This window comes from Hevea brasiliensis, chromosome 14 (assembly GCF_030052815.1).
Source record: "Hevea brasiliensis isolate MT/VB/25A 57/8 chromosome 14, ASM3005281v1, whole genome shotgun sequence".
Classification (NCBI taxonomy): Eukaryota; Viridiplantae; Streptophyta; class Magnoliopsida; order Malpighiales; family Euphorbiaceae; genus Hevea; species Hevea brasiliensis.
The window spans coordinates 25,405,769-25,477,857 of record NC_079506.1 but is presented as its reverse complement, the minus strand read 5'-3'; positions in this window follow the sequence as shown (position 1 = coordinate 25,477,857).

The window sequence follows — 72,089 nt, the reverse complement described above, 5'->3', positions numbered from 1 at the left end:
GAAGGTACATGCCTTGATGGTGCTGCTTGCCCCCAAGCTGGAACAGAGACCCTAGGAGGTTCAGGTCGCACGCTTGGTCCAACTACCTCCACTTCATCAGATGACTACGAGATTTGAACGGAAGGGGGGCTTGCCGCTCTCTGACCCTCGGCACCACTCATTTTCAAAGGAAATAGAGAATTTAAACTAAAAGAAAGATCAAAACCCTTACCGGAGTCTGATCGGTGTCGGAAGAACTTGAGAAAACGAGAGAATTTTGAAGTTGTTCGCGAGAGGTTGAAAATGACATAAGGGAGCAACTGGCTAACCCTTCCCCTATTTATACCCGTCCGAGCATTTAATGCTCACGATGTCCCAAGTAGCGCATCGGTTAACGAGATCCGCCAGTCTTTTCTGACACGTCTCACGAATATTTCGGAGATTCCATAAGGAGATCGGTTAACTATAGAGCGGCAGATTAAGGTGTTTTGAATTATGAATAGGATAAGGTCATTCAAATTAAGAGTCGGATCGGGTAAATACTTCAAAGATCGGAAAATAACCAATGAAATAATAATAAAAATGATAATTGACAGAATAAAATTTTATTCCCAGAAGGTCGGATTACATCATTTGGGCGATCTCTAGAGATCGGATTACATTAAAGGTCTGATTGCATCATTTGGGCGATCTCTAGAGATCGGATTACATTAAAGGTCTGATTACATCATAAGGGCGATCTTAGAGATCGGTGGAACATCCTATCTAAAAGGCCTATGTTAAAGCCTAGTCTTGTGGCTAAGTCAAAAGATGTATTTGACCAGGAGACCGGCTGTCGACATCGGATAGATGTACAGCTTAGATGGGGGGACTATGACTCTCATGAAAATGAGAGAGGTCGTCATCAAAGTTACCGCTCGAAATCGAGTCGCTGTCGGAACACCTAGTGTGGTGAAGAGCCAGATGAACTCCAAGGAGCAGTCACCGGTGTTAAGAGGAATATTAGCAGTCTTCTCGCCCGAAACCAGTTCGCCATTTGTATCAGTCAAACGATTCGAGACCAATGAGATCGAGATCCTCGATCCAGGTCGGTAAATTAGTTCGGTTCTCTCACGGTCATCAAATGAAGTTATCATAATTTCCCGTTCACCAGGATCGTAAATTTTCAGGCAAGGAACAAAGAGGGAAACCGAAAAAAAAATCAAAAGCGGTCATCATGTCCGGAATTGTCACCGAAGCAACTAAAATAGGAAAATGAGGAGAAAAGGGGAGAAAATCAAATGCAGAAGGTTCCCCTGTTGAAGGTATATATATATAAGGGATGGTCCGAGCATTTATTACTAAGCAGAAAACGAAGCGGATGCCTCGGGAATTGAGGGAATAAATGCTTTGACTGGACCGGACCTGATAAAGGAAAAGACTGGAGTAGGAGAGGTCAGAAGAGGGGAGTCTGGCATGAGGGATCGGAAAAGAATCATGTCGGAAAGATCGGGAGATCGGAAAATAAAGAGAATAAGATGCCTGCCGCTGTCGTCATAATCAGAGCTGAGGTAGTTAAAGCGTTGCAGATGAAATCTCATCGCACGCCCAGACCGCTCGTGACATCGACATGTGCCAGAAATATGTCATGACAGTACTGTACATCCTAATCTCCACTGTTGATCCGACTTGTAAGGACGAGCCAGGAGCCCTTGGATTAAAGAAGAAGACGATAAGACCAGCGCCTTTCACTCCTAGCCATCGGATCGCCCTTGACAAGAAATTTTGGGCCGTCAGATTAGAAGAGAGAAAGGACAAATATTTCGGAAGAGATCTCAGCCGTCCGTTCTGATTCTCTTTAATTCCCGAGCCTCAGATCATGTCCTTTAAAATCCTGACCCTCCATCTCCCTCAAAACAAATCCTGACCCTTCATGGGGAGCATCCGGTTCCTATAAATACCTGCATGAAAACTGTTCAAGGGGTGGACAGAAAAAAAGGGTTGGGATTATAGCGAAAGAACTCTGAAACTCAATTCAGTTTGTTACTCTGCTATCTTTTTTTTTTTAAGTTTAGAAAGATAGAAAAACTTCAGAAACCAGTTTTCTAAAGTATTTTCTTGAACGAGGTCTTGAATACTGAAACTCTTTATTTTCAGTTTGTTCATTGCTCCGTGACATTCTCACCATCAGGTCAGTCTTTGTCACCTTCATTTCCGTCCCCATTTCCCAAGTTTTACCTCGACAGACCAGGTTACGGCTTCGGCTTGACTGCATCTTAACAAGATATTCATCATCTCAAGGCAAATCTTAGTCCTTAGGATATCAGTCCGTAATTTTACCACGCTTTTGTGACTCCATAGTTAATCCCATAGTTCCGATTCCCTACAGGTGAGTGTGCTTTACCGCTGCTTTATTTAGTGCTCGTTTTTATTTTACGTATTTCTTTTGCTTCATGCTAGCAATGTTCGTTAGTTTCATATTGTGTTAAAAAGGCCCCAAAGAAGGCTTTTATCAAATTTTCTTTTTGTTTATCAGTTCATTCTTTTTGACTCCCAAATGTGAATGTTCTAGTCTCGAGTAGCGTATAAGTAGTTGGACAAAATGTAGGTAATCGTATCTTAAGAGTTTCTTTAAAATATTGAAAGGTCTGAATAATAAATCATAAAATAGTAAAGTCGAATCACTAGAACAACACAGAAAACGATAAAAAACGTCACAAGGCAGAATAAAACCAAACCTTAGATAAGCAAATAGGGTAGATCGAACGTCGTTTGCCAAAAGGTGCTGGTAAGGTGACTACATAGGAGGTCGGTAAAATTCAGCCTAGTATCCCTTGTCAAGTCGCGAGGTACCAATGAGCCAAAAGAAGCTTTATTCAGGTCCCCGGCATCTTTGAATACCAGAATCTTTAGTCTTAGGCTCTTACGATACGTAAAATTTCAAGAGATCGAAAAAGTCCTTATCCGGCTCCCATTCAAGTAAAAGAGATAGGAGGAGAGTTCTTATCCGGTTCTCACCCAAATTTTAATAAAAATATTTAAAAAGAGATCGGAGGAGAGTTCTTATCCGATTCTCAATCTAAATTTTAATAAATATTTAAAAGAGATCGGAGGAGAGTTCTTATCCGATTCTCAATCCAAAATAAAAAAATATTTAAAAGAGATCGGAGGAGAGTTCTTATCCGATTCTTAATCCAAAATAAAAAAAAAAAATGTATATATATATATATATATATATATATATATATATATATATATTTAAAAGAGATCGGAGGAGAGTTCTTATCCGATCTCCAATCTAAATTTTCACCTAAAAGGAGATTCTTATCCGATTCTCAAATCAAATTTTAACAAATATGTAAAATGATCTCCCCTAAAGTAAAACTAATACGCAACAGCAAATCACTAAGGTTATCTCATTTACTTATGTACCTGGGTAATCCGAATTAGTGGAAAATCAAATATTCCTTTTCGTCAAAAGGATTAACATTTCCATTCAAACCCTTTTAACTATCAATTCTGATTTATAAAGAACGTGAAGTTAAATCTGCTTACCCTCATTGAGGGACGAGGTGGGGTGCCTAACACCTTTCCCACCCGTTTACGGACCCCGAACCTAGAATCTCTATTTTTGAAGTGGTTTCATTTTAATTTGTTTTCGCAAATGGTTTTCTTTAATTTCCCTCAAAATTAAAGTGGCGACTCCTCATTCTTTCCCACTTCGGTGAGGGTTCATTCAGGCGACCGCAAAAACCCTTGCGACAGCTTGGCGACTCCACTGGGGACGCTGACTTAACCCCGGTCCAGAGGTCCAAAAGTAGATTTAATTTTGCGATCAAATCACAGTTAGGTAGGCCCACTCCGTAAAATTTTATACATTAATTATTATTATTCCTGCTAACTGTTTTGCTTGTTCTGCTTGTTTTACTTCCTACAGCGCTCTTCGTTTAAAAAGGGAAAGAAAATTCCCCCATACTGGGAAGAGGTAAAGGTGTCCCTTCACACACTGAACACTCACACGAAGTCCTCACACACTCCAGCCCTATACCCGGGCTTTCTTACCCTTTTAAGAAGTAGGAGGGAGTCATGTAGCGGTACCCATGGGTTTTAGCCCGTTAGTATCCGTGAAGGCTTCTGCTCAAATTGAAACTCGTTCTATTTACTGTGATACCCACAGAATTTTCCCGACAGTATCATGGGGGATAGAATGGGGCTCTACTGTTTACACTAGGGGCAATTTGGGAACCTGTGGCTTTAGAAAATTAGACCTTAAGCTAAACTATCACGATAGCTGGAAGCCGTAGCAAGCTACCCTATAAGATAGAACTATCCGATTAGGTAGCACCCAGCCGGTACTAGGACTCTCCTTATTTTAGGACAAAAGGGGCATACTTACTCTTACCCTATTCTATTTATTTTATTTTGTTCTTATTTTTAAGGGTAATCTTGAATCATACTGTCAGAAAAACCTACACATTTTCCTACTTCGATAAATGTGTAGGTATTGCTCTGCCAACAGTATAATTCAAAATTACCTAAATTTACCCTGCTAATAAGTTTTTCCTGCAGGCATCACCAAATTAAGGTCTGTAAAAGGATAAGCATCATTTTTAACATGGCATCCTCGAGTCAGTCGGCAGAAGAAGTTCTTAAGTCAGAACAAAATGCTAAACCATGGCCCAAAAATAGTTCAGTGCCTCCACACAGTGATACTAGCTCATTACCTCCATTGGACCTGAGCAAGATTGAAGTCAGAATGAACAGTCTCGAGGGTTTGGCTAATGGTTGGAAGTCATTTCCTGATCAGGTCAAAGCACATTTTGAAAAGAGATATGGGAAGATTGCAACCCTGATGCAAGTTAAAGTTCAAGTCCCGGCAGTAAAGGCCATGTTGCCAGTATGGAATCCTAGGTATGGGGTGTTCTCATTCAACGACATCGATACTGCTCCCACTATGGAAGAATATCAAGCATTGCTAGAAATTCCCTATGTGGTGCAAAATCGGATTTACCTACACCTCGAGCATAGGCAGACCTAGAAACGGTTCGCACATATGCTGGGGATTCCACCAGAAGAAGCAAAGGCGAGGGAAACTGTCAAAGGGAACACGCATGGATGGTATTAGACTTATCTCAAGAAAGGGTTAGATCAATGCATCCCAGATGAACAGTGGGATCGAGCTTCATTGATGCTCACTTTAGCAATCTACGGCCTGATTTTGTTTCCTGGACCTTCCGGAATCATAACCTGCGGCGTTGTGGAAATGTTCTGGGCAGTAGAGAAATAGAAGGTTAATCCAGTCTAGCAATTCTTGCCGAAATTTTCTTAACCCTTACTTACTGTAGACAACAAGGCAAGGGGTCAATTAAGTGTTGTTCTCAATTGTTGCATCTCTAGATTATCAGTCATATGTGTTCTGTGGAGACGAAGGGATTAACTTGGTACCTTGACCAGCCTCTCATCGAGAAAATGACCCGATTAGTAATCAGCCCGAAGGATGAGCCGCATTGGCAAAAGCAGATTTTGAGCTTCAATAGCCATGACTACTGTTGGAGGAAATTGTGGACGTCAAGTCAATCCATTTTGATCGGCACGGGGGGTAATCAATCGGTATCCCTAATCGGAGTGACTGGATACACAAGCTACACTCCGGCATTAGTAATGAGACAGTTTGGCTCAACACAGTTCAGAATCAACATTGAAGAATATCACCAAGGTCATTTCTACCATGAGCTCAAGGAAGAGGAAGGGTTGAAAATAGCTCGCAAATCTTGGGAAAACATCACTCTAACGGAGAGGTCGCCTAAAGGCCCGAGTGCCACGGGCGATTATCTTAAATGGAGGGCTGACAGGGATCAAGAACACTTGATTGCAGATTCAACAAAATTCGAAGACAGCAACCCTCGCCGAAACGTCCTATCAGAAGAAGCTAATGATCATCTGACCGGTTCCCTACAAAAGGCAAACACAGAGAACTCGCAACTGCAAGAACAAATAAAGCAGTTGAAAGACCAACAGCAGAACCTTAAAAGAAAAGTGATAAGGTTCAGGGAAGAGGCAAGGGCCAAAAAGATGGGCTTCGAAGAGCAAGAGGCACAGTGGGAAAAGGAAAAAAGCTCTCTCCAAGCTGTAATAAAAGAAGTAGAAGTACAGAATGGTAAGCTTCAGAAAAAAATGAAATACCAAGAGATACTCGTAGAAGAGTATAAACAAGAAAACAAAAAGAAGAAGCTCGAATTGAAGGAATAGGCACTACTTATCAATGATATTCTGAAAGAATGTGCTAAGGAAAGGAAGGAAAAAGAAAGACAAGCTGCTCTCTATCAGGGGCTGAAAGAGAATGTTGACCAGCTGGAGAGAATGATAGCACAGGGAAAACAAGAACTCCTACCCGAATCCGAGTATGCTCTGAAAGCGTTTAACCCTGTCAGATAAGAAGAAAGGTTATATGAGTACCTCAGAAAATGTCATCTCATTATAAAGAACCTCCCTAAGCCTAGGCCAATGTAAAGAATGCTGTGTACAAATTATTCAGTTAATAGAATGATTTTTGGGCCATTGTTTAGTAAAGTTGTGAATGAATAGTATAACTCCCGTAGGAACCCCCTCGCTAGGGTTATGCGAAAAATTGGATGTGTCATATGGACAGGTATCATAAATGCGCATTCAATCCAGTCATTCACAGTTAGACTATCGAATGATGCCATGACAAAATTGATGCGATTATCCTTCTGCAGATTTCATTTTGGCACCCCAAATGCCACCGTATCCTTCGTCCGAACCAAGATCTTTAGTTTTTTTTTACAAAATTCAAAATTCATTAAAAGCTTTTTTATTTATTTCCCTACAGAAAATCAATATTGCTTCAAACAAAGCAAATCTGACCAGGCACACGGTTCAACCCAAATGAGTGTACTTAACGAGATCCCGAACAAAAAAGATAATGGAAGACCAGGAACAAGTACAGAACCTACAAGGGCAAGTGTCCGAGCTGAAAGACCAGGTCTCAGAACTCATGAGACTAATGAGGGAGATGTCCCAAAATAAGCCTGCTTCAGAACCTAACTTACCACTACCTCCCCCACCAGCCACAACAATGGATCCTTATCAGGCTTCAACCTCCTTCACCTTTCAGTCACCTATCTCGGATCCGAAAATCACTGTCAATCCGGCTACCATAAATAATGACCTACCTTTCTCCCATTACCCAGTCGTCTCAAATGCCGACCCATACCCTTCAATACTGATTCCTCCAGTTCACTCTGCCCCTCATCTCCCAACTAGGGAAGCATTTCATGCAGTAGGTGGAGAAAACAGGACTAGGGAAAATGAGAAGCTGTCTGCTCTAGAGGAGGGATTGAGAGCAATAGAAGGGCTGAACATGTATGGTTCAGTCGATGTGGCGTCACTTAGATTGGTGCCGGATGTGGTGGTGCCACCCAAATTCAAAGTCCCGGATTTTGACAAGTATACTGGGAACTCAGATCCCCGCATTCACCTGGCAACCTACATTGCCAAAATGTCTGCCTTGACAGAAGATGATAGACTTCTCGTCCACTTCTTTCACGAAAGCCTCTACGAAGCAGCCCTGAGATGGTGCATACAGTTGGACAGAAGCAAACTGCGCTCCTGGAAAGATTTAGCTAATGCCTTCTTGAAGCAATATAAATTTAACTGTGATGTGGCCCCCACAAGGAGGGACCTCCAAAACCTGGTGCAGAGGGACAGGGACAGCTTCAAGGAATATGCCCAAAGATGGAGGGAGAAGGCTGCAAAAGTATATCCTCCAGTGACCGACAATGAACTATGCTCCCTGTTCATCGAGACATTGAAGGCTCCTTACTTCAATTTGATGATTGGAAACACTTCCAACAGCTTCTCTGATATTATCCAAGCTGGCGAGAGGATAGAAGCTAATCTAAGGATGGGACGATTGCAGGAGTTGACTGAGAATCCTGCAAAGAAAGCTGCCAATTTTGGTAAAAAGAAGGAGGGTGATGTGCATTCCATCACCCGGCAGAACAATTATTCCCCACTGCCCCAAAATAACTACCGGCCATATCCTCCCTCTCATGGCCAAACCATTGCAAACGTTCCACCTCCTTTCCCAAATTATCCACACCCACGCCCACAGTATCCTCCACCTACAAATTACCAACCCAGACCGCCTCCTCCGCCTACCCAACCCAGGCCACCTCAAAATAACCCGAGACCACCAAGAAATCCTGATCCACCCCTTCCCCTCCCACTCAGCGAAATATACCAATACCTCGTCGGTATAAACCAAATAGTACCAGTTCCCCTAGACCCAATTTAGCCACCATACCCTAGGTGGTATGATGCCACTGCCCGTTGTGAATATCATGGAGGGGCACAAGGGCATTCAACTGACAACTGCGGGGCACTCAGAGGGAGAGTGCACGCTTTAATCAGGAACGGGTGGTTGAAGATTGAGGGAAACGGTTCCGTCCCCAATGTTACCTCAAACCCGTTGCCCAATCATAATGCGGGCAATGGTATAAATATGATAGAGTCGGATGGGGAGAGGTCGGCACCAGAGGTAGACAAGCTGATTCCTCACTTTGAGGAAATTTTTAGAATGGCAGTAAGGGAAGGCTACCTCCACCCTCAAGCACCAGAACCTGAAGATAAGGCAGGTTGCTCCTATCATGGAGAGGCAGCTAACCATCAGCTGCAAAATTGTGAAGAGTTTAAGCAAAAGGTTCAGAACTTACTGTCCTTCAAAGTTCTGAGATGCCAGACAAGGTCAAAGATGGAAGGGGGAGTGAATACAGCTAGATTCAGCCAAAATGCTTCCACCTCTAAACCCAGAATCACCTTCTCACCTCCAGTAGCCTCACCACCAGTGACGATTATCCGAACCCCGCCTCAGCTCCCTGTCACCAATACCCATGCCATACCTTGGAATTATAACTTCCAAGTTTTCACCCAAGGAGCGTCAAGCAGTACGTCGGCTCCTAATCTTGCTTCACCTCCGGCACCTCCAAGACCGTGCTTCACTCCCCATGAGCATTTCAGAATGACTTACGCTGGACCAACCAGCAGTATTACTCCCCAAGCAAATCCTCAGCTCGTCACTGCCACAAAATCTTCCCCGCTTGAATCAGAGGTGGAGTTTATAACCAGAAGTGGGAGATGTTACGGGTCTGATGAAAAAGAAAAGAAGAGAGGGAAAGTAAAAATGGGAGAGTTACAGAAGAGTGCAGAAGAGGAGGTTGAGAAAACGGAGGAAGTAGAACCCGCCGGGCTTAAAGAAGAAGAGGAGCTGCTGCTTCAAATAATGAAGCAGAGTGAATATGACATGGTTGAGCAGTTAAGGAAGACACCCGCTAGAATTTCACTATTGTCACTGATTTTGAGCTCTGAGGTGCACCGTCAAGCGTTGCAAAAAATCCTGGATTAGGCCTTTGTAAACCCCGACATCACACTGGGGCAGTTCGAGAAGATAGTGGGACAAATCCAGGCATCCAGTTTTGTCACCTTTTCTGAAGAAGAGATTGACCCTGCAGGCTTAACGCACACTAAAGCTCTGCATGTGACAGTAAAATGTAAAGGTTGTATAGTGGCCAAGGTCCTTATTGATAATGGGTCAGCCCTCAATGTACTACCTAGTGCCACCTTGGCTAGGCTGCCAATTGACCAATTGAACGTCAGAGTGCTATGGTGGTAAGGGCCTTTGACGGTACACGAAGAGAAGTGCTGGGAGACATTGACTTGCCGCTCCAGATTGGCGCATGCACCTTCAACGTCACATTTCAAGTGATGAACATTGAACCGCCCTACACTATGTTGCTGGGGAGGCCGTGGATCCATTCAGCGAATGCCGTTCCTTCAACTTTGCATCAGAAGATAAAGTACATCATGGACGGCAAAATCATCACGGTGAGAGGGGAAGAAGCCATATTGGTCACCAAGCCACAATCACTCCCTTATGTGGAAGAGGCAGAAGAGTCATTGGAAAGCTCCTTCCAAGCCCTCGAATTACAAGAAACTATCTCAAAAAATGAAGGGGCTATGGCTATGGTAGCCAAAGTGATGTCAAGGAGTGGGTATGAAGAGGGCAAAGGCCTAGGTGCCACATTGGAAGGGATTGTCGAACCTAGACCATCTATCCAGAAGGTAGGCCGTAGTGGTTTGGGTTATGAGGAAGATGCCCTCATGGATGGGCGATTTTGGATGAGAAACAGACTTCGAGATCAGAGATTTGATCAGAAAATCGAGAGAATAAAGGTAGTCCCGAGAATCACGGAAGTCTTCACTAAACCGGTCATTGAAAATCCGGCAGAGGTGGAAGAATCACCCGAAGAACCATCCATCGATGTCATCCACTTGGATTCCTTGTATGAGGCTCTGGTCTCCCCAATGGCTGAAGGGCAAGAACTGGACAACTGGATAGCAGAGGACATCCCTGTACTTAATTTCGAGTAAAGTACCTTTGGTTATCTACACTTGATCATTTTGTCCATGGTGGCAAGTGTAACATTGTAAATGGACCCTTTTCTTATGTCATAAATCTTAATGAATTAATAGCGCATTTTATATCCAATCCTCTTTGAATTCCATCCTTATAATATATTCTATTTTCGTTCATTCAGGACCATTCATCAATTAACACCTAATAATTCAATAGACTCAGAAATTCCTCTGGTTAATTTTGAAATCCCCATAACTGCCATTACTTCAAGTGATTCTAAGGTGGAGTTCACAGAAGAAAGGGATGAAAGGGATGAACCTTCCCTAGTGCCTTGTAGAGACGAAACGCGCACCATAAACTTAGGCACGGAAAAAGTGAAAAGGGAACTTAAGATTGTGGAGAGTGAAGAATTGGGAGATATGATCAGTTTGCTCAAAGAATTCCCGGATATATTTTCATGAAGCTATGACGATATGATTGGTTTGGATCCCCAGATAGTGATGCACAAAATTCCTCTAATTTTGGGGACAATCCCGGTAAAGCAGAAACTAAGAAGAACGAATCCTGACACACTGCTCAAAGTTAGGGATGAGGTCAAGAAATAGTATGATGCTGGGTTCCTGAAAGTAGTCAAATATCCCCAATGGATAGCTAACTTTGTCCCGGTAATGAAAAAGGATGGGAGAGTCAGGGTGTGCGTCGATTATAGGGATCTTAATAAAGCAAGCTTAAAAGATGATTTCCCTCTCCCTCACATTGATGTGTTAGTAGACAATGCAGCGGGATTGGGTAGGTGTTCGTGTATCGATGGGGCATCAGGGTACAATAAAATCCCAATGGATGAGAGAGACAAGGAGAAAACTACTTTTATCACTCAATGGGGGGTATTTTGCTATCGGGTCATGCCTTTCGGGTTAAAGAATGCTGGAGCCACCTACCAACGCGCCATGGTCACATTATTCCATGATATGATGCATAAAGAAGTGGAGGTGTACGTGGATGATATGATCATCAAATCCCGGGGAGAGCAGAGCCATGTGCAGGTGATGAGGAAAGTATTCGAGAGACTCAGGAAATATCAACTGAAACTAAACCCTGCCAAATGCATATTCGGAGCTAGATCTGGGAAATTGTTGGGATTCATAGTGAGCGAGAAAGGAATAGAAGTTGATCCAGACAAAGTCCGAGCCATTCAAGAGATGTCATCCCCAAAAACAAAAAGGGAGGTGCGCAGTTTCTTGGGGAAGTTGAACTACATATCAAGGTTTATTTCCAATCTCACTGCTAAAGCTGAGCCTATTTTTAGACTACTCCGAAAGAACAACACCACTCAATGGGATTCAGTTTGTCAAGAGGCTTTTGAGAAAATCAAGCAGTATCTGTCCAACCCACCAGTATTGGTTCCGTCGGTGGCAGGAAGGCCTCTGATCCTGTATATGGCAGTTCAACAAAGCTCAATGGGATGTGTTTTGGGGCAACATGATGATACCGGCCGGAAAGAAAGGGCTATTTATTACCTGAGCAAGAAGTTCAATGATTGTGAGTCAAGGTACTCTTTCCTAGAAAAAACTTGTTACGCATTAGCCTGGACAGCAAATCGTCTCAAGCACTACATGTTGAATCACAAGACATGGCTCATCTCCAGGATGGATCCTATTAAGTATGTATTTGAAAGCCCATTCGTGCCAGGAAGGATAGCCAAATGGCAAGTCATTCTCTCCCAATATGACATTGTCTATATGACCCGGAAAGCGGTGAAAGGTAGCGTGATCGCCGATCTCCTAGCAGAAAATCCTATTCAGGATTATGAAGCTCTGGATTTTGAGTTCCCTGATGAGCATATTAACAAAGTAGACTGCAGAGAAGAAGAGCCAGCTGATGTATGGGAAATGTATTTCGACGGAGCTGTCAATTTGTCTGGTAATGGAATCGGAGCTGTATTGGTATCCCCGGATGGGAAACACTTTCCGATAGCTATCAAATTGAGATTTGACTGCACCAGCAACGTCGCAGAATATGAAGCTTGTGTAATGGGTCTACAAGCTGCTATCGAAATAAAGGTCAGGAAGTTGGAGGTATATGGAGACTCAGCCCTGATCATTTATCAAGTCAAAGGAGAATGGCAAACCAAGGATCCTAAGCTAATCCCATATTAGAAGTACTTTGATTAAAAGTTCAAGAAATCTCTTTCACCTTAGTCGAGACCTTAGTCGAGATAAGAATCAATTTGCAGACACCTTGCCCACCTTGGCGATTATGGCTCAAATGAAGAAAAGCGACGACTCGTATATTAAAGATAAAAAAAAGAGTGAGCTGGCCATCGCTTCATGATCGAAGAAGAACCTGATGGTAAACCTTGGTACCATGACATCTTGCTTTACAGCAGAACTAGAGAATTCCCTTCAGGGGCAAGCAAAAATGAAAAGAGGATGATTCGGAGATTAGCATTGGGATACTTCCCCAGTGGAGAAACCCTATATAAAAGGAGCTCCAACGGTGAATTGTTGATATGTGTGGATGCAAAAGAGGCGAAGAGAATCCTTTTCGAAACTCATCAGGGAAACTGTGCAACTCACGCCAATGGGCACATGATGGCTAAACAAATAATGAGACGGGGATATTTTTGGACCACCATGGAAAAGGACTGCGTCGATTATTTCTGAAAGTGCCATAAGTGTCAAATCTACGCGGATCCGATAAATGTTCCGCCTCACCAATTGTTCAACCTCGTCTCACCATGGCCTTTCACAATGTGGGGCATCGATGTGATTGGTCCCATCAACCCTAAGGCATCCAATGGGCATAGATTTATCCTGGTGGCTATCGATTACTTTTCTAAATGGGTCGAAGCAACATCATATGCTCACATTACACAGAACACATTTCTCAAATTCCTCAGAAATAATATCATTTGCCGGCACGGCCTCCCCAATGAAATCGTCACTGACAACCCCAAGAATCTGAATGGTCTGAAGATTCAGAAATTATGTGATCAATACAAGATCCAACATCTCAATTCCTCCCCATACCGTCCCCAAATGAATGGAGCGGTGGAAGATGCAAACAAAAATCTCAAAAGAATAATCCGAAAAATGATGATCACTTATAGGGATTGGCATGATATGCTCCCCTACGCCCTTCACGCATACCGGACTTCTGTAAGGACCTCAACTGGTGCAACTCCTTACTCGCTGGTTTATGGGATGGAGGCTGTATTACCTATTGAAGTTGAAATTCCTTCCCTAAGGATTCTGAAGGAATCGGGGATTGGTGAGTCAGAATGGATCCAGTCAAGGTTGGACCAATTAAACCTGCTAGATGAGAAGAGGCTAGCAGCAGCATGTCATGGGCAGTTATACCAGAGAAGAATGGCCAGGGCATTAAACAAAGGTGTTCGCCCACGTGAATTTCAACCGAGGGACCTAGTCCTGAAGAAAGTGCTTCCAAATCAAAATGATCCCCGGGTAAATGGTCACCAACCTACGAAGGACCCTATGTGGTTAAAAAGGCATTTTCTAGTGGGGCCTTGATCTTGACCTACATGGACGGTGAAGAATTTCCAAGACCTGTGAATGCTGACGCCGTCAAGAGATACTATGCCTAAAAAAAAAAAAAAAAAAGAGTAGGAGTGAAAACCCGAAAAGGTGCTCCTAGCAAAATGTGTAAAAGAAGGCGAAAACCCTGGAAGGTCGCTTTCTGTAAAATGAGTAAAGGATGAAAACCCGAAAGGGCGTCCTGAAAGAGTGAGCAACAAAAAAAAAAAAAAATCTAAGGGTGAAAACCCGAAAGGGCATCCCTAGAACAAAAGGGAGAAATAAGGAACGGGGCATGAAACCGAAGATGGAAATAAACCGTCATGGCCATGAGGCTTCAGAATACTGGAGATAATGGCAGTTAAGAGACTTCAAAGCTAACTACAAGGAATATGTGAGATCTATTCCTGTACCCTTTTTCTTTGAAACTGTACCTTTATTTCTTAAAACTATAGTAAAGTCATACTTTATTTGTGTTTATCTCTTTGCTTATATCTTTCCCTATACTCACCCTTTAATATTGCCCTTCTTCAATCTCTTTATCTAATGCGCTATTAGTCAGTTAAAATTTTGTCATAAGATTAGGATTTGAAAATTGATAACCTCACGTACTTTGCTATGAGATTTGCAGGGAATGGCCTAAAAAAAAAAAAAACTAGAGGTGAAAACCTGGAAGGGCGCTTCTAGTCAGGTAGATGAAAGGAAAGTGAAAACCCGCAAGGGCGCTTTTCGTAAAGTAAGAAGAAAGTCAAGAACAGAAAAGGGGCATCCGAAGAAAGGAGGTTGTAGGTCAAATCTTGCAACTCGTCCTCCATTAATCATTGGCCTTCGAGATCTTGTTAAAGTACACTTCATCACGGAGGAACTTCTCGTATCGAAATTAGATTTGCTTTGTAAGTTGATTTTAATTTTCCTGCATTTAAATTTCCTGTTAATCAACCTCTGGTTCCTTGATCTAAGTTGATTTTAATTTTTAGCATTTTAAATTTCCTATCAATCAACCTCTGGTTCCTTGATCTAAGTTGATTTTAATTTTCCTGCATTTAAATTTCCTGTTAATCAACCTCTGGTTCCTTGATCTAAGTTGATTTTAATTTTCAGCATTTTAAATTTCCTGTCAATCAACCTCTGGTTCCTTGATCTAAGTTGATTTTAATTTTCAGCATTTTAAATTTCCTGTCAATCAACCTCTGGTTCCTTGATCTAAGTTGATTTTAATTTTCCTGCATTTAAATTTCCTGTTAATCAACCTCTAGTTCCTTGATCTAAGTTGATTTTAATTTTCCTGCATTTAAATTTCCTGTTAATCAACCTCTGGTTCCTTGATCTAAGTTGATTTTAATTTTCAGCATTTTAAATTTCCTGTCAACCAACCTCTGGTTCCTTGATCTAAGTTGATTTTAATTTTCCTGCATTTAAATTTCCTGTTAATCAACCTCTGGTTCCTTGATCTAAGTTGATTTTAATTTTCAGTATTTTAAATTTCCTGTTAATCAACCTCTGGTTCCTTGATCTAAGTTGATTTTAATTTTCCTGCATTTAAATTTCCTGTCAATCAACCTCTGGTTCCTTGATCTAAGTTGATTTTAATTTTCCTGCATTTAAATTTCCTGTTAATCAACCTCTGGTTCCTTGATCTAAGTTGATTTTAAATTTCCTGTCAATCAACATCTGGTTCCTTGATCTAAGTTGATTTTAATTTTCAACATTTTAAATTTCCTGTTAATCAACCTCTGGTTCCTTGATCTAAGTTGATTTTAATTTTCTTGCATTTAAATTTCCTGTTAATCAACCTCTGGTTCCTTGATCTAAGTTGATTTTAATTTTCAGCATTTTAAATTTCCTGTCAATCAACCTCTGGTTCCTTGATCTAAGTTGATTTTAATTTTCAGCATTTTAACTCCTGTTACCAGTCTCTAGGTCACTAACTTAAGTAGATTTTAGTTTCCTAACCTTGAACACCTAATCGCCCAAAATATGGGTATGAATCTTTACATAATTCCTACACAGGAAATTTCTTCCCCTTTAATAGAAATTATGTAAAGAGGGGCAGCTGTCGACACCATATTTTGGCTGATCTCCATAATCAATAAATTTCGAAACCGATCCTCAGCACTAAGTCTCCCTTTGCCGGCCAATTACATTTTCAATTTCTCTTTGCCAGATAACCATATTTCCGATCTCTTCTAAAAAAGGAGTCAAATCAATACCAAGTCCCCATGTCATTTAAAGCCTCACCGACCTCTCAGACCAATTGTCAAATCTCCTGACTAGTTCCCGAGCTCTCTTGACAAACAAAATTGAACCAACACTAGATCTTTATGTCACCAGTTTTATTGCCGATCTTCCTTTTAAAAGTTTAGGAATAATCAAGTTAAAGTTCCAATCCGATTTAATGATGATCCCGATCTTAAGGGTTCAAAGCCAAATTTCCAATTTTAATCAAGTTTTGTTTAGCGTTGTTTCCCAGCCGATCTCATGCTTATTGTGTTTTCCGATCTCTTACACTTAGATTAATAATCACTTTTAGTTGTTTTAATATGCTCAGACAATCAAGTGCTTAAGTAATTTAGAGATTTTTTCGATCACATCCATTCACTGAACAAAAAGGGAATTTCATTTCATATCAAAATTTGTACAAGTCATTCGGCTAGAGGATCACCCCCAGCCTGATCTACATTTTGCTCACTTCCTCTCTCTCCCTCAGCCTCCTCATCGCTTTCCTCTTCGTCTTGGGGAGCCAGGTCGACCATCCAGGAGAAGTCCTCCTCGGGATAACGCTTCTTGAGCTCGGCCAAGAGATCCCTGTGAGCATTTACATAAGCGTCGGCCTCCCTTGTTACCGCCTCTTCCTCTTTCGCTTTGAGCTCCTCAGTGAGGTGAGCAACGTCACCAGCCCGGAGCGCCTGAACTTCCTCAAGGACATGATCTCGCTCGGCCAGAACATGAGCTTGCTCAGCCAGCTTGTCCTCGTAGAACTTCATCCGCCCCTCAATTTCAGATATGTAGTTCTGAGCAGATGAGAGTTGGGATCGGAGGGAAGCCACTTCATGCCCCATCTTCTCGACCTCCTTACCCAGGCGGTGAGCCTTCTCCCGAACGATGTGCTGATTCACCAAACATTCCATGTTTAGGCTCATGGATCGGGTCAGGATGTCATCAAGATTGTCCGGAGACAGCCTATCCCGATCCTCCCAGAGGCAGATGGAGGACCCTAAGACCTTAGCAAAACCCGGGTTCTCTCAAACCGTGCAGTTCTTCTCCAGCGAATGGATCAAGATTTGGGCACCATGGGAGAGGGTCCTTGGGGTAGGTTGGGAAGGACCCCCCTCCATACTCGAAGCGACTGGAGGAGGTGGAGGTGGCTCTTCTCGGCGAGGAGGAGATCGGTTCACTTCTACCTCAGGGACCGGCTGCCCCAAAGGTTGAGATGAGCCCCCTTGTATTTCCCCGGGCTCATGGCTGGGTGTCTGCAGGGCTTCAGCTCGCTTCATCCCTCGTACCTTCCGGGAGATTTCTCTCTTCCGCTTTCGGCTCTCCTTGGAAGCTTCGCTGCTGGCCATACCTGCACAAAGAAGAGGTCAGTGAGATCGCTAAGGTCCAAAGATCTGAGATATAGAAAATACCGATGCCGAGGTCAGAAAGCTGAAACCCCTGATTTTTGCCAGTGATCAACTCCATTGTCCAGTGATGCAGTTCGGCAGTCACCGCATCTAAACAAGAGAACTTCTCCCTACCCGCCTGATCTTTCAGCTCCATCACCATCAGGCCTTCTTCCCTATTTAGGGTAAGGCGCTTCGGAAGTAAGGGGCCCTGGTGCAGGCAGCTGCGAGGGAAGCCCTCAAAGACGTTCGGAATTTTGCTCCTGAGGATAAAGAAGCGGTTCTTCCAATTCTTCAGGGAGGAAGGCAGATCGGTGAAAAGCCAGCAATGCGGCTTCGCCTGGAAGAACCAATACTCGTCGTCCTTTCGACAAGTTAATCTATGTAGTTCGGCGAATACCTTAGCTGTAGGACGGACGGAATCCCTTAGCTTAGCAGAGGCCTCTGAAGGCCTACTAGGATCCGCTACGAGTTTGGGTGGACTTGGGCTATGCAAACTTGGTGAAATTTTAAGACTTCCTTGAAGAAGTCGTCAAGAGGGAATCGCAGCCCGGCTTTTAGTTGCTCTTCGTATACTATAATCATGTCGTTCTCTTCGAAGAAGTGATCTGCTTAGAGATCACCGTGACACCGGATGAGTTCGAATGAATCAGGATGAATGTTGTATTCTTGGCTGAACGATTGTAGGTCGGTTTATTGAAGAATTGATGGTAGCTCGTCCATGGGAAGATTTTCCCTCCCTAAAGAAGGTACATGCCTTGATGGTGCTGCTTGCCTCCGAGCTGGAACAAAGACCCTAGGAGGTTCAGGTCGCACGCTTAGTCCGACTACCTCCACTTCATCAGATGACCACGAGATCTGAACGGAAGGGGGGCTTGCCGCTCTCTGACCCTCAGCACTGCTCATTTTCAAAGGAAATAGAGAATTTAAACTAAAAGAAAGATCAAAACCCTTACCGGAGTCTGATCGGTATCGGAAGAACTTGAGAAAACGAGAGAATTTTGAAGTTGTTCACGAGAGGCTGAAAATGACATAAGGGAGCAACTGGCTAAACCTTCCCCTATTTATATCCGTCTGAGCATTTAATGCTCACGATGTCCCAAGCAACGCATCGGTTAACGAGATTCGCCAGTCTTTCCTGACACGTCTCACGAATATTCTGGAGATTCCATAAAGAGATCGATTAACTATAGAGCGGCAGATTAAGGTGTTTTGAATTACGAATCGGATAAGGTCATTCAAATTAAGAGTCGGATCGGGTAAATACTTCAGAGATCGAAAAATAACCAATGAAATAATAATAAAAATGATAATTGACAAAATAAAATTTTATTCCCAGAAGGTCGGATTACATCATTTGGGCTATCTCTAGAGATCGGATTACATTAAAGGTCTGATTGCATCATTTGGGCGATCTCTAGAGATTGGATTACATTAAAGGTCTGATTACATCATAAGGGCGATCTTAGAGATCGATGGAACATCCTATCTAAAAGGCCTATGTCAAAGCCTAGTCTTGTGGCTGAGTCAAAAGATGTGTTTGACCAGGAGACCGGCTGTCGACATCGGATAGATGTACAGCTTAGATGGGGGGACTATGACTCTCATGAAAATGAGAGAGGTCGTCATCAAAGTTACTGCTCAAAATCGAGTCGCTGTCGGAACACCCAGTGTGGTGAAGAGCCAGATGAACGCCAAGGAGCAGTCACCGGTGTTAAGAGGAATATTAGCAGTCTTCTCGCCAGAAACCAGTTCGCCATTTGTATCGGTCGAATGATTCGAGATCAATGAGATCGAGATCCTAGATCCAGGTCGGTAAATTAGTTCGGTTCTCTCACGGTCATCAAATGAAGTTATCATAATTTCCCGTTCACTAGGATCGTAAATTTTCTGGCAAGGAACAAAAAGGGCAACCGGAAAAAAATCAAAAGCAGTCATCATGTCCGGAATTATCGCCGGAGCAACTAAAATAGGAAAATGAGGAGAAAAGGGGAGAAAATCAAATGCAGAAGATTCCCCTGTTGAAGGTATATATATAGGGGATGGTCCGAGCATTTATTACTAAGCAGAAAACGAAGCGGATGCCTCGGGAATTGAGGGAATAAATGCTTTGACTGGACCGGACCTGATAAAGGAAAAGACCAGAGTAGGAGAGGTCGGAAGAGGGGAGTCCGGCATGAGGGATCGGAAAAGAATCATGTCGGAAAGATCAGGAGATCGGAAAACAAAGAGAATAAGATGCCTGCCGCTGTCGTCATAATCAGAGCCGAGGTAGTTAAAGCGTTGCAGATGAAATCTCTACCGCACGTCCCAAAATCGCCCGCATTACTGACATGTGCCAGAAATATGTCATGACAGTACTATACATCCTAATCTCCACCGTTAATCCGACTTGTAAGGACGAGCCAGGAGCCCTTGGATTAAAGAAGAAGACGACAAGACCAGTGCCTTTCACTCCTAACCCTCGGATCGCCCTTGACAAGAAATTTTGGGCCGTCAGATTAGAAGAGAGAAAGGACAAATATTTCGGAAGAGATTTCAGCCGTCCGTTCTGATTCTCTTTAATTCCCGAGCCTCAGATCATGTCCTTTAAAATCCTGACCCTCCATCTCCCTCAAAACAAATCCTGACCCTTCATGGGGAGCACCCGGTTCCTATAAATATCTGCATGAAAACTGTTTAAGGGGCGGACAAAAAAAAAGGGGTGGGAATTATAGCGGAAGAACTCTGAAACTCAATTCAGTTTGTTACTCTGCTATCTTTTTTTTTAAGTTTGGAAAGATAGAAAAACTTCAGAAACCAGTTTTCTAAAGTATTTTCTTGAACGACGTCTTGAATACTGAAACTCTTTATTTTCAGTTTGTTCATTGCTCCATGACATTCTCACCATCAGGTCAGTCTTTGTCACCTTCATTTCCGTCCCCATTTCCCAAGTTTTACCTCGACAGACCAGGTTACGGCTTCGGCTTGACTGCATCTTAACAAGATATTCATTATCTCAAGGCAAACCTCAGTCCTTAGGATATCAGTCCGTAATTTTACCACGCTTTTGTGACTCCATAGTTAATCCCATAGTTCCGATTCCCTACAGGTGAGTGTGCTTTACCGCTGCTTTATTTAGTGCTCGTTTTTATTTTACATATTTCTTTTGCTTCATGCTAGTAATGTTCGTTAGTTTCATATTGTGTTAAAAATGCCCCGAAGAAGGCTTTTATCAAATTTTCTTTTTGTTCATCAGTTCATTCTTTTTGACTCCCAAATGTGAATGTTCTAGTCCCGAGTAGCGTATAAGTAGTTGGACAAAATGTAGGTAATCGTATCTTAAGAGTTTCTTTAAAATATTGGAAGGTCTGAATAATAAATCAGAAAATAGTAAAGTCAAATCACTAGAACAACACAGAAAACGATAAAAAACGTCACAAGGCGGAGTAAAACCAAACCTTAGATAAGCAAATAGGGTAGATCGAACGTCGTTTGCCAAAAGGTGCTGGTAAGGTGACTACATAGGAGGTTGGTAAAATTCAGCCTAGTATCCCTTGTCAAGTCGCGGGGTACAATGAGCCAAAAGAAGCTTTATTCAGGTCCCCGGCATCTTTGAATACTAGAATCTTTAGTCTTAGGCTCTTACGATACATAAAATTTCAAGAGATCGAAAAAGTCCTTATCCGGCTCCCATTTAAGTAAAAGAGATCGGAGGAGAGTTCTTATCCGGTTCTCACTCAAATTTTAATAAAAATATTTAAAAAGAGATCGGAAGAGAGTTCTTATCCGATTCTCAATCTAAATTTTAATAAATATTTAAAAGAAATCGGAGGAGAGTTCTTATCCGATTCTCAATCCAAAATTTAAAATATCTAAAAGAGATCGGAGGAGAGTTCTTATCCGATTCTCAATCCAAAATTTAAAATATCTATATATATATATATATATATATATATATATATATATATATATATATATATATATATATATATTTAAAAGAGATTGGAGGAGAGTTCTTATCCGATCTCCAATCTAAATTTTCACCTAAAAGGAGATCGGAGGAGAGTTCTTATCCGATTCTCAAATCAAATTTTAACAAATATGTAAAATGATCTCCCCTAAAGTAAAACTAATACCCAACAGCAAATCACTAAGGTTATCTCATTTACTTATGTACCTGGTAATCCGAATTAGTGGAAAATCAAATATTCCTTTTCGTCAAAAGGATTAACATTTCCATTCAAACCCTCATAACTATCAATTCTTATTTATAAAGAACGTGAAGTTAAATCTGCTTACCCTCATTGAGGGACGAGGTGGGGTGCCTAACACCTTCCCCACCCATTTATGAACCCCGAACCTAGAATCTCTGTTTTTGAAGTGGTTTCATTTTAATTTGTTTTCGCAAATGGTTTTCTTTAATTTCCCTCAAAATTAAAGTGGCGACTCCTCATTCTTTCCCACTTCGGTGAGGGTTCGTTCAGGTGACTGCAAAAACCCTTGTGACTATAATATCTTAGACCCATCTTCTCAAGATGTCGGTCTAACTAAGCTTGTGACATAGGCTTAGTGAATGGACCAGCTGGATTTTCAGCTGATGCTATTTTCTGCATGGCTATATCACATTGCCCATCTATCTCTCTGATAATGTGATAGCGCCCTTCTATGTGTTTGGATTTCTGGTGAGACTGGGGTTCCTTATATCCAAATAACCTCTTTTGCAGCATCTAATGCAGCAATATACTCAGCTTCTGTAGTGGAATCAGCAGTCGTACTCTATTTGAAACTCTTCTAACTGACTGTAACTCCATTACAAATGAACACAAATCCAGAGGTAGACTTTCTATCATCGATATCTGATTAGAAGTCAGAATCAGTATAACCATCCAATTGCAAGTCATCACCTCTATAAATTAAGAATAAATCCTTAATTCTTCTCAAGTACTTAAGGATATTCTTGACATCTATCCAGTGTTCCAAACCTGGATTGGATTGAAACCTGCTAGTCAAACTAACAGCATGTGCGATATCCGGCCTGCTACACATCATTGCATACATCAAACTTCTAATAGCTGAAGCATATGGAATCCTGGCCATTTTATCTCTTTCTTCAGGTGTCTTTGGAGATATCTCTTTAGAAAGGTGGATACTATGTCTCACTAGTAACAATCCTCTCTTGGAATCAAACATGTTAAACCTCTTTAACACCTTTTCCAAGTATAGACTTTGGGATAAACCAATTATTCTTTTCGCTTTATCTCTATAGATGAGAATTCCAAGAATATAGGTTGCCTCCCCTAAGTCTTTCATGGAGAATGTATTTGACAACCATACCTTTACAGCTGTCAACATACCTATGTCATTACCTATCAACAGAATATCATCCACATATAAGACAAGGAAAGTGATAGCACTATCACTAACCTTTTTATATACACATGGTTCATCCATATTTTTGATAAAACCAAATGACTTAATGGCTTAATCAAAATGGATGTTCCAACTCCTCGAAGCTTGTTTCAACCCATAAATGGATTGCTTTATCTTGCATACCTCGGAACCATCTTGAGATTCAAAACCCCTAGGTTGTTCCATGAAAATGTTTTCTTCAATGTATCCATTGAGAAAAGTTGTTTTAACATCCATCTGCCAAATCTCATAATCATAGTATGCAGCTATTACTAATAGAATCCTAATTGATTTAAGCATGGCAACAGGCAAGAAAGTCTCCTCATAGTTGATTCCTTGCCTTTGGCGAAACCCTTTTGCTACTAGCCTTACTTTATAGGTCTCTACCTTTCCATCAGAACCAATTTTCTTCTTGAAAATCCATTTATTCCCTATAGGTCAATACCTTCAGATGGGCCAACAAGATCCCAAACTTAATTCTTATACATGGAATCAATTTCAAATTTCATAGCATCAATCCATTTTGAAGAGTTTATATCTGATATAGCTTCTTCATAGGTAAGTGGATCATCTCCATGATCTATTTCTTCATGAGTAAACAAATCTTGTTCTTCTTCATGAAGAAAACTATATCTCACTGGTGGGTGAGATATCCTGGTTAATCTGCGAGGAATTACTGTAGATGTTTCATTAATAGATGTAGATTGACTAGATGGATCTATATCCTTTTGATCTGTTGGTTGGTCAGAATTCTCCAATTCTAACTGTATTTGCCTTCCTTTGCCTCCTTCTTGAACAAACTGTTGTTCAAGAAATATGGCATCTCTACTTACCATAACCTTTTATGATGTAGGCAAATAAAAATAATATCCAAAACTCTCTTTTGGATATCCAACAAATTGACTTTTTTCTGATTTGGTTTCCAATTTATCAGTGTTCAGCTTTTTGATATAAGCTGGACAACCCCAAATCTTAACATGCTTAAGACATGGTTTTCTTCCATATCATATCTCATAAGGTGTGGAAGATACTGATTTTGATGGAATCCTATTCAGAATATGCAAAGCTGATTCTAATGCAAATCCCCAAAAGAAGATTGTCATATCAGTATAGCTCATCATACTACGTACCATATCTAATAGGGTACGATTTCTCCTTTCAGATACACCATTCAGCTGTGGCGTTCCTAGAGGAGTCAGCTAGGAAACAATGCTATGTTCTTTCAAGTATTCATCAAATTCAGTACTTAAGTATTCACCTCCACGAACTGATTGAAGAGTTTTAATACTTTTTCCTATTTGATTTTCTACTTCAAATTTAAATTCTTTAAACTTTTTCAAAGGATTCATGTTTGTATTTCATCAAATATAAATACCCAAACCTTGATTTATCATTAGTAAAGGTAATAAAGTAATAAAAACCACCTCTATCCATTTCCTTAAATGGACCACATACATCACTATGTATTAGCTCCAAAATATTTTCAGCTCTTAGTCCTTGTCCAACAAAGGGTGATCTAGTCATTTTGGCCTGAAGGCAGGATTCACAAGTTGGAGTAGGTTCAGAACCTAATGAGGATAAAATCCCCATTTTCTCCAGTTTTGCAATCCTATCTTCTGCAACATGACCTAATCTTAAGTGCCAAATATATTTTGAACTTGAGTTGATTTTCACCATGGCATTGCATTCTTTTAGATTGCTTGCATTATATTTGTATTTAACATTATTATCTAAACAATAAAGTCTATCATGCACATAACCCAAACAAACATATTTATTTTCAAAATAAATATTGCAAACATCATTTATAAACTGAAATTCATAACCATCTCTAGTCAAACTAGATATAGAAATGATGTTCTTAAAAGCATCAGGCATATGCAAAACGTTATTTAAATACAAAACATGTCCACACATGTATAAAGATTTAGATCCTATGGCTAAAACTTCAACAATTGAACCATTGCCAACCCGGAGTCTAATATCTCATTAATGCAAGCTGCTACTACTTACTATACTCTGGGCAGTTCCTTTTCCAGTGCTCATCCTTCTGGTAGTGGAAACACTTTCCTTTGCCTCCGTCAGCTTTGTTCTTTGTTTTCTGTTTGGCCATCTTCTTGAAAGATCCTGGAACTTGAGGTTTCTTTTTCTTATTGCCCTTCTTCTTGTTGGACTTTCCTAGCAGAAAAAGATGCAATCAAAGCTACCTCTTTTCCTTTATTGCCTGGCATATTCTTTTGGACAATAACCAGCATGTTGATTAGATCAGCCAAGGTGTATTCCTACTTAATCATATGGAAATTTGTCACAAAATTCTCAAATGACTCAGGAAGGGACTGAAGGATCAAATCCATCTACAGTTGGAAATCCATGTTAAAGTCAAGATGATCCAGCTGCTCAATCAGCCGAATCATCTTGTGGACATGATCCCCAACATTCTGTCCCTTAAACATCCTCATTCAAAATAGCTGCCTAGATATCTTATACCTGACATTTCTACTATGTTCACTATACAACTCTTGTAGGTGAAGGAGGATCTCACTTGCATATTGCATGTTCTCATGTTGCTTCTGTAACTCATTACTCATAGAAGCAAGCATGTAACACTTGGCTCTCATATCATGCTCCTTCCACTTATCCAAAGTTTCATGTTCCTCTTGAGTGGCCTCTGGAGGTAAGGGACCAAGAACCTATGAGTCTAGAACATATCCTATATGTTCAAGGTTCAGGACAAGTTTCAAATTTCTAAGCCAATCAGAAAGATTAGGTCCTATTAACCTATTGTGATCAAGTGTGCTCGCAAGGATATTGGATGGTGGTGGTTGTTGTGTGCTCATTATTATCAGAAAATTTAACTGCAGAAAATAACCAGATTAATTAGTAAATGTATCATGTAATTAACCAAAATGATTATGGTCTTTTAATCAAATTAGCCCTCCCACTATCTTAGCGAATCCTACACTTCCAAAGTAGAAAACGGAAATCCTAATTGGATAGATTTCTAGTGGGCGATTGAATTCTTATAGTCTTATTGATCATCCTCAGGCACATCCATTATTGGAATTACAATAAACTGTAAGTGAGCAACTCCTTGCCAATCACATCTCATGTGAGGTTCAATCATTTACCTAGCCCTTAATGCTCAAAATCTTAGTCACATCCATTATTAACTTATCTTGCATTAGTTAAGTTGATCCCATTGAACCAGTAAACATGCAAATAATTTTAATGTCCTCAGGCACATCCATTATTGGCCACCAAACTATTTACATATTTGCCACCAAACTATTTACATATTTACAACATCTCATGCTTAACAATTATCTTTAAGAAAATCTCTTAAATTAATTGTATCATATGCAAGTATTTAAAATTTCTTAAAATAATTACCTCAATGGAGGGCCCATGATATAATTACCTTTAATTATACCATTTCCAACTTAATCATTTGTTTGGAAGATTTTGTGGTCGGCCTAATTACTATTATGGTCTCACTTTGCACATTATCCAATTAGCATGCATATATTATATACTTGCATACATTCCCATACATTTCATGCATTCATGGATAAACATATAAATATGGTATGATCATGGACTTTCTAAGAGATTCAATTCTGAGCCACCAAGAATTAAATCAGGGCATTCCTAGGTGCATTTCATTCATTCATATTACAAGAGTTGCTGAAGGAGTACATAATCAATACTTGATCTTGAATTTCTCCCACTGGTCCCACCAATGCTCTTTATCTCCTTGACCTTCTTGCAATCCATGACATTGTAATCTTTGGCATACCAAGGCGAATTTACAAGAACATAGACTTTAAAGTCCTCAAATAAATGAAATTACAACCTAAAAATATTACAATCTTTATAATACATGCCACCAAAATAAATTAATTAATTTACAATCCAAAGAACAATAAAAGAAATAAATCCAATCACATTGTCTTTTATTGTCCATGATCATCCATCATGCATATTACTATTTAACAATTAAATAAAATATACATACTCAAATTAAATTGAATATCTCATATTCAACTAAAAAATTTAGATTTGAATATCATTCAACCAAATTTAAAAATTCAAATTTGAATTTTATTCAAAAAAAATTTAAAAATTCAGAGTTGAATCTCATTTAAACAAATTTAAAAATTCAGATTTGAATCTCATTCAACCAAATTTAAAAATTCAGATTTGAATCACATTAAAATAAATTTAAAAATTCAGATTTGAATCAAAATTTAATTGTGTGATTAAAACTCCTAATTAAACATTTTAATTAGTCATAGGATGGGTCTTAGATCATATGACAATTGCACATTCAAAACCCAAACACCATGCGCATACTTAGACTCATCAAACATGGCCAAACCATGCGCACCATCATGGTGATAACCAAGCCACCACCTTTGTTGGTTCAACCAGCAATGAAACTATCATCTTATGATCAAATCACACAATTAAATTATATATTAAACAATCTAAATGGCAAATATAGTGGCTTTGATACCAATTGAAGGAGCGAAAGCATGAAAATTGTTAGATTAGAACATTGAATTCAAAAATTTTCTTCTAGGGTTTCATGCATCATGCCATATCCATTATGCACCTAATTGATTTCAATGTTCAATTGTATATTAAAACTCTTTTAATATGTATTAGGATCTACATTTGCCATTTAAGATTTTTGAATTAACAGATTAATTCATTAGAACCCTAAGTTAATACAAGAACATGTGCACTAACCTTTTGATGCACTGTAGATGTGTTTGGTACCTTTGGGAAGAACCTAGGATCCCAAATGTTGTCCCTCTAGTTTGTCCACACCAATATCATCAATGGCAACCCCTTGAATAGCTTCTCAAGCCTTACTAACCATTAGAAATTAGGGATTTGCCTTTAGAGAGATTATAAATGTATATATGATACTAGAAATAATTTCTAGTAATTTTAATTCAAGAGAATATGGGCAATTCTTTTTGAATTGATGAGAGAAGAAGAAGAAGAGAGGAAGAAGGCTTCAAGGGTGGCGGCACCTCTTTAGAAAAATCAGAATCTTATTTTGTTCTTTCATTCTTTCCCTTTTATAATTAGATCATCACTTAAAACCCTTGCCACATGTCATCTTCTGATTGCATCTTAATTTTAATTGACCTAATCACATTAAGCCAAGTGTCAAAACTAGATTTAATCTTGACTTTGATCATCTTACATGATTGGAAGACAAATGGCAAGCTTATATGGCGCCATGTGTCACCATCTCATGGTGCCACATGTCACCATCTCATGGTGCCACATGTCACCTTGTGAAATGACCAAATTACCCTTGTATTGTAATTTTGAGTTCTCAACCCAAAATAATTATTTCTCCTCTTCTAATCAATTTATATCAAATATAAATTAATTAATTAATCTCTATTAATTAATTTCTCATAATTAAATTCATATTTAAACACTTTAAATATAAATTTAACTTATATTATACATCCAATAACATAGATTTGGTTTCAAGCCATGCCAGGGACTTTCCAATCTTATTGCAAACCAAACCTATTTAATTAATCAATTAAACTCTTTAATTAATCAATTAAATCATATTTAAATTGATGATTACTTTTGTATGTGTGTGTCTCACTAGGCTCATCACTAATTGGCAATGAGATATGATATTAACTCTTAATTTCATCAGAACTCTTTCTTACCATAAATAATTTCTCTAAGTCATTTTAGGCATCTCATAGACCATAGTTAACACCTAGCATAGCATGCCATGGCCACCCAATCAGTAACAAGGAATACCTTAAATGAACCTATAATCATATGTTACCATGCACTAGAATCTATCTGTTACAAAATCCCAATTCGAGCTGAGTCATGGTTTATGTCAAACCCATTTGCTATGAATATTATTATCACACCCTCACTGTAGCGATTCCGTACATTCTACTATTTCGATGACCGGTGTCGGTCTGGACAGCTAGAACGTCTGGAAAAATATTTAGACTAGAGTGAGGAATCATAAATAACTCAAATAATAATAAGAAAAATTAAGGAAAAATTTTAGAAATAAAATACAACCAAGTTAAACGAGTCGGTGCCCTAGCTATGGGTAACCTAGTGGGAAGTTGCAGTTTTCGCAACTAGAAGCCCTAAATTCGGGAGAAAATTCATGAAATAATTTTTGGGACTCCAGAGAAGAGTCATTGAGTTATTGATGGCATTAGAATGCCAAGAAAATGTTTAGAAAAATTTTTCGATCGGTACAGATGATTTTGGCTTAATAAGCCAAACGGAGGGCATTTTGGTCATTTCGTCTTCAGGGATGATTTTTGACCGACTTGTCCAGTTAAGTAAATAATTATTATGATGTAAAATATAAATAAATATTGCTAAAAATTAAATTAAAACTGAGTAGAAAAGAAAATGAATGAAATTTGGAATTATGACATCACGTGATGTCATTAAAATGCTCCCACCCAATCACATTGTGACACATGTCTTTAAACCACTTAAAATGAGTAAATGGGCAGAAATGAAAGAAGAAAAATCAGACTTCATCTTCCTTCTTCCACGGTGAAACCCACTTCACACTCCCTTTCCACCATTAAAGCTTCACCAAGCTTCCAAATCTCTACCAAACCACCTCAAAACCCTAACTTCCCTTCATGAAAATCTATCCCTACCACTAAAGAAAGACTTGGGCAGCAATTTGAAGAGGAAAAAGTGAAGTTAGAGCTTAGAAAAATTCTGCACTCAAGAGGTTAGTGCCACTTTTGTTTATTTCTTTCTTATATTCCTTATTACAACATCAATTTAAGCTAGAAAATGTGAAATTGGAAGAAAAATATGCATGATAGGTCCACTTCAAATTTTGGCAGCCAAGAGTGGGTGAGGGTTTTGATGATTTACATATAATTAAACTTGTGTATTGATGTCATTTGATGTGTATATATGGATTGGAGTTGGGAATTTTAGGAGTTGCATGAGATTGAGACTTTGATTAATTAGGGTTTGTGATGAATTGAGGGTTATTGTATTTTAATGTTAAGTGGAGTTTTAATGGTCAATTAGTGACCATTTGGCTAAGTATAATGAGGAATTGAAGTGAATTGTAGCTTTGGATTTGAGGTTGGGTGTGCTACCTTGAGTGCCCTGTAAGTTTATATGTGAGTCCAGCATGTTTGGGCAACTATAACTTTGGTTGTGTAGGTTCAATTAGTGCAAGTCCAATTGAACATGAAATTAGACATGTAATGGCACAACTTTGATGAAGGAACCCTATCCAGAAACTAAACTTAAGATGCCCTAAAAATTAACCAAATTCGAGTAACACACATTCTACCTGGGCAAAATGACCAAATGAACAGTGTTCATTCATTTGGTCATAACTCTGTGTAGAAAGGTCCAATTGACCTGAAATTTATATCAATGGAAAGCTGAGGCAATTTAGAACAACTTTAATGTAGAACACAAACTCAAATTCTGGACTTAACTAAATGAAATTGCTAGCCAAATTTGGACTACCAAATTTGGCAGAACCAAAAATTGCCTAGAAATTCTGGGTAAAGGCAATCCAACCAATTATGGTGCAATAGCCATAACTTGAGCTATAAAACTCCAAATGTGGGTGATTCAAAAAGTGAAATGTAACTAGACACAATAAAGAACAACTTTGATCAAGAACACTTGACCAAATTCTCACTGTAGAATGGCCTAATGGAACAGTAAACTCTAGCACCCAAAACTGAAATTTTTTATTTATTTTACATGGGTTAGAAGTATGGATTGGCAACTAATGCCAACACTTTTGGAAACCAAAATGTGGTAAATCTATGTGATTAAAACTCATGTAACTATTATATATGAGAAAGTCAATATTTTGACTTAAATGACAAAATGAATAGTAACATTACATGTTAAGTTCAAATATTCAAGAAATAACTTTGTAATATGCCCTAGTAGGCCTAATGTGATTGGTTTGGATAGGTTGGCATGCCAATAGGGTTCTGATAGCAGTATTGCGTATGGCTTCATGCCATTCTGTGATATGATAGCCTATGGCTATACTGATTATGATGTTATACTTGGCTTTATGCCTTATTGCTTTTATGGCTTATTAGCCATTCTGTTTGCACACCGGGAAACACATTGTGACCGATGGTGTGACAGCCCAAGGTACCTGATACCCAGTGCTAGTTTACCCGTTTATCCAATCCGGTCAATTTGTATAGGTTACTTGGGCATGAAAAAGTATAAATGTAATTGAATTGATTATTAAAGGAAGTAAGGAGATTGAATATCAAGATAAAGAACAAGAATAATTACAATAAAAAAAAGGCTCAAAATCATCAAGAAAACGATTAATAAAATGCTAAAAAGAGTTAATATCATCAAATGTAATCAGCCTTCGACTAAACAATAAGTTAATAATTATTTATTTCTTATAAGCACAATAACTAGAAAATTTTTACTTTTATTTGTATATTATATTTTCTTATATTATTAGCACCACTAAGCTTTATGCTTAGCGCGTCGCTTTTGCAGCGCGTAGGTACTGAGGATTTGGACAGAGAGCCCAGTAGACCACAGACTGGGTGAGGCCGTTCACAGTTCTGCATAGTGTCCGTGTCACCTCACATACTTCAGTGCATTAGTAGGACACTAGGTCCCATTTTGGAATTTTGTATTGTTTGTATTTTGTAATTAAACTTTTACTTTATCATGTATAGTTGAAACTCATGTAATATATTTTGGTATTAATGTAAATATTTGTAATTTGTGTTTATAAATGAAAATTGAATATGTATTTATGATTTATACATGATTATCATGTGAAATGAATGAATGATAAATAGAAGAATTTTTGAGAAATGGTTGACAAATACTGAGATTATGTTGATATAATGAAGTTTGAGAATGATGGGAAATGTATTAGAATGATGCGAGTCAAATTTCACAAATTGCACTTCATAACCATAAAAAAATAAATTAAGGAAGGATAAAAATAATTGAGATAAAATATAGTGTTCCGGTACACTGTGTGGCATATCTTGCTTGGTTATACTATAGGCGGGTAAGGGGTGTCACAATTATGTTCTCTTTTAATTCCAATTCTTGATTAAAAAGATTTTCTCATCAGAAACTCTTTTTTGATTAAATCTGTCTGTCCTGGTCAGGAACTTGAAACATCAAGAATAATTAAATGAACATAGGATTTTATCCCTATTTACTTAGGGTAACAGATTCCATCTTGATCAACACCTATCTCCATATATAACTAGTAGGAGCCAATACATGCCCATATACCCATACACAGTACAAGTATGAAAGTAGTATCAAACTCAAACCACTTATATACAAAATAACTGTGTTATCTCAAGTCTAAAGATTATATGCAATGATATGATTTATGACAATGCATTGACAAGAGTAAACTCCACGTGCTTGTCATAAGTGTCACTGGTTCGGCCTACTTATCATGCATAAGTGCCTATCATGTTTGTTATATGGCACAAGACTCACCATTTCATCTTATTTACATCTCATATAAATAACTTGGGAACAAACATGATTACAATCTTTCTGGATAATTCATGTCCTTATTGTGAAGTATCCTCGATTGTGAACCAATTTATGATACTTTGTGCTAAAAATAATGTCACTCATATTCTTAACAACTTAAGAATAAAATTTCTAACAAAATATCAATGGACCTTTTCTATTACACATAAATATATTATGTAAATGGAAAAGTGAAAATGCCTTTTTATTAATAAAACATATACAAGATACATACTTAATGATATGCTCCACAAATAGGGGGTATGGAATCGATAGAATTGTACGTTGACATTTACTGACCTAATGATACTGTAAATGTCATAGATGAAGCTAGCCCATCAAAGGTTGCAGATGATGTCAATAACACTGCAAGTGATGTTTGAATTCTATGTCATGATGTTGGTTCAAGTCAATTGGATATTGAGCATGAATTAGACGATAGTGATTATTGCGTCAATCACGAAGATGATGAATATTCGGAAGACAAAGATGAATTTTATGTTACGATGATAACACAGATAATGATGATTGTGGTGCTAATTTCAATTTGGTTAATTACTACAACATTAGTGTGTCAAACCCAATTATCCCAATTGTGCCTCGTCTACCTTACTCAGAAATAGATTTTTATTGTTAACTGTTGACATTTTCTCAAAACCGTTGTCTTCTTCACTTTGGGATGAGTCGAGCGAGTTTGAAGTTGGTATGTTATTCCCGTCGAGAGAGGCTGTTAAAAATGCTACTAAAAAATATAACATGTTAAGACACCATGACTTTTGCAAGGAAGAGAGCAAAAGTAGAATATATGCTATTAGATGTAGTATTAAGAATAGTAATTATAAGTGGAGAATGCGTGTGTCCTAGCAGGAAGGTTCAAATTTTTGGAAAATTACTCGTTAAACAAACCCCATACGTGTTTAAATCCAGCCATCTTAAAGGATCATTGCAAATTGGATTCAAAATTCATTTGTCATTTCATTATGCCTATAGTTCAAGAACAATCAAGTGTAAAGATTTCAGTTTTACAAGCTGAATTTAAAGACAAAATTAGTTATGAATTGAGTTATAGGGAAACTTGGAAGGTGATGAAGTCAAATTATATAGACATTTAAGGTTAACATTCATTGCATTTAGTTAGCATTTAGTCTCCTTTCATGTTTTTTTTATGTGTTTTTAGTATTATTTTAGAAAATATGTTAATCCAACTTAATTCATTGATTTTTATATTTTATCAGGTATTTTTATGTGGTTCTAGAATCAAAGATGAGTTTGGAAGAGATTTGGAGGTCAAAACATGAAAATATAGGGCCAAAAGCATTACACGCCCGTGTAAACACCCCCGTGTAATTTCCTGCACCCCGTGTAACCTTCTGGATGAAAGAATGCTGAAAAACTAAAGTGGCAGAAAGTTACACGGGGTAATTGATAGCAATTCTGATGCGACTTTTCTTACTTCCAACCCGACCCAGATGGACTCCTAAAGCTTCTAGGACTCTGAAATTAGGATTTTTACACTAGATATAAATATAACAAGTCAAGAATTGAGAGGAGGAGAATTTACATTCAAGGATTCACATCAACTTTAAGAAAGGCAAAGGAGAAACAAGATCTGCAAGATTGCTAGAAGAGATTTTTAGCTGAAGTTCTAAAAGTCCAAGGCTACATTTTTCCTTCTGGGTTCTTTCACTCTATTTTCTTCTCATGTCTTCTCTTTATCTGTTTATAAACTTGATTGTAAAACTCACCATGTGTGAGAAATCTCTTTATTCTAGAGTTAGGGATGTAGCACTCTCAATTTAATTATGGATCTGATTTGATTTTATTTAATATATTGGGGGTTTTATTCTTTGATTCAATCTCTTATGTTCTTAATGCATGCTATGTGTTAGTACCCACCTAGCTATGATCTAAGATACTAATTGAAGAATTGAAATGTGAAGATTAGTATTAGAAAATCAAGATGAACCTAGGAAATCTGACGTAAAGATAGGCTGATAACCTTTATGGAGTTCCAAAATTAATCATAGATCTCAAAAGGTTTGGATTAGGACTAATCACTAACGAAAGTAGGGTTTGGCTCTAATTGAAATACACCTTAGATACCTTGAGAGAGTATTTAGTATACCTTAGGATTAATTTCCATCAAAGTAATTATCTCCCTTTTATTGAATGAATTAGATTGATTCCATAATTGATTGAAGTGTGAACCCCTAACTCTGGGTTGTTTTCATCCATTGGTATTTTAGTCTAGATAATTGTTTTAAACTTTATTTCTTTTAGTTTAGATTTAATTATTATTTCTCTATAACTCAATCTCTAGATAATTAAAATCACTATAGCTTGGTACTCAACACGGTCCTCGTGGGAATGATACTCTACTCATCACTTTATTACTTGTTAGTGATTCGTGCACTTACGATAGTTGTAAAATTAGCAAACATAAGGCAAAATCAGTTATGAATCAAGTTATAGGAAAAATTGGAAGGCAAGGCATATGGCAATTGTAAAGATTTGTGGAGGTTGGGAAGAATCTTATGGACAATTGAGATGATTCATGACAGCGTTGTTTTGGCAAAACCCTGAATCTCATATCCTCATTGAAGATGAGGAATTATTTATCAATAATCATTTAGTTTTAGGCCACAAGATTTTTGACAGAATATTTTGGCTATTCAAATAATTAACCAAGGAATTTAAGCATTGCCACCCTTTTATATGCATTAACTCCACATTTCTGTATAAGAAGTATAAAGGCTGTTTATTTTGTGCAACAGCCCTGGATGGAAGTAACTATATATTTCCCATTGCATGGGCTATTGTGATTGTGAAGATGAAAGGAATTGGAACTGGTTTATGAAATATTTAATAGTGTTTATCACTGACCGAGAAGATATATGTGTCATATCGGACAAACACAAAGGGATTATAAAGGCTATGTAGGATGATTGGTGGTAACCTCTTATAGCTCATCATTGGTTTTTCATTTAACACATCTTAAGCAATTACAATACCAAGTTTAAGAATCCAGTCATGAAAGAAGTGCTATGTAAGGTAGCAAAATTTGAGATATGCATCAAGAAACATATGATTGGGCAGTAAAAATAAATTTGCAAAAGTAAACTTGTTCTCACGACAAAGGCAAAAGGTATGGTTCAATGACGATAAACACTGTGGATTCGGTGAATGGAATGCTTAAAGGATTATGTGCATTACCAATAACTGCAATGATAGAAAAAATATTTTACCAGTGAGTGGAGTATTTTGATGCCCAATGTTTCGGGAACAAGAACAAATGGGCTTTAATTTCACACAACTGTGTAGCAAAATTTTGCAAGAAAATGCACAAAAATCAAATGGACATCATGTCCATGTCTTCAACAACAATTCTGGTGAATTTGAAGTGAGGACTAGTAGGTAAGGTCATAAGCAGGTGGTCAAGCTAAATGATCGAACTTGCAGTTATGGAAAATTCCAAGAGATGCAAATCCCATGCTCTAATGTCATTGCAGCATGCCAATTCAGAGCAATAGATTATGAGCAATATGTGTCTAATTATTATAAGTTGGAACAAATGTTGAAATGTTATGACTTAATGTTGGATCTCTAACTCTTAGAGATCCAACTTATTGGCCAGAATCGGATGGTGATCCTCTTGTTCCTGACTCAACAAGGATAAGGAAGAAAGGTAGGCCAAAGTCCACTAAAGAGAAGAATGAAATGGACTGGAGGCCTAAGGGAAAATTAGCGGAGAGATCAACGATCCACTGTTCAATTTGTCATGAATCAGGATATAATAAAAAAAAGTTGTCCTATGAAGAATGTGTATTGCTAATATTGTTGTTTATATATATCATCAATTTATGTATTTTTCTAAGTGATTAATGAAATTGAATTTTTTTCAATTGAATAAATTCCCATAATGTAATAATATAAATTTATTGCAATTTTCTGGCTCATGTAACAAGCACTATGAGTAAGATAAACATTGGTGTAACATCAGGTGGCGATGTTGTGTTAACGCAGGTGGTGATGTTGTACTAAATAAATTCCCATAATGTACTAAATAATTTGCATGATCATGTGTTAACGCAGGTGGTGAAGTTGTAGACAAATATACTGATTCCAATGGATGCACATGGTATGATCATAAAAGACCTTTTGTTAACTTGCCGAGTTACACATGCATTCAAAAAGGCTATGCAAACGATATATTTATTGGGAGGCATTCGAAGAATATTGCTAATTTTGGCAGAGCTACAAAATCTCCACAACATGAATGGGAGACATTATGGGAGATGGATTGTGAGATGGAAGCATATTATAGATTCCATGATTTACCAATCCTGAAAGTGCGCTCAGCTGAATTAGAACAGAATACTAATGAAGAAATATGCAATGTTAAAGCACAATTGCAACTTGAGATAGATAAAACGAATAGTCATCTTGAACATTTTCATAATCAGACTAGTTCATACAAAAATGTGGGTGAAAAATAAAGTCTAACTACGTCACAATTAATTATTGATTATGATAAATTTTTTTATTTTAGTGATAGTGATGATAGTGATTTTGTAAAATTTCTTCCATTTTCTCTTCCACCATGTTTTTAGTAATATGATACTATGTAATAAATTCATAACAATTTTTTTCTAAAACATTTCTTTTTGTTTTTATATTTAATTTTGAAGTGACTTGGAGATATTTTCAGAGAAAATGGATAGACTTAGGTACTCGATAATGAGTTTTGTTATTCATTAAACCCTCGCTTACATAATAGTAACATTGTACTTAATCGACTTTGAAATGAATGGCATTATTGACTAAATCAATCAATAGCTCTTCACGTGAAAGCGCAAGAATTATCAGTTAAAGTCCCTTAGTTCAAAGCTATAACTATTCGTAGAGGGAATATTAAAGAGATTCATAATGTGGTGTATCGCATTAGAGAAGAGAATAATCAAATTAAAATACATTTGAATCCGGAATTTTTTAAGAGACGGGCTTTGGAATTTCTTCAAAACGAGGATATGTTACAACATAGGATTTTATTTGAATATGACCTATGAACCCAGTTGTCTATCGGATATTACAATGTCCAACTTAGATTGACCATTTGGCTAATTGTATGTGTGCGGAACTTATTGTGCTAATGTTAATGCATTTTTAATTCAAATATTTCTTTATATAGAATAATGATGGAGGTCATTAAAATTTAACTAAAAAGTAAAATCATAAATCCAACACAATTCATTTAGATGTTGCAATTATAATTTCCGCATGAATGTAAAACTAAACGTCTTCATCTGAAATTTCATAGTCTGATGCATACATAAGTGATGTTAGGATATTATTGACCTCACCGGTTGAGATTTCACACCAGCTGGTGTTGCTAGATCTCTTGCCAACTTTAGCATATAATACCTTCTTTGATGGAGTAAGAGCCTATTATTTTCCTCACGGATTCTCTTGACAGCTGCTTCATAAGTTTGGATGTTTGTCATTTGCATTGCAATGATTGTTGTTTCACAATCTTACTTCCTAAGTCTCGTACAACTTTAATTATTTGATTGGATTCAGCAAGTTAAAAACTCCATTCAAGCCGTAGCCCAACATAATATTCCTTTCGATCATGATGTTTCTCTTTATGATATTCATCGCAAAATTTTGGAAGAACCCACTTCCTACATCTGCTAGGTGATGAACTTCCTTCCATTTCTAAGATAGCAAATGAATCACATTATATATTCTCTTCTATAGAATAATAGAATTTAAGATATTGGGTAATGGTTAGTGCATTAATATTTACTACGAATGTGATATCAATTCTGTAGAAATTAAATTATTATGGTGTCCTCTTGTCAATTATCTGCATATGTCATTATTATGTGTAGTCAATCATCTGTGAGTATTGATATTATGTGTTGTCAATCAGCTAAAAATTTAATTATTATGTGTTGTCATGCATCCATTTTGGACTTTATTATGTGTCATCAATCCTATGCATATTATATTATTATGTGTTGTCAATCTTATGTGGCTGTTGATATTATGTGTTGACAATCATCAGTATTTTTAAGTATTATGTGTTGTCACTCACCCGCTGTGGACTTGACTATGTGTTGTCAATTTTCTACTTTACTCATTATTATGTGTTGTTAATCTTCTATGTCTTTAATAGTCCTATCAAATTTTTTTTTTAGATGGTCAGTGTCGACACCATATTTTGGCCGATCCCCAAAATCAACAAGACTTTGAAACCGATCCCCAGCACTAGGTCTCCCTGGGCCAGCCAATGACATTTCCGACTTCTCTTCATTTTTCTTTACCAGATGACCATATTTCCGAACTCTCCTTAAAAGGAATTGAATCAATGCTAAGTCCTAACATTCGTTAAAGCCCTGCCGATCTCTCAAATCATTTACCGATCTCTCGGGTATATCCCTGATCTCTGTTGATAAATGAAGTGAACTAGCATTAGATCTTTTCTTACCAGTTTTAGTGCCGATCTCCTTTTCGGAAGATCAAGAGCTAAGGTTTTGGTTCGGTTTAACGAGGGTTCCGATCTTAAGTTTTCAAGTTAAATTTTCAATTTTAATCAAGTCCCGTTCAGCATTTCTTCCCCACCGATCTAATGTTTATTGTGCTTTCCGATCTCTTATACTTAGATTAATAATTGCATTTTTGTCTTCTTTGTGCTCATACAATCAAATACTCGGACAAACAATGGTTTAAAATTTTCCGATCACAACCCTTCATTGAACAAAGAGGCATTCCATTTCATTTCATAATTTGTACAAGTTATTGGTGGGGATCACCCCGGCTGATTTATTCTGCTCACTCTCTCTCTCACCTTGGCTTCCTCCCCCTTTGTCCTCATCGTCGCCCTCGGGGCAGTCGGCCATCCAGAGAAGTCCTCTTGAGGTAGCGCTCGAGTTCGGCCAAGAGGTTCTTGTGAGCATTCACATAGGCTCCGGCTATCCCTGTCACCATCTCTTCATCCTTCTCTTTAAGCTCCTCATCCTTCGCCTTAAGCTCCTCGTCTTTCTCCTTAAGCTCCTCGATGAGTTGGGCGACCTGAGCAGCTTCGTTGGCGTGAAGCGCCTGGACTTCCCCAAGAGCTCGGTCCCTCTCAGCCAAAATCTGATTCTGTTCGGCCAGCCTGTCTTCATGGAACTTTGCCCGTCCCTCGACTTGAGATATATAATCCCGAGCGGATGAGAGTTGGGATCGGAGGGAAGCCAATTCCTGATTTTTCTTCCCGATCTCCTTACCCAGACGCTGGACCTTTTCCCAAACCATGGTCTGATTCACCAGGCACTCCACATTCAAACTCATGGAGTGAGTCAAGATGTCATCAAGGCTGCTCGAGGATAGCCTGTCCCGATCCTCCTGAAGAAAGATGGAAGACCCCAAGACTTGGGCAAAACCGGGGTTCTCCCGTACAGTCCGGTTATTCTTCAAAGACTCCATTAACTTCTGGGCGCCACGAGAGGAGGTCCTCCCAGAAGATTGAGAAGGCCCCCTTTCCGTGCTTGGGACAACTGAAAGAGTCGGAGGCTGCTCTTCCGTTCTAGGAGGAGATCGGACAGCTTCTGAGGTCGGCGGACCCGAAGGTTGAGGCGGGTCTCTTTGTATCTCCCCAGGCTCATGACCGGGTGTTTGAAGTCGTTCCGAACGCTTCATCTCCTTTATCTTCCGGGAGATCTCTCTTTCCTTCTTCCGCTTCCTAGAACCCTCACCACCCGCCATACCTGCACAAAGAAAAGGTTAGTGAGATCGCTAAGGTCGTGAGAACTGAGATATAGAAAATACCAATGCCGAGGTCAGAGAGCGGAAGTTCGCGGTCTTGGCCAGTGAGCAATTGAATAGTCCAATGGTGCAGCTCGGCAGTCACCGCATCCAAACAAGAATACTTTTGAGTGGCGGCCTGACTCTTCAGATCCATCACTATTAAACTTTCCTCCTGACTCAGGGTAATGTGCTTCGGAAGCAAGGGCCCCTGGTACCACCAGCTACGGGGGAAGTCCTCAAAGCAGCTCGGATCTTTGCTCCTCAGAATGAAGAAACGGTTCTTCCAATTCTTAAGGGATGAGGGCAAATCGGAAAAGAGCCCGCAATTAGGCTTCGCCTGAAAGAACCAGTGTTCGTCATCCTTTCGGCGAGTTAGTCTGTGCAGCTCGGCGAACACCTTAGCCGTAGGACTGATTCCCTTAGCACGGCATAGACCTCGGAAGGCTACCAAGATCCGCCACGAGTTGGGTGAATTTGAACAATGCATGCTCGGTGAAGTTTTAAGACCTCCTTGTAGAAATCGTCTAGAGGGAACCTCAGACCGGCCTTTAACTGTTCCTCGTACACCATAACCATGTCATTCTCTTCAAAGGAGTGATCGACACGAAGATCGCCGTGGCACTTGATTAGCTCGTACGAATCAGGCCGAATATTATATTCTTGGCTGAACGATTGCAGATCGGATTCTCGAAGAACCGACGGTAGCTCGTCTATAGGGAGAGTCTCTCTCCCTGAAGAAGGTGCGAGCCTCGATGGTATGACCCGCCCCCGAGTTGGAGCGGAGGCCACAGGAGGTTCTTGTTGAACGCAGCGGCGCCTCTTCTTCATCGACGATGACCACGAGGCCCGAATCGAAGGAGGGCTCGCCGCTCTCGACCTTCTGCACCGTTCATTTTCAAAAGAAACAAAGAATTTAAATTAAAAGAGGATCAAAGCCCTTACCGAGTCGATCGTCGGAAAGAACTTGAGAAAACGAGAGAACTTGGAGTTGTGAGCGAGGATTGAAAATGGAATGAGAGAACAACTGGCTAACCCTCCCACCCCTATTTATACTAGTCCGAGCATTTAATGCTCGCGAGGTTCTAGGCAGCGCATCGATTGGTGGAACTCGACAGCTGTTCTGACACTTTTCTCAAATATCCGAATGTTCAGGGATGGGTTAATTGGAGATCGGCATAATAAGTTAAATATTTTGAATAAAGGATCAGTTAAGTATCATTCAGGTAAAGAACCAGATCGGATAACCACATTAGAGATCGAAAAAATAATCAATAAGATGATAACCGATAAAATAAAGTCTTTATTTTCAAAAGATCGGATTACATCATTTGGGCGATCTCTAGGGATCGGATTACACTAACATTGGATCACATCATTTCTGTGATCTCTAGAGATCGGATTGCATTGAAAATAAAATACATCATTTGGGCGATCTCTAGGGATCGGACTACAATAAAGGTCTAACTACACCATTTGGGCGATCTCTAGAGATTTGATTACATTTTAGGATTACATCATTTAGGCGATCTCTAGAGACCGGTGGAACATCCTATCTAAAAGGCCTATGTCAAAGCCTAGTCTTGTGGCTGAATCAAAAGATGTGTTTGACCAGGAGACCGGCTGTTGGCATCGGATAGATGTGCAGCTTAGATGGGGTGACTATGACTCCCATGAAGATGAGAGACATCATCACCGATGTTACCACCCGAAACCGACCAGCTGTCGGAACACCCAATGTGGAGGAAAGCCGCTGTCGGAACACTCAATGTGATGAGAAACCGAATGAACTCAGTTGAGCGACTCGAGATCGCTACAACCAAGGTCCGCATGTCTGGATCGGTCAAATCCGGTCCTCTCACCATCGTCGATTAAGGTCATTCGATCACCGGATCGTGAATTTTCGATCGGTGAGTAAAGAAGTTCATCGGAAAAGATCAAAGCCACGATTATAGCGAACTTCCACCGAGCGGCTAGAAACAGGAAAGTAAGAAAGGAAGAGAGGAAAATCGGATGAAAGAAATGTCTGCATCGACGGGAGTATATATAGGGAAAATGAGCATTTATTCTTTGAGCGAAAGCGAGCGGCAACGCCGGGAATCGAGGGACAATTAATACTTTGACCAGACCGGACCTGAAGAAGGGAAAAGATCGGAATAATAGATCGGAAGGTGGGAGACCAGCATGAAAGGTCGGAAAGAACATGTGAAAGAGATCAGAAAGAGGAGGGATCGGTAGGCAAAAAGAATAAGACAAATTCCAATAACCGTCGTCAGAATCAGAGCCGAGGTAGTTAAGGCGTTGCAGACGAGATCTCCACCGCACGCCTAAGAATCGCCCGCAATGCTGACAGGTGCCAGGGTATGTCATGACAGTCCTGTACATCCCAATCTCCACCGTTGATCCCACTTGTAAGGACAAACCCGGAACCCTTAGATCAAGAGAGAAGACGACAATACCAGCGTCTTTCGCTCTTAGCCCTCGGATCGTTCCGGACAAGGAAATTTGGGACCGTCAGATGGAAAGAAGAAAAGGACAAATATTATGAAGAGTGATCTCAACCATTCATTTTGATTCTCTTTAATTCCTGAACCTCCGATCATGTCCTTCGAAATCTCGACCCTCCATCTCCCTCAAATAAATCCTGACCCTTCACGAAGAGCACCCGATTCCTATAAATACCTGCATAAAAACTGTTCAAGGGACGGGCAAGAAAAAATAGACAAGAGGCTGTTATTATAGCAGAGGAACTCTGAAATTTCATTTAGTTTACTACTCTGCTACTTAGAAGTGTCAATCAAAAAGACTTTTGAAACAAGTTTTCTGAAGTGTTTTTCTTGAAAAGATTCTGAATACTGGAACTCTACATTTCCAGTTTGTTCATTATCTGGTCACACTCTCACTTTCTGCCTTTTATCATTTCTGTCCAAGCTCAACTTCATTCCATTCGGTTCTTTTCATCTTGATCTGATCGCATTTTAGCTAATCACCCTCCAGTTCACGAGGAACACCACCCCCCAGGCCAATCAATCCTTGCCTTATCACTATTTGGCACCCCATAGTTATTTTAGTAGCTTTGGCTCCTTACAGGTAAGAGCTCATACTACTGTTTTATTAAGTGCTTACATTTACTTTCTGCATTTTCTTTGTTCTTCTCACATCTGTAACTTTCTACTTTTGCACAAACGATCCCCAAAGAGTGTTACTGTAAGAGCTTATATCACTGTTTTATCGAGTGTCTGCATTTACTTTCTGCATTTTCTTTGTTCTTCTTACATCTGCAACTTTCTTCAAGACTATTTTTGCACAAACAATCCCCAAAGAATGACACTCTCAAATCATCTATTTAGTGATTAGTTCATTTTTATTAATCTTCATTTTTTTGAAAGCAAATTTTCTAACTCCTAGTAGTATGTAAGTGGTTGGGTAAACGTAGGTAACTGCAACTTAGGGGTCTCTTTTTAAAAGAGAGAACATGAATAACACGTCAGGAAGATAGCCAAACTATTAGGCTGACGTAAACAGCAATTCGGCAAGATGTCATAAAGCGAAATAGAACCAAAGTAAACATAACATAATAGATCGGATGTTAATAGATATTGGTAAAATGACTACATGAAAAGGTCAGTGAATCAAGTCTAGTGTTCCCCGTTCAGCCACGGGGTATCCAGAAACCTTATCCCCAGCATTTTTGAATGCCAGAATTCTTAGTTTTAGGTTCTTAGGACCCGTAGCTGTGGTTAAATTTTCAAAGGTCGGAAAAGTCTTTGTCCGAGTCCCGTCAAAATAGAAGAGGTCGGAAGAGTCCTTATCCTATCCTTGCCTAAAAGTTTTAAATCAACTCTTAAAGGAGATCGGAGGAGGGTTCTTATCCGGTCTCCCTTCAAAATTTTAATAAACATTAAATAGGGATCGGAGGAGAGTTCTTATCCGGTCTCAACTCAAAACATTAATAAATAACTCTAAAAGAGATCGGAGGAGGGTTCTTATCCGGTCTCCCTTCAAATTTTTAATAAACATTAAATAGGGATCGGAGGAGAGTTCTTATCCGGTCTCAACTCAAAACATTAATAAATAACTCTAAAAGAGATCGGAGGAGGGTTCTTATCCGGTCTCCCCTCAAAATTTTAATAAATAACTTAAAAGAGATCGGAGGAGAGTTCTTATCCGATTCTCACACCCGTTCACTGAGGTTGTCTCATTTACTTATGTATCTGGGTGATCCAAATTTAGTGAAAAATCAAATATTCCTTCTACCAAAAGGATTAACATTGCCGCCTAAGCCCTCCTAGCTAATTTATAAAAGACGCAGAATTAAATCTACTTACCCTTATTAAGGGACGAGGTGGGGTGCCTAACACCTTCCCCACCCGTTTACGGACCCCGAACTTAGAATCTCTGTTTTGAAGTGGTTTCATTTTTAATTTAACTTCTCAAATGGTTTTCTTTAGTTTCCCTCAAAACTAAGGTGGCGACTCCTCACTTTTTCCCACTTCGGTGAGTGATCGTCCAGGCGACCGCAAAAATCTATTGCGACAGCTTGGCGACTCCGCTGGGGATTATACCCGGTCTAGTGGTCTAAAAGTAGATTTAATCTTGTCTGATCAAATTATAGTTAGATGGGTTCACTCGGCGATGTCTTATATGTTAATTCTTATTACTGCTAACTATTTTGTTTTGCCTGTTCTATCTCTTACAGTGCTCTTCATTTCAAAAAGGAAAAATGGAAAAAAAATGGAAAAATAAAATCCCCCTAAATTGGGAAGAGGTAAAGGTGTCCCTTCACACACTGAACACTCACACAATGTCCTCACACACTATGGTCCTAACCCGGGCTTTCTTACCCTTTTAGGAAAAGTAGGAGGGAGTCATGTAGCGGTGCAGTGGGTTTTACCCCGTTAGTATCCGTGAAGGCTTCTGCTCAAATTGAAACTCGCTCTATCCACTGTGATACTCGTGGAATTTTCCCGATAACATCATGGGGGTAGAATGGGGCTCTACTGTTTACAGTAGGGGCAATTTGGGAACCTGTGGCTTTTAGAAAATTAGTTCCTGAGCTAAACTATCACAATAGTTGAAGGCTGTAGTAAACTACCTCATAAGATAGAACTATCCAGGTAGGTAGCACTCACCCGGTGTTAGGAGTCTCCCTACTATAGGACAAAAGGGGCATACTTTCTCTTACCCTATTACCTTTAATTTCCTTACATTTCATTTCTTTTGAGGGTAATCTTGAATCCTACTAGAACACCTACACATTTTCCTACTTTGATAAATGTGTACGTGTCACTCTGTCAACAGTATGATTCAAAATTACCCTAATTTGTCTTACTAACGAATTTTCTCACAGGCATTACCAAACCAAGAGTCTGTAAAAGGATAGGCATCATTTTTATCATGGCATCCTCGAGTCAGTCGGCAGAAAAGGTTCAGAATGCTAAGTTTTGGTCCAAATCAGCTCATAGTCCGGTACCCTCGCAAAATGGTGCTTCCGAGACACCTGCTAGCTCGTTACCTTCGCTAGATCTGAATAAAATAGAGGTCAGAATGAACAGCCTAGAGGGTCTGTCTAACGGATGGAGGTCGCTTCCCGATCAGGCCAAGGTACGTTTTGAAGAGAAGTACGGGAAGATTGCAACCTTAATGCAAGTCAAGGTCCAAATCCCGGCATTAAAAGCCATGTTGTCGGTTTGGAATCCTAAGTACGGGGTATTCTCTTTCAATGACATTGATACGGTCCCCACTATGGAAGAATATCAGGCATTGCTGGGGATCCCATACTCATTGCAGAACCGGATCTACTTACACCTCGAGCATAGGCAAACCTGGAAACGGTTGGCACATATGTTGGGTTCTCCCCCAGAGGAAGTAAAGTCCAAAGAAACTGCCAAGGGAAAAACACATGGTTGGTATTGGACATATCTCCAGAAATGTTTAGATCAATGCCTCCAAGAGAAACAGTGGGGCCGGGCTTGGTAGCTCTCGCTTTGGGAATCTACGGTCGATTACATTCCGGGACCATTGGGAATCATAACTTGCAACGCGGTGGAAGTGTTCTGGACGGTGGAAAGGCAGCAGATTAATCCAATACCTGCAATCCTTGCGGAGACTTTATTAACCCTTACCTACTGCAGACAACAGGGCAGAGGATCCCTTAAGTGTTGTTCTCAACTGTTATACCTCTGGACTATCAGTCACATGTGTCCTGTGGAGACAAAAGGATTGACTTGGTACCTTGACCAGCCTCCCATTGAGAAGATGATCCGGTTAGTGATCAGCCCGAAAAATGAAAAACAGTGGTGGGAACGGATTTTGAGTTTCAGTAGCCATGATTACTGTTGGAGGAAGCTGTGGACGTCAAGCCAACCCGTTTTGATCGGTACAGGGGGTATTCAGTCGGTTTCCCTGATCGGAGTAACCGGATACACAAGTTACACTCCGGCATTGGTAATGAGGCAGTTCGGCTCAACACAGTCTGTGATCAACATTGAAGAATACCACCAAGGTCACTTCTACCACGAGCTCAAAGGAGAAGAAGGGTTGAAAAAGGCTCGCAAATCTTGGGAAAACGTCACTCTGATGGAGAAATCGCCTAAGGGCCCAAGCGCCTCGGGCGATTATCTTAAATGGAGAGCTGACAGGGACCGAGAACATTCAACTGAGAAATTCGAAGACAGTAACCCGCTCCGAGACGTCCTATTAGAAGAAACGAATGGCCATCTGGATGACTCACTACGAGAGGCTAATACTGAGAACTCACAACTGCAGGAACAAATAAAACAGCTGAAGGACCAACGGCAGAAACTTAAAAGGAGAGTAAGAAGACTTAAGGAAGAGGTAAGGGCCGAAAGGATGGGGTTCGAGGAGCAAGAGGTGCAGTGGGAAAAGGAAAAAGACTCTCTTCAAGCTGAGGCCAAAGAAGCGAAAGTATAGAATAGCAAGTTTAGGAAAGATGAAATACCAAGAGTTACTCTTAGAATAATATAAGCAAGAAATTAAGAAGAAGAAGCTAGAATTTAAAGAACAAGCACTACTAATCAACGATATCTTGAAAGAGTTTGATTAAGAAAGGAAAGAGAAAGAAAAACAAGTGCTCTCTATCAAGGTGAAAGAAAATGTTGACCATTTGGAGAGAACAATATACAGGGAAAACAAGAACTATTACAGATCGAGTGCGCTCTGAAAGCATTCGACCCGCCAAGCAAGAAGAAAGGTTATATGAGTATCTCGAAAATGTCATCTTATTATAAAGAACCTTCGAGCTTAGGCCAATGTAAAAGATACGATGTACAAATTACTCGATTAATGAAGTGATTTTTGGACCATTGTTTAGCAAAATTTGTGAATGAATAGTATGACTCCGTAGGAACTTCCTCGCTAGGGTTATGTGAAGAATTGAAATGCGCCATATGAGCAATTATCATAAATGCGCGTTCAATCCGTCATTCAGTCGGACTCTCGAACGATGCCATGATAAAGCCGAGGCGATTATCCTTTTCTGATTTCAACTTTGGCTCTCAAATGCCACTTTGTATCCTTCGTCGGACAGTGACTTTTAGTTTCTTTGCAAAATTCAAGTTTATTTAAAATTTTCTTTTTTACTCCTACAGAAATCAATATTGCTTCTAACAACGCAAGTCGACCAAGCACAGTTCAACCCAGTGAGTGTACTTAACAAGATCTCGAACAAGAAAACTAATGGAAGACCAGAACAAGTACGTAACTGCAGGGGCAAGTGTCCGAACTAAAAGACCAGTTTGAGAACTTATGAAGATGATGAGGAGATGTCCCAAAATAGGCCCACTTGGACCCTAACCTACCATTACCTCCCCACCTCCTACAACGGTTGATTCTCACTACGCTTTAACCTCCTTCACTTTCCGACCATCAATCCGGACGGCCGATCACTGTCAATCCGGTGACCATAAATAATGACCTACATTTTTCCTATTACCCGGCTATCTCAAATGCCGAGCCTCACCCTTCAATCCCGATCCCTCCAGTTTACTCCACCCCTCAGCTCCCCGTTGGAGGAGCGCATCATCTGATGGAAGGAGAACATAGGGCGAGAAAAGCGAAACTATCGGCTCTAGAAGAAAGACGAGGGCAATAGAGGGCTGAACATGTATGGTTCGATCGATGTGTAAATCCGCGAGATTGGTGCGATGTGGTGGTACCACCCAAATTCAAGGTTCGGATTTCGACAAGTACACCGGAAACTCAGATCCGCATCCACTTGGCAACCTACATTGCCAAAATGTCCGCCTTAAGGCGATAGACTTCTCATTCACTTCTTTCACGAGAGCCTCTCGGGCGGCTACGAGATGGTGTATACAATTGGACAGAGCAAGCTGCACTCTGGAAGGATTTAGCCGATACCTTTCTAAAGCGGTACAAATTCAATTGTGATGCGGCACCCACAAGGAGGACCTCGAGGCACAGTGCAGAAAGACGGGAAGGTTTCAAGCGGTATGACCAACGATGGAGGGAGAAGGCTGCGAAGTATATCCTCCGTGGTGACAATGAACTCTGCTCCTATTCATCGAAACATTGAAGGCTCCTACTTCAACTTTGATGATTGGAAATACCTCCAACAGCTTCTCAGATATCATCCAAGCTGGTGAGAGAATTGAAGCTAATCTGAGAATAGGAAGACTACAGGAGTTGGCTGAGAACCCTGTAAAGAAGACTGCCAGCTTTGGCAAGAAGAAGGAGGGTGATGTACACTCTATCACCCGTCAGAATAATTACCCCCAATTTCCCCAAAATAACTACCGGCCATATCCTCCCTCTCATGGCCAGACCATCGCAAACATTCCACCTTCTTTCCCTAATTATCCACAACCACGCCCACAATACGCCCCACCTACAAATTTCCAACCAAGACCACCTCCTCCTCCAGCTCAACCAAGACCACCACAAAACAACCCGAGACCTCCAAGGAACCCTGATCCACCTCTTCCCCTCCCTCTCAGTGAAATATACCGATACCTTGTCGGTATAAACCAAATTGTACCAGTCCCCTTGGACCCAATCCAGCCGCCATATCCCAGGTGGTATGATGCCACTGCCCGTTGTGAGTATCATGGAGGAGCACAAGGGCACTCAACCGACAACTGCGGGGCACTCAGAGGAAGAGTGCACGCTTTAATCCGAAACGGGTGGTTGAAGATCGAGGGAAATGGTTCCCTCCCCAATGTTACCTCAAACCCACTGCCTAACCACAATGCGGGCAGTGGTGTAAATATGATAGAGTCTAGGGGAGAAGGATCAACACCAGAAGTGGATAAGCTGGTTCCATACTTCGAGGAGATTTTTACTGTAGCAACGAGGGAAGGCTACCTTTGCCCTCAGGTAGCGGGATTCGAAGAGAGTACGAGGTGTCCTTACCATGGAGAGGCAGCTGACCATGAGCTGCGAGACTGTGAGGGGTTCAGGCAAGAAGTCCGGAACTTATTGTCTCTCAAGGTTCTGAGATGCCAGACAAGGCTGAAGACGGAAAAAGGAGTGAACACCACTGGATACAGCCAGAACGCTTCTACCTCCAAACCCAGAATCACCTTCTCACCCCCGGTAGCCTCACCGCCGGTAACAGTTATCCGAACTCCACCTCAGCTCCCCATCACCAATACTCACGCTGTCCCTTGGAACTATAACTTCCAAGTTTTCACTCAGGGAGCGTCAAGCAGTACATCCGCTCCTAGTCTTGCCTCACCTCCGGCACCACCAAAACCATGTTTCGCTCCTCACGAGCACTTCAGAATGACTTATGCTAGACCTGCTAGCAACATTACTCCCCAAACCAGTTCTCGGCCCGTTATTGCAACAAAATCCTCTCCACCTGAGCAAGAAGTCGAGTTTATAACTCGAAGTGGGAGGTGTTACGGGAACGAAGAAAGAGAAAAGAGAAAAGGGAAAGTAAAAATGGGAGAGTCATCCAGAAACACGGAAGAGGAGGTTGAGAAAGCAGGGGAAGCAGAGCCTATTGAGCACAAGGAAGATGAAGAACTGCTGCTCCAAATAATGAAATAGAGCGAGTATGATGTGGTGGAGCAGTTGAGAAAAACACCCGCTCGGATTTCACTGTTATCACTGATCCTGAGCTCGGAAGTGCACCGACAAGCCTTACAAAGAATCCTGGATCAAGCCTTTGTGAACCCCGACATTACTCCGGGACAATTTGAGAAGATAGTAGAACAAATCCAGGCATCCAGCTTTGTAGCCTTTTCTGAAGAGGAGGTAGACCCCGCAGGCTTAGGGCACAATAAAGCTCTGCATGTAACTGTGAAATGCAAGGGTTGTATAGTGGCCAAAGTTCTCATCGATAACGGATCGGCCCTTAATGTACTGCCTAACTCAACCTTAGCCAGGCTGCCGGTCGACCAATCATATATACGTCAGAGTGCTATGGTGGTAAGAGCCTTTGACGGTACCAGGAGAGAGGTGCTGGGAGACATTGACTTGCCAATCCAAGTTGGTGCATGTACTTTCAATGTCACGTTCCAGGTCATGAACATTGAGCCGGCTTACACTATGCTGTTGGGAAGGCCGTGGATCCATTCTGCGAATGCTGTTCCTTCGACTTTGCACCAGAAGATCAAATACATTAAGGATGGCAAAATCATCACTGTGAGGGGCGAAGAGGCCATACTGGTCACCAAGCCGCAATCACTTCCCTATGTGGAAGCGGCCGAGGAATCGTTGGAGAGTTCTTTCCAGGCCCTTGAACTGCAAGATACCGGGAAGGAGGGGGCTATGGCTATGGTAGCCAAAGTCTTTGTCAAAGAACGGGTATGAAGAGGGTAAAGGCCTAGGCGCCACATTACAAGGGATCGTGGAACCCATACCGGCTATTCAGAAGGTGGGCCGTAGTGGTTTGGGATATAAGGAGGATGCCCTCGTGGATGGGCGATTCTGGATGAGGAAAATACTTCGGGATCAGAGGTTTGACCAGAAGATGGGAAAGATGAAAATAGTCCCGAGGATCACGGAGATCTTCACCAGGCCGGTCATTCAACATCCGGCAAATACAGAAGAATCACCCGATGATCCATCCATCGATGTCATCCAACTGGACTCCTTGTATGAGGCCCTAGTCTACTTGATAGTTGAGGCGGGAGCTGAACAACTGGACAACGGAGGATATCCCTGTACTCAATTTCGAGTAAAGTACCTCTGGTTATCTACACTTGATCACTTTGTCCATGGTGACAAGTGTAATACTGTAAATGGACCTTTTCTTATGGCATTAATATTATTAATGAATTGATAGCGCATTTTTAAATCCAACACTCTCTTTCTTTCCTTTTTAAATTCCATCCTTATAACATGTTCTATTCTTTATTCATTCAGGACCATTCATCAATTAACACCTAATAATCCAATAGACTCAGAAATCCCTCTGGTTAATTTTGAAATCCCCATAACTGCCATTACTTCAAGTGATTCTGAGGAAGACCTCACAGAAGAAGACGATGAAAAAGATGAACCCTCCCTCATGCCTTGTGAAAATGAAACGCGCACAATAAACTTAGGCACGGAGGAAGTAAAAAGGGAACTTAAGGTAGTGGAGAGTGAGGAATTGGGAGATATGATCTGTCTGCTTAAGGAATTCCTCGACGTGTTTTCCTGGAGCTATGATGATATGGTGGGTTTGGACCCTCAGATAGTAACGCACAAAATTCCCTTAATCCCAGGAACAATTCCAGTAAAGCAGAAACTAAGGAGAATGAATCCCGATACACTGCTCAAGGTTCGGGATGAAGTCAAGAAACAGTATGACGCCGGATTCTTGGAAGTGGTCAAATATCCCCAATGGGTGGCTAACGTCGTTCCGGTAATGAAGAAGGACGGGAGAGTCAGAGTGTGCGTTGACTACAGGGACCTTAATAAAGCTAGCTTGAAAGACGATTTCCCTCTCCCCCACATTGATGTGTTAGTTGACAATGCTGCGGGATTGGGCAGGTGTTCGTGTATTGATGGGGCATCAGGGTACAATCAGATCCCAATGGACGAAGAAGACAAGGATAAAGCGCTTTCATCACTCAATGGGAGTATTACGCTATCGGGTCATGCCCTTGGGTTGAAAAATGCGGGGGCTACTTACGGTAGCAATGGTCACATTATTCCATGACATGATGCATAAAGAAGTGGAGGTGTACGTGGATGATATGATCATTAAATCCAGGGGAGAAGAGAGCCACGTTCAGGTGATGAGGAGGGTATTCGAAAGGCTCAGGAAATACCACTTGAAGCTGAACCCTGCTAAATGCATATTCGGAGCTAAATCGGGAAAGTTGTTGGGATTCATAGTAAGCGAGAAAGGGATAGAAGTAGATCCAGACAAGGTTCGAGCTATTCAAGAAATGCCATCCCCAAAAACAGAAAGGGAGGTGCGCAGTTTTCTGGGAAAGCTGAACTACATTTCGAGGTTTATTTCTAATCTTACTGCCAAAGCTGAGCCTATTTTCAGATTACTCCGGAAAAATAACTCTACTCAATGGGATTCAGTTTGTCAAGAGGCTTTTGAGAAAATCAAGCAGTATCTGTCAAATCCACCAGTATTGGTTCCACCTGTGGCGGGCAGGCCTTTGATACTGTACATGGCAGTCCAGCAGAATTCAATGGGATGTGTTTTGGGACAACATGATGATACCGGCCGAAAAGAGAGGGCCATTTATTACCTGAGCAAGAAGTTCAATGATTGTGAGTCAAGGTACTCTTCCTTAGAAAAGACTTGCTGCGCGTTAGCACAGACTGACAAATCGCCTCAAGCCTTGCATGTTGAATCACAAGACATGGCTCATCTCGGGATGGATCCTATCAGATATGTATTCGAGAGCCCATTCGTGCGGGAAGGATAGCCAAGTGGCGGGTTATACTCTCGATGCGACATAGTCTACATGACCGGAAGCGGTGAAAGCGGCAAGATAATTGCTGACCTCCTAGCAGAAAATCCTATCCAAGATTACGAAGCTCTGGATTTTGAGTTCCCTGATGAGTATATTAATGATGTAGACTGCGAAGAGGAGGGGCCCGCCGACGTATGGGAAATGTATTTTGATGGAGCAGTCAATTTATCCGGAAACGGAATCGGAGCTGTACTGGTATCCCCGGACGGAAAACACTTCCCGATAGCTGTCAAGTTGAGATTTGACTGTACCAACAATGTCGCAGAGTATGAAGCTTGTGTAATGGGTCTACAAGCTGCTATCGAAATGAAAATCAGAAAGCTGGAGGTGTACGGAGACTCGGCTCTGATAATTTATCAAGTCAAGGAGAATGGCAAACTAAGGATCCCAAGTTGATCCCATATCGAAGTACTTCATGGGTGATCAAGGAATTCGAAGCAATCTCTTTCACTCATCTTAGCAGGGACAAGAATCAATTTGCTGATGCTTTAGCTACTCTAGCCGTTATGGCCCAAATGGAAGAAGGGCAGACAACTCAAGCATTGAGGGTTAAAGCAAGGGATGAACCAGCCTACTGCTTCACGATTGAAGAAGAACCCGATGGAAAGCCTTGGTATCATGACATCACGGTCTCATCAGAGAACTGCAGAATTCCTCGGGGCAACCAAAAATGAAAAGAAGATGATTCGAGATTAGCATTGGGATACTTCCCGTGGAGAAACCCTATACAAGAGGAGCTCCAACGGCGACCATCGAGATGCGTGGATGCAAAAGAAGCAAAGAGAATCCTCTTTGAGACACATGAGGGACATTGTGCGACCCATGCCAAAGGACACAAGATGGCTAAGCAAATCATGCGACGAGCGTATTTTTGGACAACAATGGAGATGGAAAGCATCGAGAATTTCGGAAGTGCCATAAGTGTCAGATCTATGCCGATCTGATAAACGTCCCACCTCATAAACTGTTCAACCTCGTCTCACCATGGCCTTTCGCAATGTGGGGCATCGATGTGATCGGTCCTATCAATCCTAAGGCATCCAATGGGCACAGATTCATCCTAGTGGCCATCGACTATTTCTCCAAATGGGTCGAAGCAACGTCGTATGCTCACATCACGCAGTAACACGTTCTCAAATTCTTCAAAAGCAACATCATCTGCCGGCATGGTCTCCCGAATGAAATTGTCACTGATAATGCCAAGAACTTAAATGGTCCGAAGATTCAGGAATTATGTGATCAATACAAAATCCGGCATCTCAATTCCTCCCCGTACCGTCCCCAGATGAATGGAGCAGTGGAAGCTGTAAACAAAAATTTAAAGAGGATAATCCGGAAAATGACGGTCACATATAGGGATTGGCATGATATGCTCCCTTACGCTCTTCACGCATACCGGACTTCCGTGAGGACTTCAACCGGGGCAACTCCATACTCGCTGGTCTATGGTATGGAGGCAGTATTGCCCATTGAAGTTGAAATCCCTTCCCTAAGAATCCTGAAGGAGTCAGGAATTGATGAGTCAGAATGGATTCAGTCAAGGTTGGATCAGTTAAACTTGCTTGATGAGAAAAGGTTAGCAGCGGCATGTCATGGGCAATTATATCAGAGGAGAATAGCTAGGGCATTTGATAAAAGCGTTCGCCCACGCGAATTCCAACCCGGGGACTTAGTTCTGAAGAAAGTGCTGTCGAACCAAAACGATCCACGGGGCAAATGGTCACCAACATACGAGGGACCCTATGTGGTTAAAAGGGCATTTTCCGGAGGAGCCTTGATCTTGACCCAAATGGACGGCGAAGAGTTTCAGAGACCTGTGAATGCCGACACTGTCAAGAGGTATTATGCATAAACGAGTGAAGGATGAAAACCCGAAAGGGCGTCCAAAAAAAAAAAAAACTTGGGGTGAAAACCCGAAAGGGCATCCCAAGAACCAAAACGGAGAAATAAGGAAGGGGGTATGAAACCAAGGATGGAGACCGTTACGACAGGAGGCTTCAGAGAACCTGAAATAATGGCAGTTAAAAGACTTCAAAACCAACTATAAGGATTATGTGAAATCTATCCTTGTACCTTCCCTTTCAAAGTCTATCCATGTTTCTCTTGAAGCCATAATAAAGTCATACTTTATTCCTTCTGCTTTTGTTTTCCTGTTTACTCACCTTTTAATACTATCCTTTATCTTTGTTTAATGTGCTATTAATTAGTTAAATTTTTGCCATAAGATTTGAATTCGAAAATTGATAACCTCACGTACTTTATTATGAGATTTGCAGGGAATGGCCGTTAAAAAAAAAAAAAAAAAAAAAACTAGAGGTGAAAACCCGAAAGGGCGCTTCTGGTTAAATGGACGGAAAGAAAGTGAAAACCCGCGAGGGCGCTTTCCATAGAATAAGAAGAAAATCGGGAACAGAAGAGGGGCATTTGAAGAAATGGGGTTATAGGTCAAGTCTTGCAACTTCTTTTCCGTTAATCATCGCCTTTCAGATCTTGTTAAGTACACTTCGTCAGGGAAAGAACTTCATGTGTCAGGGTTAGACTTGCTTTGTAAGTTGATTTTAATTTCCTGCAATTTAAATTTTCTGTCATCAACCTCTGGTTCCTTGATCTAAGTTGATTTTAATTTTCTGAAATTTATATTTCCTGCTATCAACCTCTGGTTCCTTGATCTAAGTTGATTTTAAATTCATGCAATTTACATTTCCTGTCATCAACCTCTGGTTCCTTGATCTAAGTTGATTTTAAATTCATGCAATTTACATTTCCTGTCATCAACCTCTGGTTCCTTGATCTAAGTTGATTTTAATTTCCTGCAATTTAAATTTTCTATCATCAACCTCTGGTTCCTTGATCTAAGTTGATTTTAATTTTCTGAAATTTACATTTCCTGCTATCAACCTCTGGTTCCTTGATCTAAGTTGATTTTAATTTCATGCAATCTACATTATCTGGTTTTAATTTCATGTAATTTACATTTCCTGCTATCAACCTCTGGTTCCTTGATCTAAGTTGATTTTAATTTCCTGCAATTTACATTCCTGCTATCAACCTCTGGTTCCTTGATCTAAGTTGATTTTAATTTCCTGCAATTTAAATTTTCTGTCATCAACCTCTGGTTCCTTGATCTAAGTTGATTTTAATTTCTTGCAATTCACATTTCCACCATCAACCTCTGGTTCCTTGATCTAAGTTGATTTTAATTTCCTGCAACTTACATTTCCACCATCAACCTCTGGTTCCTTGATCTAAGTTGATTTTAATTTCCTGCAACTTACATTTCTGCTATCAACCTCTGGTTCCTTGATCTAAGTTGATTTTAATTTCCTGCAACTTACATTTCTGCTATCAACCTCTGGTTCCTTGATCTAAGTTGATTTTAATTTTCTGCAATTTACATTTCTGTCATCAACCTCTGGTTCCTTGATCTAAGTTGATTTTAATTTTCTGAAATTTACATTTCCTGCTATCAACCTCTGGTTCCTTGATCTAAGTTGATTTTAATTTCATGCAATCTACATTATCTGGTTTTAATTTCACGCAATTTACATTTCCTGCTATCAACCTCTGGTTCCTTGATCTAAGTTGATTTTAATTTAAGTTTCCTGTTATCAACCTCTGGTTCCTTGATCTAAGTTGATTTTAATTTTCTGGTACGTCAACCCCTGTTAACAATTTCTAGGTCATTAGTTCCCTAATTTCAAACACTTAACCGTCCAAAATATGAGTCTGAATCTTTACATAATTCCTACACGGAAATTTCTTTCCTTTAATAGAAATTATGTAAAGAGGGGCAGCTGTCGACACCATATTTTGGCCGATCCCCAAAATCAACAAGACTTTGAAACCGATCCTCAAAGACTAGGTCTCCTGGCCAGCCAATGACATTTCCGACTTCTCTTCATTTTTCTTTACCAGATGACCATATTTCCGAACTCTCCTTAAAAGGAATTGAATCAATGCTAAGTCCTAACATTCGTTAAAGCCCTGCCGATCTCTCAAATCATTTACCGATCTCTCGGGTATATCCCTGATCTCTGTTGATAAATGAAGTGAACTAGCATTAGATCTTTTCTTACCAGTTTTAGTGCCGATCTCCTTTTCGGAAGATCAAGAGCTAAGGTTTTGGTTCGGTTTAACGAGGGTTCCGATCTTAAGTTTTCAAGTTAAATTTTCAATTTTAATCAAGTCCCGTTCAGCATTTCTTCCCCACCGATCTAATGTTTATTGTGCTTTCCGATCTCTTATACTTAGATTAATAATTGCATTTTTGTCTTGCTGTGCTCATACAATCAAATACTCAGACAAACAATGGTTTAAAATTTTCCGATCACAACCCTTCATTGAACAAAGAGGCATTCCATTTCATTTCATAATTTGTACAAGTTATTCGGCTGGGGGATCACCCCCAGCCTGATTTACATTCTGCTCACTCTCTCTCTCACCTTCGGCTTCCTCCCCACTGTCCTCATCGCCGCCTCAGAGCCGTGTCGGCCATCCAGAGAAGTCCTCTTCGTGGTAGCGCTCGAGTTCGGCCAAGAGGTCTTTGTGAGCATTCACATAGGCTCCGGCTATCCCTGTCACCATCTCTTCATCCTTCTCTTTAAGCTCCTCATCCTTCGCCTTAAGCTCCTCATCTTTCTCCTTAAGCTCCTCGATGAGTTGGGCGACTGAGCAGCCTTCGGCGTGAAGCGCTGGACTTCCCAAGAGCTCGGTCCTCTCACCAAAATCTGATTCTGCTCGCCACCTGTCTTCATGGAACTTTGCCCGCCCTCGACTTGAGATATATAATCCCAAGCGGATGAGAGTTGGGATCGAGGGAAGCCAATTCCTGATTTTTCTTCCCGATCTCCTTACCTGCAGCTGGACCTTTTCCCAAACCATGGTCCGATTCACTGTGCACTCCACATTCTGACTCATGGAGTGAGTCAAGATGTCATCAAGGTCGCTCAAGGATAGCCTGTCCCGATCCTCCCAAGAAAGATGGAAGACCCCAAGACTTGGGCAAACCGGGTTCTCCTGCATACCAGTTATTCTTCAAAGACTCCATTAACTTCGGGCGCCACGAGAGGAGGTCCTCCGTAAGATTGAGAAGGCCCCTTCCGTGCTTGGGACAATCGAAAGAGTCGGAGGTCGCTCTTCCGTTCTAGGAGGAGATCGGACAGCTTCGAGGTCGGCGGACCGAAGGTTGAGGCGGGTCTCTTTGTATCTCCCTGTGCTCATGACCGGTGTTTGAAGTCGTTCAACGCTTCATCTCCTTTATCTTCCGGGAGATCTCTTTCCTTCTTCCGCTTCCTAGAACCCTCACCACCCGCCATACCGCACAAAGAAAAGGTTAGTGAGATCGCTAAGGTCGTGAGAACCGAGATATAGAAAATACCAATGCCGAGGTCGAGAGCGGAAGTTCGCGGTCTTGGCGATGAGCAATTGAATGGTCCAATGGTGCACTTTCAGCCACCGCATCCAAACAAGAATACTTTTGAGTGGCGGCCCGACTCTTCAGATCCATCACTATTAAACTTTCCTCCCGACTCGTGGTAATGTGCCTCTAAGCAAGGGCCCTGGTACCACCAGCCACGAGGGAAGTCCTCAAAGCGGCTCGGATCTTTGCTCCTCGTAATGAAGAAACGGTTCTTCCAATTCTTAAGGGATGAGGGCAAATCGGAAAAGAGCTCGCAATTAGGCTTCACTGAAAGAACCAAAGTGTTCGTCATCCTTTCAATGAGTTAGTCATGCAGCTCGGCGAACACCTTAGCATTAGGACTGATTCCCTTAGCACGGCATAGACCTCTGAAGGCTACCAATATACGCCCCGAGTTGGGGTGAATTTGAACAATGCATGCTCTGTGAAGATTTGAGACCTCCTGTTAGAAATCGTCTAGAGGGAACCTCGCATCGCCTTTAACTGTTCCTCGTACACCATAACCATGTCATTCTCTTCAAAGGAGTGATCGACACGAAGATCGCCGTGGCACTTGATTAGCTTGTACGAATCAGGCCGAATATTATATTCTTGGAAGAACGATTGCAGATCGGATTCTCGAAGAACCGACGGTAGCTCGTCTATAGGGAGAGTCTCTCTCCCTGAAGAAGGTGCGAGCCTCGATGGTATGACCCGCCCCCGAGTTGGAGCGGAGGCCCTGGGAGGTTCTTGTTGAACGCTTGGCCCGACTGCCTCTTCTTCATCAGACGATGACCACGAGAACTGAATCGAAGGAGGGCTCGCCGCTCTCTGACCTTCGGCACCGTTCATTTTCAAAAGAAACAAAGAATTTAAATTAAAAAGAGGATCAAAGCCCTTACCGGAGTCTGATCGGCGTCGGAAGAACTTGAGAAAACGAGAGAACTTCGAAGTTGTGAGCAGGGGATTGAAAATGGAATGAGAGAACAACTGGCTAACCCTCCCACCCCTATTTATACTAGTCCGAGCATTTAATGCTCGCGAGGTTCTAGGCAGCGCATCGATTGGTGGAACTCGACAGCTGTTCTGACACTTCTCTCAAATATCCGAATGTTCAGGGATGGGTTAATTGGAGATCGGCATAATAAGTTAAATATTTTGAATAAAGGATCAGTTAAGTATCATTCAGGTAAAGAACCAGATCGGATAACCACATTAGAGATCGGAAAAATAGTCAATAAGATGATAACCGATAAAATAAAGTCTTTATTTTCAAAAGATCGGATTACATCATTTGGGCGATCTCTAGGGATCGGATTACACTAACATTGGATCACATCATTTCTGTGATCTCTAGAGATCGGATTGCATTGAAAATAAAATACATCATTTGGGCGATCTCTAGGGATCGGACTACAATAAAGGTCTAACTACACCATTTGGGTGATCTCTAGAGATTTGATTACATTTTAGGATTACATCATTTGGGCGATCTCTAGAGACCGGTGGAACATCCTATCTAAAAGGCCTATGTCAAAGCCTAGTCTTGTGGCTGAATCAAAAGATGTGTTTGACCAGGAGACCGGCTGTTGGCATCGGATAGATGTGCAGCTTAGATGGGGTGACTATGACTCCCATGAAGATGAGAGACATCGTCACCGATGTTACCACCCGAAACCGACCAGCTGTCGGAACACCCAATGTGGAGGAAAACCGCTGTCGGAACACTCAATGTGATGAGAAACCGAATGAACTCAGTTGAGCGACTCGAGATCGCTACAACCAAGGTCCGCAATACAGATCGGTCAAATCCAGTCCTCTCACCATCGTCAGTTAAGGTCATTCGATCACCGGGATCGTGAATTTTCAGTCGGTGAGTAAAGAAGTTCATCGGAAAAAGATCAAAGCCACGCTTATAGCCGTAACTTCCACCGAGCAAATGAACAGGAAAGTAAGAAAGGAAGAGAGGAAAATCGGATGAAAGAAATGTCTCTCGACAGGAGTATATATAGGGGAAAATGAGCATTTATTGCTGAGCAGAAAACGAAGCGAACGCTTCGGGAATCGAGGGACAATTAATACTTTGACCAGACTGGACCTGAAGAAGGGAAAAGATCGGAATAATAGATCGGAAGGTGGGAGACCAGCATGAAAGGTCGGAAAGAACATGTGAAGGAGATCAGAAAGAGGAGGGATCGGTAGGCAAAAGGAATAAGACAAATTCCAATAACCGCCGCCGTAATCGTGAGCCGAGGTAGTTAAGGCGTTGCGCACGAGATCTCCACCGCACGCCTAAGAATCGCCCGCACGTCGACAGTGCCGTGGTATGTCATGACACCTCAGACATCCCAATCTCCACCGTTGATCCCACTTGTAAGGACAAACCCGAACCCTTAGATCAAGAGAGAAGACGACAATACCGGCGTCTTTCGCTCTTAGCCCTCTGGATCGTTCGGACAAGGAAATTTGGGACCGTCGGATGGAAAGAAGAAAAGGACAAATATTATGAAGAGTGATCTCAACCATTCATTTTGATTCTCTTTAATTCCCGAACCTCCGATCATGTCCTTCGAATCTCGACCTCCATCTCCTCAAATAAATCCCGACCCTTCACGAAGAGCACCCGATTCCTATAAATACCGCATAAAAACTATTCAAGGGACGGCAAGAAAAAATAGACAAGAGGTCATATTATAGCAGAGGAACTCAAATTTCATTTAGTTTACTACTCGCTACTTAGAAGTGTCAATCAAAAGACTTTTGAAACAAGTTTTCAAGTGTTTTTCTTGAAAAGATTCGAATCTTGGAACTCTACATTTCCAGCTTGTTCATTATCCGGTCACACTCTCACTTTCTCGCTTTTATCATTTCTCCAAGCTCAACTTCATTCCATTCGGTTCTTTTCATCTTGATCTGATCGCATTTTAGCTAATCACCCTCCAGTTCACGAGGAACACCACCCCCCAGGCCAATCAATCCTTGCCTTATCACTATTTGGCACCCCATAGTTATTTTAGTAGCTTTGGCTCCTCACAGGTAAGAGCTCATACTACTGTTTTATTAAGTGCTTACATTTACTTTCTGCATTTTCTTTGTTCTTCTCACATCTGTAACTTTCTACTTTTGCACAAACGATCCCCAAAGAGTGTTACTGTAAGAGCTTATATCACTGTTTTATCGAGTGTCTGCATTTACTTTCCGCATTTTCTTTGTTCTTCTTACATCTGCAACTTTCTTCAAGACTATTTTTGCACAAACAATCCCCAAAGAATGACACTCTCAAATCATCTATTTAGTGATTAGTTCATTTTTATTAATCTTCATTTTTTTTGAAAGCAAATTTTCTAACTCCTAGTAGTATGTAAGTGGTTGGGTAAACGTAGGTAACTGCAACTTAGGGGTCTCTTTTTAAAAGAGAGAACATGAATAACACGTCAGGAAGATAGCCAAACTATTAGGCTGACGTAAACAGCAATTCGGCAAGATGTCATAAAGCGAAATAGAACCAAAGTAAACATAACAGAATAGATCGGATGTTAATAGATATTGGTAAAATGACTACATGAAAAGGTCAGTGAATCAAGTCTAGTGTTCCTGCTCAGCCACGGGTATCCAAACCTTATCCCCAAAGATTTTTGAATGCCAGAATTCTTAGTTTTAGGTTCTTAGGACCCGTAGCTGTGGTTAAATTTTCAAAGGTCGGAAAAGTCTTTGTCCGAGTCCCGTCAAAATAGAAGAGGTCGGAAGAGTCCTTATCCTATCCTTGCCTAAAAGTTTTAAATCAACTCTTAAAGGAGATCGGAGGAGGGTTCTTATCCGGTCTCCCTTCAAAATTTTAATAAACATTAAATAGGGATCGGAGGAGAGTTCTTATCCGGTCTCAACTCAAAACATTAATAAATAACTCTAAAAGAGATCGGAGGAGGGTTCTTATCCGGTCTCCCTTCAAATTTTTAATAAACATTAAATAGGGATCGGAGGAGAGTTCTTATCCGGTCTCAACTCAAAACATTAATAAATAACTCTAAAAGAGATCGGAGGAGGGTTCTTATCCGGTCTCCCCTCAAAATTTTAATAAATAACTTAAAAGAGATCGGAGGAGAGTTCTTATCCGATTCTCACACCCGTTCACTGAGGTTGTCTCATTTACTTATGTATCTGGGTGATCCAAATTTAGTGAAAAATCAAATATTCCTTCTACCAAAAGGATTAACATTGCCGCCTAAGCCCTCCTAGCTAATTTATAAAAGACGCAGAATTAAATCTACTTACCCTTATTAAGGGACGAGGTGGGGTGCCTAACACCTTCCCCACCCGTTTACGGACCCCGAACTTAGAATCTCTGTTTTGAAGTGGTTTCATTTTTAATTTAACTTCTCAAATGGTTTTCTTTAGTTTCCCTCAAAACTAAGGTGGCGACTCCTCACTTTTTCCCACTTCGGTGAGTGATCGTCCAGGCGACCGCAAAAATCTATTGCGACAGTCAGTATCAAATTCACTCCCAGCATTTTAAGAGGGCAAGCTACAATGGAAAATGTCAAGTTTAGGCTACAGAACATTGATAAACTAAAATGGAAGATAGGAACATGCATAAAGGAGCATGTTGTTGAGATTAATAATTTCTTACAAAAAATTATTAACATTGGATACTAGATATGAGAAATTGAAAAAGTCAATATCCTAATTGAAACCGTTCCCTTTCGATATTTCTATTTATTATCCCGAATTCGAAGACAAGAAGGTGTTGACACTAATGATGAATTAGTTTTAACATTTTTCCTAGAGGAAGTCATACCAAATCCAAAGAGTTCCTTAATAAGGATGGAAACTCTACCTGTTCCATAAGAGATATATTGTTATAGGGAAAACACCAAAAGATCAGGTATGTTATAACTATAGTGTTACTTAAAATCACTTGTAAATTAATTTATATTGTCACATTTATATTATATTTGACTATATTAATGCAGTCTGTGCAAGGGAAGAATTCAGGAATAACTATTTCCAATTATATGAATATATGAGACAATTGAAAAGTCATCATAGTTTCAAAGTTGCTAAGCGCACAATTGAAGGTGAAAAATACGGGCATTGCAAGAAAATTGCCTAGTCATGATATTCATAAGTATGCACCATATGGAATATTGTATGGATGTATGCTTTTTTAAAACTATTGACTAGGTACTTGATGGAGATTTTTATTTTTAATACTGTTAATATTGTGTGGATTTATATTTAGTGAAAGTAGTAACTACGTACTTGATGGTTAAGTTAAATTTCGAAACTTATGTTTATTATATCTATAAATATATTTTTCTGCAAACATTGTTTACATTTGAAAAATTAATGACATCAACAAAATTAATTTCAGATAATATAATAAATGGGAATTTTTTTTAGGCAACATCATTTATGACACATATTTTATACATGTAATAAATAAATTACAAGAAAATAAAATAAAAAAGGTCACATGCCACATCTCGGACACCTCCTCTGTCCTGCATTATGTAATGTACTGGCCCATCTCTCATGTCTACGATGTTCTCCTTGATCTTCAGGTTTTGTATGGACATCAGTTGAAGTTCTGGTCTCATTTGCTGCATGCTTGAAGATGGACCTGGCTCATTTTGCATTGAACCAAATTCATAATGCACAAATAGTCCCACCCCTAATGCAAAAGTCCCCATCCTGGAATCATAAGCTGCAAAATACATCTCTGAAGCTTCTAAGCCACTAAACCCATACCATGCTGTCAAAGGTGCATTTGTGTACAGTAGAGAGAAAAGGGCAAACATTACATCAAATGGTGTCCTCTCATGGCTGAGTCTCAATGAAGTTGAATAATGTCCTTTCATATTGCATCACATGATGTGAGGATGACAGCATCCACTGTCCAGAAGGGCCTAGCATGGATGGACTAGGGGTCTAATGTGTGTACTAGCTCTTTAAGAATTTAGTGAATGTCAAAATGGATGTTGATGAATCCATTTCAGGAAATTGGGTAGAAGGTTGAGCCCCTATATTATAACTCTCAAAGGGATGGTAAAAGACATAGTGTGGCACCACTTCAATGATTGGCATTGCAAACAAATGTGATGGCTCCCTTTGTCTTGCTTGACCACCCCTATGCCTTCTCTGTTGTTGCTATGGTTGTGCAATTGGTGGATTTTCTAACAACTCCCCAAAAACATGCACTGGTAGGGCCAAATTTGGATATGGTGGTCATCGATTAATAAGACGATATTCCTCCTCCAGGGGCCATAGCATGTTCAGGACTAATCTTTTGCTATATCTAACATTCTATGGGGACAGATCTTCTAATTTAATCAACAATTCTTCTAGGCCATCCTTCTATAAAACACAATGTTGAATATAATAAAATTATACACTTAATTTATTACTTAATATGCAAATAAATATTTAACAAAAAAAAATGTAGGAATAAGACTTTACCATAGAACCTATAGCAGCTCCTGTTGCTAAGATCCATCATCTAGACACACAACGATACCACTCCATATACTGAATGATGGTGGAGTGGCCTCATAGTAGCTTCACCTGGTACAATGAATTGCTGGCATCTATTCCATTAATTAATATATCAGGCATGAAATGTTGCCCAGTCACCATCACCTTGTCGCAGCAAAGTTTGATACAAGTCGTCTGTTTGATGAGAGGGGCTGAGGGATCGGCTATTGCAACCTAAATTGCTATAATACCTTATCAGGTTGGTGCCACTCAAATATGTGAAAGCAAATTAGTGGCACCATCACATGCCACACACCCTCCCCCTGCATGGAATACTCAAGCATAGCGTTTAGTACATCTTGGGTGTATAGTTTCCATATAAACTGCAAATATAAACAAAGGAAAAAATAATTGTTAGACTCAAATAATGAAAATAAGATTATATTAATAATTAATTTAATACGAATATGTTATGATGCATCTTACATCATTATCCACCATTCTGTCAATATTGTCTCTCATTTGGATTAGTACATATGTGGTTACTTGTGTAACCTATCGCATATTACTCTACCTGCAAAGTAATCCATTAATTTATTTTTTAATTTATATATGTTTGAATTTTGTATTAGATATAAAAAGAAATATTAGCATATATACCTACTACCCAATGGAGCATATTATGCGACGCTGGATCTGCTAATGATGGAGCAACCGTCTTAATTCTCTCCCATGCCTAAATCTATAAGATGAAAAGGTCACCAAAGATCTCTTTAGTTTCAGGATTTGCTCCACAGTAAAGCTCCCTGTATATGCAAGGCGTGCAGAACCCTAACTATATTGCCCAACCCATCTTGTATTCGCAAGCAGTGGGAGGAACATCAAGTTAACACAAGCATTTGACTTGTCATTGAAAAGTGAACCTCAATTTAGATGCAGTACATATGCTCGTGCATGTATAAGCAAAGTGGAATCGTCTACTCCTTTAGGAATGGCTTGAAATTGTCCCACAAGCCATGATATATATAATCTACATTCTTTAAATACGTGTGGAGGTGGCCTTATGCCAAGATATTCTTCACAAACAGATGGCCAATCCATCCAAGAATTGCTAGTTGCTGCATTACCATCTATGGACAATCCAGTAATTATGCCGATATCTTCTAGAGTGATAGTGCATTCTCATATCGGTAACATGAATGTGTGTGCTACACCTTACCCCTCTGTAAGGCATAACATGATCTCGTAGTATACCTAATGAATTACCAACTCCGTCTACTGATAACCCATTAAATACACTACAAGGAATTTTAAAAACTTTTCTTATTTCTTTTACAGTGGTGAGCACTATTTACAGGTGTTAAAAACATTTTTGAACTGAAGTGATAGAACTAACACATTTGAATTATTTGGAATTTTTGTAAAAAAAAAAAAAAAATTGGCAGAGTGCCATCTGTATTTTGGATAAAACAATTCTTTAGAAAACCTATAAAAAGCACTTCAATATATATTTCCAAATCTCAACTCCAACATGTTTCTCAACACAACATATTTCTCAACTCAAATCCATAGTAATTTTTCAAAGACTGAGATAAAAGAAATATAATATAAATTTTACAAGTCAAAATATCTCATAATTTACTTTACAACTTCAATGCACAATTTTAATTTACAACTGCTCAAACCAAGAACAATATGTACATACAGTGGTTATACATTACAGTACAAAATGCAAAATGTGGTATACTCATTATACCCGATAATCTCTCGTTGGATGTACTAGCAGCCTAATCTGCTGCCCTGTCTATCTGTCTACCTGCGACAACAATAAAAAGCTATTGCTGAGACAATGTCTCAATGGTGCACAACATTAACCAAATACAACTTTAAATCACATTTCATAAGTTAAAAAAATAATGGATACTTAAAACCATTGATAAATTCAAGACAATAATGTCATAAGGAATTTAACACAATATCACAATAAATCTCAGTAATCAAAACATAGTTAAATTCAAAAGACAGTGAATGTCAATAAGAATTTAAATTCCATTTCCCAATCTTACAATACATATTAATAAATCACACACAGCTTGAAATCATGTTCCAAAGTTCAATTCATCCCAAAAGCCGATGGCTAATGAGGTATTCAATTCGTCCCAAAAGTCAATGACTAATGAGGAATAACATAGCTAGCCAGCAAAAATATGAGTACTCATTCTATTCGTCCTCAACAGGCACACACCTCAACACTTCAGCTAGAGAGGGAATTCAATTCATCCCACTAGACAAGCTAGTGAGGAATACAATCAATGTACATGATAACTGTGGTTTCAAACCATTTACAGTGCTTTTCAATCAATAAGTATCCATCAAATATCATTCAAACAATTTTTCACAGTTTCACAATTTAAAACAATAATATATAAATAGTCATAATTTATTTTAATTGAAAATAATTCAAAAGAAATAGCTGTTGTGCACAAACCTCGATAATCAGAATTGGTCTTGACTCGTTGTTTCCTTCCTTTCCTCGAGTCTTTGCTAATCGAGAAACACAATTTGAAGTGTTTGATTTAATTAAACTGTCTCTAACGATAATGCTTGATAAGTAATTCACTGAATGCTATTATTTGCTTAATCAACCTAATATATCGACCCTCGATGCGTTCTAGGTAAATTAGGTTTTAATGTTATTAATATGTCACATTCGATAGTACTTTAGGGTTGGTACATGTTACCAAGTTCATTTCGGTGTATACTGCATTTTCTTGCAATTTGCTGGGTTCTGGGATACTAGTTTGACCTAGCCGGACGACCTAGTTCCCTCGGTTTTCGGGTTTCGGTCAAAACTACAAACTTGTAGATCTATGTATTATGGAACGCGGGGAAAAATTTCAGGTCATTCTGAGTTAGGTAGACCAAGTTATGGTCATTTTACTGTTGCTGGTCAAATTGCATCAAAGTTGGTCACTTTAGGTCATTTTAGGTTCGGCCAGTTTTGTGCAAGCTGTTTGACTTGCTTGTGGTCATTTTTGGGCTTTGGTTTCTTCATAAGACTTGTAGATATGGGTCTTAACTATTCATGGTCAAAATTTCAGGTCAATTGGACCTTTTTTTAGTGAGTTATGGCCTAAATACTAACTGCTGCCCAAATGGTCAATTTTCAGGCCTTATTTGCACTTAATCCGGATTTGGTCATTTTTCAAGCTACCTTGCAAGCAGAATTTTGGCAAGCTTCCTTCATGAAAGTTGGCACATTTTGTGCCTAGTTTCACCTTCAATTGGTCTCATACCAATTGGAGCCACACACTTAAAGTTATAGGCCTAAAACTCAAACTGCCTTATTGCAATTCTTGCATACACATCAAGCATCACTTTTAATACTCACCAAACTTAACATTCAAACCAATTCTGGTTGTACCACAACCTAAACATAATTTACAACATATTATAGGTCATTTTGGCAGCTTACAATTACATTCAATGTGCACCAACAAGTGCAGAATTTGTCCAACTCAATTTATAACAATTCAATCACCAATTCATGCTCATTTATATGTCCAACTTCACACCATCATTCATGCACTCAAACTGCCATAACAACCAACACATTTTAACATCATTATTCCATAAACCAAGCATGAATTCCAGCATTCTTCAAGAGTTAACAAACTGCCACAATGGTACATTTACATTCCATTAATTTCCAAGCTTTAAATTTCATTTCATATTTACATATACTAAGTATACATCACCCAAACAATTTCCTACACAATATACACTTAATCAATCATTTAATTCACCATTTACAAGCACAAATAAACTGCCTTCAAGGTGTTTCCATGGCTGCCAAAAGTACATATTCCCATTCAACATCAAACCTCAAAAATTTCTCCATAAATCAAACACCCATAACATCCTTACAAACTTTAACAAAGCAACAATAAAAAACTCAAACTTACCTATGGATGAGACTTCTCAAATCTTCACCAAAACTTCTTGAAATTGCTATCAAACTCTTCCTTGTGATGTGGGGAAAAACTTTAATGAAGCAACCTAGGTGTTTGGAGGTGAAATGAAGAGGATGATGAAGCTCCTTCAAATTTCGGCAATGGAGGTTTCTAAGGCTTTCATTTCGGCAATGGTGGTCTTCAAAGGTTGAAGATGAAGTTTTAGTGGAGCAATCTGCCCACTTAATACATATTATAATCCTTAGTGGTCCACTCACATAAAATCAATCATATTTTATGTTTAAATATGTTAATTACCTAATTTGAACCCTATTTTTTCTATTTATATTAGGTACCCCTAATTTAATTTTTCATTATATTTTCCAAGTATAATATTATTTATTTTCAATGGACATTTAGGTCAAAAGACAACTCGGGGTGTCAAATGACCACAATGCCCCTGTTCAGGTTGCATTCTCGATTTTTCGGTAATATCGAGTTTTGTCCATTTTTCGATTTCTCCCTTTTCTTTGTACTAATTATTTAATTTTTCTTTGATATTTCTAATGATATTTATACTTCAATAAATATTTATTTGAGTCCTAAAAATATTTTTCAGGGTTTCCCGCGGTCCAGAGTTAGTCAACGGTCCACGCCGTGACTTCCTGGTGCGATCACTCATCGCTAGGGTTCTCGGCTCGTTTAACTTGGTTACATTTCTTTGTTATTATTTTTCCTTTGTTTTTCTTGTATTTTCTTCTATTGTATTTTATTATTTTATGTCTTCTCACTCATAACGAAGTGTAGTTCTTGGCATCCTAGCTGTCCGGACAACACTGGTCACTGGAACAGTTGAACGCACTTCCGAACATAGGGGTGTTACAATTCTCCCCCCCCCCCCCTTTAAATAAATTTCATCTCGAAATTTTACCTGGCATTAGTCTCTGAACAGCTGTGGGTGCTGTCTCCTCATATCCTCTTCACGTTCCCAAGTAGCTTCCTGGCCTGAATGATGGTTCCACAGCACTTTAACCAGGTGTATCTGTTTATTCCTCAGCTGCTTCACCTCATAAGCCAGAATTTTTATGGGTTCTTCCTCATATGAGAGGTCTAGATTTACCTCAATCTCTTCAACTGATAGTACATGAGATGGGTCAGATCTGTACCTCCTTAACATGGACACATGGAAGACATTGTGTATCCTTGCTTACTCTGGAGGTAATGCCAACCGATATGCCAAAGGACCCACTCTTTCCAGAACCTCATATGGTCCGATAAAACGAGGACTCAATTTCCCCTTTCTGCCAAATCTCACAATTCTCTTCCAAGGAGAACTTTGAGGAATACCTTATCACCCACTGCATATTCAATATTTCTTCTCTTCAGATCAACATAGGACTTCTGACGGTCTGATGCAGCCTTAAGTCTATCTCTGATCAATCTGATCTTTTCCTCTGTCTGTTGAACAATTTCTGGCCCAACATCTTCCTTTCACCTACTTCATCCCAACATAAGGGAGTTCTGCACTTTCTGCCATACAAAGCTTCATATGGAGGCATCCCAATGCTTGATTGGTAGCTGTTGTTATAAGCAAACTCAATCAAAGGCAATTGTATATCCCAACTACCTTCAAATTCAATCACACAAGCCCGTAGCATATCCTCCAATATCTGAATAACCCTCTTAGACTGGCCATCTTTCTGTGGGTGGAATGTTGTGCTGAAGTTCAATCTAGTTCCTAGGGCTCTCTGAAGACTACCCCAGAATCTAGAAGTGAACCTAGGATCTCTGTCAGACACAATTGACACTGGCACTCCATGCAATTTTACAATCTCATATATGTACAATTTGGCCAATCTTTCCAGGCTATAGTCCATCCGAGCTGGCAAAAAGTGAGCAGACTTGGTCAATCTATCAACTATAACCCATTCTGCATCATGACTACTCTGTGTCCTTGGAAGTCCTGTAACAAAATCCATAGTTATTCGTTCCCATTTCCACTCTGGTACTGACAAAGATGTAACAAACTAGCTGGAACTTGATGTTCTGCCTTTACTTGCTAACAAGTTAGGTATTTGGAAACAAACTCAGCTATATCTCTCTTCATACCCATCCACCAGTAATGCTCTTTTAGCCCTCTGTACATTTTAGTTCCACCAGGGTGCATAGCAAAAGGAGACTCATGTGCTTCCTTCATAATGATCTGTCTTAATTCAGCATCATTAGGAACGCACATTCTACCCTGATGTAGCAATAAACCATCATCTTTCATAGAAAATTCAGGTTTCTTGCCCTGCTGGACTTCCTTCAGTAGCTTCTGATATTTTTCATCACTCTGAGCAGCCATTCTGATCTGATCAATCAACACTGGCTGTACATGCCATGCAACTACTGTCTGTCCCTCATCATCAATCTCTAAACCGCATGTCAGGCTTTCAATTCATATACCATGGACAAAGGAGAAACTCTGAGACTTGCCATAGTCTTGCGACTTAAGGCGTCAGCCACCACATTTGCTTTCCCTGGCTGATAGTCTATTAAGCAATCATAGTCTTTAATGAGTTCTAACCATCTCCTCTGCCTCAAATTCAATTCTTTCTGGGTGCCTAAGTACTTCAAGCTCTTGTGATCTGTGTAAATGTAGCATTTCTCCCCATACAAATAGTGTCTCCAGATCTTCAGAGCAAAAATAATAGCTGCTAGCTCCAGATCATGTGTTGGGTAGTTCCTCTCATGCGATTTTAGCTGGCGTGATGCATAAGCAATGACATTCCGATCTTGCATCAGTACACAGCCTAACCCATTGTGAGAAGCATCACTATAAACTGTGTATTCTTTACCCGGAGTAGGTAAAGTGAGACTGGAGCTTCAGTTAAACACCTCTTCAACTCATCAAAACTCTGCTGACATTTATCTGTCCATTGAAATTTTACATCTTTCCGAAGCAGCTTGGTCAGTGGAGAAGATAACATAGAGAACCCTTTCACAAACCGACGGTAATATCCAGCTAAACCCAGAAAACTGCGAATTTCTGTGATGTTCCTGGGCGGCTTCCAATTAAGGATAGCTTCTACCTTGCTGG